This window comes from Lynx canadensis, chromosome D1 (assembly GCF_007474595.2).
Source record: "Lynx canadensis isolate LIC74 chromosome D1, mLynCan4.pri.v2, whole genome shotgun sequence".
In the NCBI taxonomy this organism is placed as follows: domain Eukaryota; kingdom Metazoa; phylum Chordata; class Mammalia; order Carnivora; family Felidae; genus Lynx; species Lynx canadensis.
In genome coordinates, this window is record NC_044312.2 from 16,313,970 (window position 1) to 16,382,158 (window position 68,189).

The window sequence follows — 68,189 nt, forward strand, 5'->3', positions numbered from 1 at the left end:
CATCACAAGAATATTGAGAGCTTGTCAGTTTCTTTGGTGTTTCACTTTTTGTTTTGACATAACTTCAGCCTTACTGAAAAGTTACACAAGTAGTACAACAATTCTCTTTACCTTAAAAAGAAACCTTTTAGGGCGCCTGGGTGGCTCAGTCCATTAAGCATCCGACCTCGGCTCAGGTCACGATCCCACGGTTCGTAGGTTTGAGCCCCGCGTTGGGCTCTGTGCCGACAGCTCAGAGCTCGGACCCTGCTTCAGATTCTGTGTCTCCCTCTCTCTCTCTCTGCCCCTCCCCTGCTCATGCTCTGTCTCTCTCTCTCTCTCAAAAATAAATAAACGTTTAAAATCTTAAAATTAAAAATAAGATTTTTAAAAATGTTTATTTATTTATTTTTAGGGGGGATGGGGCAGAGAGAGAGAGAGAGAGGGAGAGAGAGAGAATACTAAGCAGGCTCCCAGTACGGAGCCCAACTAGGGCCTTGATCTCACAACTGTGAGATCACAGCTTGAGCCAAAATCAAGAGTCGGGTGCTTAACTGACTGAGCCAACCAGGCACTGCCCCACCTTTTTTTAAAGTAGGCTTCACGCCCAGGGCAAAGCCCACCCTGGGGCTTAAACTCACGACCCTGAGATCAAGACCTGAGCTGAGATCAGGTGAGATCAATACCTGAGTTGAGATCAAGAGGCAGATGCTAAACTGACTGGAGCCACCCAGGCACCACATATGATTCTCTTTACCTTGAATCAAGACCCCTCAAATGCCAATTTATATTGACAGAAACCTAGGGAATATGTATGAGAATAGATCCTAAAGGTGTTGGATCAGGATGAAAGGAATATAGTTTTGGATTGGGCTGAACGTATTAATATGGGTGCACTAAGCAGAGATTCTAAATTTAATATATTTGTTCAGGTTGGCTGGGAATGACTCTAATCATTTGCTTTTTAAAATTTTTAATATTTATTTATTTTCGAGAGAGAGAGAGAGACAGAGCATGAGCAGGGGAGGGGCAGGCAGAGAGAGAGGACACAGAATCGGAAGCACAGAATCAGAACATCCAATATGGAAGAGAAAGGCATCCAGAATGTGAGAATGGATTTATGTGAAGCCAGCTTCACGTACTCCTCGGTAAGATCCCGAGGACACTCCCTTCAGCAGAGAAATTGCATTAGTGAGAACACCAGCGTCACTGAAGGGCTCTGTGGTGGCTCTTCTCTAAAAGCAAAGCATAATCGTGGGAAATGCAGTCATCAAAATGGGCTCTCTGAATTGATCCAACGGGGACGATGGGATACCAGGGTGCTGGGAGTCAAGTGCAGGCATTTAGTAACTAAGACAAAGTCAGCGTGGCGGCTGTAAAGGACAGCAGGGCCAAAGCAGGCATCGGAGTGATTTGGCCTGCAGAGCATCGGCACTGGCTGGGGGCTCCCATGTCCCTTGGGCAGAAATGCCTGGGCAGCCTACTGAAAGTCTTTCCTTGGTTTGAATAAGCGCAGAACCTGTACTCGCGGTGAACAGAAGTCTGACTTCTGAAAATAGAGTGAGAGTCCTTCCACAATTCTTAGATTCGGCCCAGTTCATAAACCCCAACCCCCTGCTCTACTGCTGAAAAGTCACTGTTAATGTTCCTCCTGCCCCTTCCCGTACTGCCATTTACCAGGTGACGTTAGGAAGGGAAAACCACCAGATGTGGGGGAGATTACTGAACCGTGGCTCTGAACTGATGCTAATCCCTGGAGACTCAAAATGCCACTGTGATCTGTCAGAGTAGCGGCTTATGGAAGTTAAATGATCTTCGAAAGTTACGGCTTGGCTCCCTCTCTCAGCAAGCCCAGTGGTTCCCAGAACCATCCGATTGTTATTTCCTCAGCTCCAGAAGGTATAGGTGGGTATGAATTGCAGCTCAGATATACTCAGGAGGTATCTGACTGTATACCCTGAACAACTGGTAGACTCCCCACATTGGTCCTCTGACCAAGGGAGTAAAGACGATGATGATAGAAAAGGCCAAGTACAAGTCACTAGAACCGTGTCCACATACTAAAATAGTAAACTAAAGCCAGTATCACATTTCTGGAAGGATTGAGAAGCTTAGTGGCACCAACGAGTTCTTGAAAGATTCAAGGGTGGGACGCCTGGGTGGCTCAGTTGGTTAAGGGTCCGACTTGGGCTCAGGTCATGACCTTGCAGTTGGTGGGTTCGAGCCCCGTGTCGGGCTCTGTGCTGACAGCTCAGAGCCTGGAGGCTGCTTCGGATTCTGTGTCGCCCCTCTTTCTCTGCCCCTCCCCCACTCATTCTCTGCCCCTCCCCTGCTTGTGCTCTGTCTCTCTCTCTCTCTCTCAAAATAAATAGCTTTTTAAAATTTTTTTAAAAGAAATTAAAATTAATAAAAACTGTTCAATGCTTTAGTTACTAATTGCTTTTAAGATACCAGTAATAAACTTTTGCATGTGAACATAACCTTTTTATGAAGAGTAACTATTTTCCAAAAGGATAAGACGAGTGGGGGAAAGCATGGCTCTGTTTTCTATTTTCGTAAATCCCTTTAACGTCTGGCTCATAGAAGACAGCTAGATTCTCATAACTGATTCGGCATAGTCTATTGCAATATCCCGTATCACAGAGCCTCTGGATGACTCCATAGTTCATTCTTGATAAAACAAGAGTGAAAGAGATAGTTTGGCATTATTTCGAAAATAGTTTTCATCTCACAGACCCTCTGAAAGGGTCTGAGGGGACTCTACGATTCCCAGACCACACCCTGAGAACCCCTGTTATATATAGCATTGTGCCACAAGGTTTTTGCTCTATTTTGCATTGTTTTTCACCACTAATGAATTTTTGTAGCTATTTTTCATTAACTACAAAGTAATTAATGCTCATCAGCTTTGCAGATGTTATAAAGGATGGAAGGGGAGGGGATTATTGTAAAAGGTGACAAGAATACAAGCTGACATGATTTCAGCAGACCAGGATCAAACAGAATTAAAGGTGGAATGACCTGTCTTAACATTTTGCTTTGTTTTTAATTGGTTGCACGAGTACTGGCAGCATAGGCTGGGAAGAACCGGCCTGACAGCAGCTCGTATGAAAAAGACCTGGCAGCTCGTGTCAACCACAAGCTAAATATGAACCAACAGTTTAAACATAACGTTAAGAAGCATCCGTAGGAGCACCTGGCTGGCTTAGTCGGTGGAGCATGCGACTCTTGACTTTAGGGTCATGAGTTCGAGCCCCTCGTTGCGTGGAGCAATTACTTAAAATAAATAAATTAATTAAAAAAAAAAAAAAGAAGCATCAATAGAAGTGTAACCACTGAGCTGGGGCAGACAGGTAGTGTTATTGACTTGGAGGAGAGGTGGGGGAGTCCCCACCTGGATTCTCAGAAAGCACAAAGGGGAGGGGATAGGACGCGTGCAGCATTTGTGCTCTGCTAACAATGCGGGGTTTTTTTCTTAACGTTTACTTATTTTGACGGAACGAGAGCACACGTGAGTGGGGGAGGGGCAGAGAGAGAGGGAGAGAGAGAGAATCCCAAGCAGGCTCGGCACAGTCTGGAGTCTGTGGGAGGTTCAGATCCCAGCTCTGCCACTTGCTAAATGCGCTGCCTCTGTTAAACTCTCTGAACCTCGGTTTCCCCATTTATAGAATCAAAATGATAATATCGTGTATATTAGGAAGATTGAATGAGAAAATCCATGTAAAGTGCTTATCTTAGTATGTGGCACATGGTAATTGTTCATTAAACATTATTGCATAAAGTATATTTTATATCAGATATTTTTAAAGGGAAACAGAATCTGGAGACATGCCTTTCTGCCTACACACAGGCTGCTGACTTGCTTTGACCGGAGGAGTGGTGTTCGTGCCCACGGGCCACAGGCGGCCCCGTTTCAGAAAAGGAGCTCTGTTCCACATTTGCAGCACCAGAAGTCCTCTCCAGCGGCTTTCCTAGAAGGAAGATGGATTAACGTTTGCTTTGAAATGACAGTTGTTTCACAAACTTTTGCTTTAATTATGAATTTATATTTCTGAACCTATTTACTGAGCTAAGACAACTCACGTAATTCTTTTTTCCTTAATTTTTTTAATGTTTATTTTTGAAGGAGAGAGAGAGACAGACACAGAGCGCGAGCAGGGGAGGGGCAGAGAGAGGGGGAGACACAGAATCCGAAGCAGGCTCCAGGCTCCAAGCTGTCAGCACAGAGCCCGACGCGGGGCTCGAACTCACAAACCGTGAGATCGTGACCTGAGCCGAAGTCGGATGCTTAACCGACTGAGCCACCCAGATGCCCCAACAACTCACGTAATTCTTACTGAATTATGCTTGAAAGCCCCTTTATAGGATGAAATGATAAAATCTAATTGTTTTATTCCAAGACTATCCTTCAAATAGTCTTTTCTTTCACCACTGACTTATGAGTCCTTCTTTTTTTTTTTAATTTTTTTTTTAACATTTATTTATTTTTGAGACAGAGAGAGACAGAGCATGAACGGGGAGGGGCAGAGAGAGAGGGAGACACAGAATCGGAAGCAGGCTCCAGGCTCTGAGCCATCAGCCCAGAGTCTGACGCGGGGCTCGAGCTCACGGACCTCGAGATCGTGACCTGAGCCGAAGTGGGATGCTCAACCGACTGAGCCACCCAGGCGCCCCATGAGTCCTTCTTTAGCACGTATTAAATTCTAGTTCGGGCAGTGAACAAGTACTTGTAAGCCTTGACTATGGGCCATACTATGGTAGGCATGGGGAAAAATGACACATGGTGAGTAAAAACATAGTCCCTCTCCTGACGCCTGGAGCTTTATACAAACGCTGACGTACATTTCCAGGTTATCTATTTGGTTCCACTGGTATCTCTATGACTTTTCGTCCCAGGGCCTCGGTCGTTATCATCGTACTTGCCATTTGTTGAACAGCTCATAAGGGCCAGGCACTGTGCTGGGCGCTTTACACACAGTATTTCATCAAACATTCGTAACAGTTCTATAAATGGTATTCTTTCCCCCACTCTACTGAACTCAGAAACTGAGGATCTTTCCCAAGGCGACTATACTAGTCCACTCCAGCCGCCATAAATAACCAAAGACCACAGACTGTGTGGCGTAAACAAGCAAAATTCTTTTCTCACAGTTCTGGAGCCTGGAAAATCCAAGATCAGGGTTCTGAGGTCCCAGAAGGGTTTGGTTTCTGGTGAGAGGTCTATCCTCGGCTTGCAGATGACTGATCGCTCTCCCTGACTGTGTTCTCACATGGCCTTTCCTCTGCGGTCTCGTGGCAAGTGGGGAGAACCCATCTCCAAGTACAGTCGCACCGAAGGTGAAGGCTTCGGCGTGTAAATTTGGGGGGGGGGGGCCCAATTCAGTCTGTAAGAGCGACATGTCCAGGAAGTAGTGGCCCCGCATTCAAACTTCCTCCAGGCCTGAATTCTTATTCAACGCCGTTTCTGTCTAATAGGGGGAAATCCCATCTAATTACACTTACTTTCTTGAAAACCAGAGAAAACCCAAAACAAAACGAAACAAACCGAAGCATCCTTATCCATGAATTCTTTCAGATGAATTTCACACATCACCTCGACACGTTCCGCGTTGGAAAGAACCGATGTCTATATACCAACACATCGCTGCATCCGGGAACAGACTGAGTGCTGTCTCAGCAACAGGTGAGGGGAGTCACCTGCTTCTCCTCATCCGCGTCTCACGTACGTTTCTTCTTATTAAGGGTTTTCTGAGACGATTTCTTTGAGCTTAGTGCTTCTCAAGTTTTAATGTACATGCGGTCCCCTGGGGATCTTCTTAAACAGCAGACGCAGCAGCCTGGGGTGAGCCTGGGTTCCTGCATTTCCAACAAGCTCCCAGACGCGGCTGCGGGCGTGCTAGGGACCGTACTTGGAAAAGTAAGGTTGTGTTCGCGCTGTTCTGAACGAGACGGTTTAGTCTAATATTTCAGAACTGGCTACTGTGATTATCCAGAAAAGCTACTGATTTTTATTTGACCAGTTTTGCATACCGTTTCCTTCCTGAACCCAGCAGGTTTCCTTGTGACTGTGGAGGCCGGCTGGAGCATCAGGGCCAGGGTCTGGGGAGAGGGGACCGCATGCAGGTGCTAAAACAGTCCCCTGGCATCCCCTGCCTGGAAATCTGGGCAACCAGGCAGTAACGCCCTTCCCACCCTCACCCTTGCGATGTCACCTTTCTTTTTTGTTTTTAAGTTTACTTATTTATTTTGAGAGAAAGGGAGAGAGCATGAGCACGAGCAGGACAGAGAGAGAGAGAGAGAGAGAGAGAGAGAGAGAGAATCCCAAGCAGGCTCCGTGTCACAAACGGTGAGATCATGACCTGAGCTGAGATCGAAAGTCAGATGCTTAACCAACTGAGCCACCCAGGCGCCCCGTGATGTTACCTTTCCGCATGACTTAGACCCAGTGTATTGTGCATCTTAGCCTAGAGTATCTGCTCAATGAACACTTGCTGGATAAATTAATCTAGAGCAAACTCCCCCCGACAAATCATTCTGGCAGATAGGGAAACTGAGGCCCAGAGAGAGGAAGCAAATTTTTTGGAGCTGAGTTATGGGTCTGGCTGGAAAGAGAACTCAGGTTTCCTGCCTTCTATGCAGTGGTGCTCCTTGCGCTATGCCTTGAGAGAGTCATCGAAGGGGTGTGGTCTCACTTGAGGAAGGCTCCAGAACCTCACAGCATTAGACCCAGGAGGAGACCTTAAGATCACATTATCCAGGGTTTCTTAACCAAGGTGTGTGTCAGAACCACTGTTTACACGCCTGGGCCTCACCCCAGAAGAGTCTGATTCAATAGGTCTGCTGTGGGCACGACAGGATCCAAACAATCCCCAGGTGGGTGAATCAGATACACAGCCAGCTTCGAGAACCGCCGTCTGGACCCGATCTCCTTGTTTTACTAAACCACAGCAGCTGGCTGATGGCCACGCAGCACCATTCCATAGGATTTCCTTGAGACCTGAGCTTCCAGAAGTTAGGAACCATGTCTAATCATGGGCTTCCTGACCAGGAGAGGGGAGGGGGAAGGGTGACAGAGGGTGAGGGTGACTTGGCATCCAGACCTGGCATCCCATTTCTCCAAGCATAGCGCCAGGCCAGGAAAGTCTTGTGTGCGAGCAGGAAAGGCAGTTGTTTAAAGGCTGTAATCTGAGAGATTGAAGGCTTTCTCCCCAGCTTTAAAAAAAAATCACACGGCAGAGTGATTTAAAAAGCAGAGATCTCTCAAAGAGCCCGCGAGAGAATTCATATCCCCGCTCCGCCACCAGTGTTAGCAAATTACTTCGCCTCAACCTCAGTTTCCCCACCTGTAAAACATGGGCATCAACAGGACCCACCCGTAGAACCCAGAGGCGAAGCATGTGACAGTTGAAGCCAGACTGGCTGGTTCAAATCCCAGTTCTGCCGCTTGTCGGCTGTGTGGCTTTTGGCGAGTTATTTAAACTTCTTTGTGCCTCAACTTCATCACTTGTAAGATGACGATGATAAAAGTAATTTCCTCAGAAGGTTGTTGTGAGGGTTGCATGGGTGAGTACCTTTCCCTAACCTCTGAGCCCCGGTGCGTCTTGGGCCACACGGTCCGTCTCGTCTCTGTCTGCGTTCTTCCCGGGCTGTAAATGTCACCTGACTGGTTCCAAATTTATGTCTCAAGCTCCTTCCTTTCCTCTGAACTCTACGTCCGAATATCCGACCGCCTGATAGCCAACTCCCCACTCCGCTCACCTCAGAGGCAAAACTGGGTGCATGGAAATTGGTGTAGGCTAGTTTGGGGCTCCTTCTTCCCTACCCGGTGGCACCTCCCCAGCCACTCTCTCTCCCTACCGCCCGGCCCTAAGAGTCCTCTCTTTGCGGGCCGACCGGGGCTCAGCCCCCCAGACCGATCTCCAGGACAGTGAGTTCCACGGCCATAAGGCCTGGGCCAGTGTCCAATTTCCACCCACTGGGCTGGTTTGTCAGGCTCAGAGTATTGTGGCTTTCTCCACCCTACCCCAGGCCTGCAAGGGCAAAGGGCCCCACTTTGTTTCTGGGTCAGCCAGCAAGTAAACGGTGATGGCCTCTCTCTGAACTCTTGCTCAGTGGCATGCCTTCAGCACCCAGCTGGGGGCCCTGGAGCATCATGGGACTGGATCACCTGTCCAGAGGACTAGAATTTCCTCTGCCAGAGGTAGAACATTAGTAACGGTGACAGCTGATGCTCATTTCGTTTCCAGAACACCTTGCTTACTTGGAAGTAGGATTCTAAACTCCAGAGACTATTGACTCTCCTGTCATTCACGTGTTCATCCACCCAGTCATCAAACCTCTGTGGACTGCTGTCCCTGCCCCCTGTGCCTGACACTGTGCGAGGTCATAATCTAGTAGAAAGGCATCTACACGTACACAGTTGTCTCTACTACAAAGGGTAAGGCGAATGCCCACCCGATCCCACCCCCACCTAAGAAAACAAAAAAAGGCTAAAAAATTACTCTTACTTGAATAGCTAGCAAACAAACGGTTGAGCACTCACTAGGCATTGGGTGTTTTCATGTACTGATCGCATATCGATGCGCACAATGTTCTGAGGTAGGTGTTTCCTAATGCGTACATGAGGAAGAGGACAGACTTGCCCAAGGTCACGCAGCTACTGAGAGCCAAAGCTGAGATTCAAAGCCTGTGTTCTTTCTCCTGACCTTGCGGGCAGTCCCAGGGTAAGTACAGCATACCCAAGCCCCAGCAAGCCACCAGGGAGAGTCAGACTCCCCTGGGCCCTACCCAGACTTCCCACCACTTCTCCTCTGACCCACACCTTCATTCCCTCATCAGTCAGTCAAAGACAATTACTGAGCCCCTCCTAGCTGCAAAGCTCTTGGGGAAGGAATGAATTATAAATGACTGTCTCAGGAAGCTCTCCGCCCAATAGAACATAGTACATAAAGAACTACAATGCAAGGTAAAAGTAAGAAATACAGGTAAAGTGTTAGATTCGGTTCAAGGGAGGAAATGATTGTTTGGAGTCAGGGGAATCTTGAGGAGGAAGGGGCACCGAGGCGGCCTCGGGCCTCGAGGATGTTTAGGTTTGGGTCTGCGCAATATGGGGGGGGCGGGGGGGCGGGAAATGCCTAAGGAAAGGTGTGGGGGGAGTGGGGCACTCCAGAGGAATTAATTCTCAAGGTTGGAGGAAAGCTCACCTGAAAAGGAACCAGCAGGAAGTTAACTTTGGAAACTCACGGTGAACATTCTATAAATATTTATTGCCTGAAAAACAAACAACAGCACATCTGGGCCGTGTTACAGGGGCCTGAAATGCCAAGCTACAGCACCTGGCCCTTGTTTCCTCGCTAACAGGGAGATGCCCACGTGATTTTCCAATGCGCGCCACCCCCCCCCCCTTTGGCAGGCGCTGCATCCCTGCCTCTCCAGAGCCAGCCCCACACTGTCAGCAGCCCTGTCTCCCACTGCTGTGTCATCATTTACTCTCTTTCAAGTGCCTGGCCCACGCCCAGCAGCCCCCACACTGCAGCCCAGAAAGCTTCCTTCCTGGGGCAGCGGGGCCCGGCGAGTCATTTGGAAACCTCTCTCAGATGAGCTCCGTGATCAAGGTGCTGATACGGCAGGTGGGCCGGCCTCACCGTGTCCCCAATCGCAGAGGTGAATGCGGTGGCGAGTTTCGTTGGCCCATCACCTCCGCCTTGGGCCTGGTACACTTTCACTGCCGCAGATGGGTGTGGATGCCTTTGACAAATGTCATTTCACGATCCTGCTTCAGCCGTTTCCTGCCTTTGCCTGTCAAGGCTGCTCCGTCCTGTGGACCCCACCCTGGGCCATCCGATACCAGGCGTCCGACCTACCCCCTCCTCCCTCCCTCTTCCCTCTATGGGGCTGTGAGGACGTGGACTTGGGCAAGATGAACTTTTTGCCGTTTTGTCTGACATCTCGTCTACAACACGCAGGCTAAGCGGCCCGCTGGGGGCCTGTTCATCTCGTGTCCTCGGAGGACAGAGCACCGGGTCTGGAGTCAGAAGAACTGGCTCAACTTCCTTTCTAAGTGGATATACTTAAGCAGCTCATGACACAGGCCGAGGCCTGGTTTCCTTATAAATAAAAGAACTGAGAAATCCTGGTTGCCTTTCTCCACGGGCTTGAGATGAGGTTCTCCTGACACAAAGAATGAGAAAGGACTTCATAAACTGTAAATGAATCCGGGAGTGTGATGATGCTGGTTATTAGGTTGTGAAGACTGAGTTCACATTCTTTTTAAAAAAATTTTAAGGGGCGCCTGGGTGGCGCAGTCGATTAAGCGTCCAACTTCAGCCAGGTCATGATCTCGCGGTCCGTGAGTTCGAGCCCCGCGTCAGGCTCTGGGCTGATGGCTCAGAGCCTGGAGCCTGCTTCCGATTCTGTGTCTCCCTCTCTTTCTGCCCCTCCCCCGTTCATGCTCTGTCTCTCTCTATCCCAAAAATAAATAAACGTTGAAAAAATAAAAATAAAAAAATTTTAATGTTTATTTATTTTTGAGAGAGAGAGACAGAGCATGAGCCTGGGAGGGGCAGAGAGAGAGAGAGAGAGAGAGAGAGAGAGAGACACAAAATCCGAAGCAGGCTCCAGGCTCCGAGCTGTCAGCACAGAGCCCGACGCGGGGCTCGAACTCACAAACCGTGAGATCGTGACCTGAGCTGAAGTCAGAGGCTTAACCGACTGAGCCACCCAAGTGCCCGTCCCCGTTCTTTCTCTAAATGGCACTTTCAGATTTTTATAATTGGGAGATATTATTATTAAACACATAAGCTTGTTTAATGTCTGCCTCCCCTCCAGGGTGCAAACTACAATAGGGCACGAGTCACGTTTGGTTTTGTTTCTTGTTGCTTTCCCAGCATCCAGTTCGGTGCTTGGAATGCAATGGAGGCTGAAGGAATGATTTGCGGATAAGTTACGTGAGGACCTCTCCACCCACCCATCCTCACTGGAAACATCTACTAGGCTAGACTATCTTGTTTGCTGCTAAACCTGGGCACACAGTAAGCAGTAAATAGGTGTTTTTTTGGAAGTTCGAAATGAACAAATAAATTCCCGCTTCGTTGTGAAGTTCTGTTGCTAAAGACTCTGTTTCCCAGATGCTCTGCTACAATCTAAATGCCCAGACAGGCTCTCTATGCCTCTCAGCACCCGCTGTCCTTGCCTCTTGTCCTTTTCCCATGTCCCCCTCTGCTCCAGTCCAGACAAAGTGCCCACCGTCCTCTCCCCAGCACATGCTCAGACCTCCTGCAGGCCTCTGCTGGGCCCGAGGCCTTCCCTTATCCCTTCCGTCAGAGTTCTGCCTAAAGGTCCTTCCTTTCCAAGCCCCTTGAAAAAAGTGGTGTGTGTGCATATGTGGAATTTGAGAAACTTAACAGAAGACGGGGCGGGGGGGGGGAGAGTTACAGAGAGGGAATGAGGCAAACCATAAGAGACTCTTAAATACAGAGAACAAACTGAGGGTTGATGGGGGGGTGGGGGAGAGGGGAAAATGGGTGATGGTCATTGAGGAGGGCACCTGTTGGGACGAGCACTAGGTGTTGTATGGAAGCGAGGGGAATCTACTTCTGAAGCCAAGAGAACACTGTATGTTAGCTAACTTGACAATAAATTATTTTTTTAATGTTTGTTTTTGAGAGAGAGAGAGAGAGAGAAAGAGAGAGAGACAGAGCATGAGCAGGGGAGGGGCAGAGAGAGAGGGAGAGACACAGAATCCGAAGCAGGCTCCAGGCTCCGAGCTGTCAGTACAGAGCCTGACGCGGGGCTCGAACCCACGGACCGTGAGATCATGACCCGAGCCAAAGTCGGACGCTCAACCGACTGAGCCACCCAGGCGCCCCTCCAATAAATCATATTTTTAAAAAGATAACAAAAATAATCATAATTACAAAATAAAATAAAAAGTGTGTGTGTGTGTGATAGCACTTTGTACCTATGGAGGATTTCTATTTGGAAAAAACTTTTGCATCCATGATATTACTTTTGCATCCAGTAGCAAGATAAGCAGTACAGGCATGTCACGAGTGTAGAGATTAGGAAACTAAGGCTCAGGGAAGTTTTATCGGTAATTTGTATACCTAGGAGTGTGACTGATTTGTGGATCCGTGAAAGCAATTTGGTTTAAAGAAAGAAACAAACAGGGGCACCTGGGTGGCTCAGTCGGTTAAGCGTCCGACTTCAGCTCAGTTCACGATCTCGCGGTCCGGGAGTTCGATCCCCGCGTTGGGCTCTGGGCTGATGGCTCAGAGCCTGGAGCCTGCTTCCAATTCTGTGTCTCCCTCTCTCTCTGCACCCCCCGCCGTTCATGCTCTGTCTCTGTCTCAAAAATAAATTAAAAAAAAAAACGTTAAAAAATTAAAAAAAAAAGAAACAAACAGAAAAAGCAACGAGGATGCTACATACACCTACTAGGAATAAGTATTACTTGTGAAACGTGTGTGTGTAGGTACTTCTGCCAGCCAGGTTGTGAGGTAAAACATATTTCTTACCGGGGGCCATGGTCAAAGTGACTGGGTCACACGGCACGCTGCAGGTTACCTAGCGGAGCGTAAGCACCACCAGTTGGAGCAGAGGCTGAGACCAAGCAGAGAGGCGCCAGAGGTGGGGGCCAGGCGGGCAGCGTGATCTAAATCTCAGTAGTGCCGTTTTGGGCCCCGGGGAGGTCGGGGGCTCCAGGGGAAGCCAGCTGTGGGTTGTGGTACCAGCTATGTGAGGGCGTGAGGTGTTAGCCGTTGTTCTAGAGAGGCCTCAGCTGTGGCAGCATCTGTGTGAAGAGGCTGAGAGCGGTGGTGGGGTGGGTTGGGAACCCCAGGCTGGGACACCGGCTGTGTCGGGGCAAGCCATCCCGTGTGCCCATCCTGTGTAGACTAGGAAGCGGTTCTCAAAGCGTGTTCCCGGGTTGGTGACCCAGCCTCACCCGGACACTTGTTAGAACTGAGACTTCTCAGGTCCCACCCCTGACCTCTAGAAGTAGAACTCTGGCGGGGGGGTGGGGGGGGCGGACAGCAATCTGCGTTTAACAAACCCTCCAGGTGATTCTGAGGCATAACATTCGAGAACTCTTTTCCCCGGGGGTGCCGTTTGGCGTTCTCTGCTGCGTCTGAGAACAGCGATGCAGGGTCTGGTCCAAAAGCAGCCTTGTCGGAAACCAGAAGTGCTGGGCCTCCAATCTGGGTCTTGTGATATAAAACCCAGTGTTGTTTCCACAGTTTCCGTGGCACATTCCCGTGCTGCACTTAGGTGGGTGGGAACGGTGGGTTTACCCTTCTTACTCGGTCACCTTCCACACTGCTAGCCTCGGCCCGCACCGGGTTCGTGGATACGGTACATTCATATTTACGGCTCTGCAAATGTTCTCAAGTTGCACGTGTATGTGAGAGTGCAAACTTGCATAGGTGTATCTGTTCTGCCTTCTCCGTCCGACAAAGTCCTCCCAGGGCAGAGGCTGAATCCCGCCACCCTTGATCTTCACATTTCCCCTCTGGTAGGGGTTCAGCTCATAGTACACAAACACCTGACCAAGCACCTGACTCCCTCTCTAACCCTGGCCACACAGCCCACCCGTAGGCCGAGGTTCCCAAGCACACTCATGGCCCCTGTAACCTTGAGATAACCTTGATGTGCCTACCAGCACCTGCAACCCATTTCCTCCCCCCAGGACACCTACCTGTTACCTAATGAGAGAGGAGCTATGCGTGGGTGCCGCCACTGAGAATCTTTACCACCCCACTTCCTGTGTTGATTTGTATTGTGCTTTTGGGTCCCTGGTGCCTGAGTGAGCTGTTAACACTCACAACTACTTCCTACTAGTGCTTGAAGTTCAATTTCCACGTGTGTGATAATGTGACAAAAATACCTTAACACCTTATGAGTCTTCAGAGGATGGAAGGAAATAATGTGTGTGAATTTAGCACAGCTCGTGGCACATAGAAAGTACCTGACGAACAGCCCATAAAGGGTGTAGGCAGAGTTTTCTCCTCGGAGAGCCAGATGAGTGCCTACCTATCCTTTGCAAAACAATCTCTGAGAGAAGGTTGTGTGGCCTGGGGAGAGATCCTCAGGTCTGGGGTCCGCAGGGTTGCTTCCGACCCTCACTCCGCCAATTACTCTCCCTGTAATCATTCATGAGCGAGGACCCGAGCCTCTGTTTCTTCGCCCCCCACCCCTGTCCCAAAATATGGTCAGGGATGATGCCAATACCTCCCACACAAGGTGTTTTGAGGATTAAATAGGATTAAATGCGAAATGAAGTTAAATATGAAGCGAAATGAAATGTCAAAATTGCAGAGCTTTGTACAACGGTAAATGCTAGGCAAATGTCATTGTTGTTCTCTTTTGGTGCCTAGAGAGATGCCCAGTGCTCCCCCAAGGTCCACTCACTGGTCGGGGGTGGGGGATGAGAGGGGGGAGACCTGGGGAGCTCTGTTCTGAACAGCTGGGAAAAACTCGTAGAAAGAAGACAACAAGACCTCTGTCCAGATCAGAGAAGACAGCGTCTCAGGAAAAAACCCCAACCCATTCCCTGCACCCCACCCTCTGCAGAACAGCTTAATTTTTCTGTGGAATGTGGGAAATGAACTCTAAGACAAGTGATTGTATCTGGTGTCTGAAATAAACAGAAATGTAACCTAATCCACGAACTGTGAAGTCAAATAGCGGAGAAAGACTCACCTGAGCTAACCACAGCGGTCATTTTGATGAGAAGCCTGGAAAATAATTCAGCCTTGGGTAGGCTGCCCAGGGTGTGGGGCTTGGGAGACTACATAATAGAAATACAAGCACGTTGCACGTTGGAATAAAATTTGGGCTGCATGATCTGGAAGCTTTCCCTCCTACCCCCACCCAGCCATCTGATTATTACACACTGGTGGAAACCATGCCGTCCCATCTTTAAAGTCAAGAGATCACTGGGGCGCCCGGGTGGCTCAGTGTGTTGAGCGTCCGACTTCGGCTCAGGTCACGATCTCGCGGTCCGTGAGTTTGAGACTCACGTCGGACTCTGGGCTGATGGCTCGGAGCCTGGAGCCTGCTTCCGATTCTGTGTCTCCCTCTCTCTCTGCCCCCCGCCCCCCCCGTTCATGCTCTGTCTCTCTCTGTCTCAAAAATAAATAAATGTTAAAAAAAAAATTAAAAAAAATAAATAAAGTCAAGGGATCACAGCCTAGGCATTGCCTTCTCTATTTTGGGGGGTGGGGGGTGGGGTGCTAGTCTGACTTGATGGGTTGGAAGGTCATAAGATCATCTTTTCGACCAGAGGCAGTTACTCTCTGAACCTTCTAAGGCAATGTTAGAATTCATGCTCAAGAGGTATGTATCCATTTAGGGCAAACCGAGTTGACCATCAAAGGCCAATGGCCGGGACAAGTGGGCTCTGGGGACCTGCAGTATGTCCCAGCATCTGGAGGTACAGGAAGGAACATCTGAATGGGTCCATGGTGCAAGAAGCATCAGGAAGTCAAAGGACTAGAAGGGAGTTTGGGGGACAGTCACGGTTCCCTCTGTCCATGAAACCCAGGTCAGCCATTGAGAAGCTAGTAGATACCTCTCTGCCCCACACCATCATGGCTGGAACTACTACCATAGCTTGCTGCTGCACTTAAGAAGTAGTCCTGAGCCTCCTCACAAACTCCTCTTCTGGGCCTGCAGTGCATCATGGGAAATGGGCAACCATAAGAATAGGAGAGCAGAAGGCCCCAAGAGCAATTCCTATCTTTCCCCAGGCACACTCTGACCTCGTGCCTCCTCCTGCTGTCCTTCATCATCATCATCACTACCGTGACCACACCCCCACGTATTTTTTCATGCAGTCCTCATTATCTCCCATGCCCCCTAGCCGTGCACCCTCCCCTCTAGTCACATCAGGTCTTTAGTCTATCCAACCTTTCAATGTCCGGCTCATGTCCCACTTCTTCCACGAAGCCTTCCCTGGCCTTAGAGAACAATGGGCCTCTAATGCAGGAAGCAGAGCTCCGTGTTTGACGTTGCCCTGCCCATATTTTCCATCGGGACTCGGAGAGACCGAAGAATGGCAGGCTTACCTATGTCGTTAACACATCATCAGATGACAGAATCAGGATTTGAAAAGTTGCCCTTCACAGGCTGAGATGATGCAGGAGAACCACCAAAATGAAGTTTGTTAGGCACGTTGTCAAGGGGAGCGGGAGGCTAGAGGAAAGCCCATTTTAATCATGGTTATATACGTACGGAGTCTCGAACAAAGAAACTCTTACCTTTGTATGTTTTGTCCTAGACAGGTAATATGTGGACCGATAACCAGAAATCACCCAGAGGCTGATGAGAGACTCAGAAATCACGTTCTCTGAAGAATGACTGGAGACACGCAGAATGTGTATTTTGAAGAGGAGAAGACTAATGCGGATGTGGGATCCGTCTTCAGAAGGCGCTTATTAGACAATCAGGACGAAGGCAGTGCCAGGACCTCTGGGATGGGTTACAGGGAGATACACTTTGACTCAGCATGAGGAACATGCTTGCGATGATTAAATCATCCTGCCTTGAAACACCAATCTCTTGAGAGGAACAAGTTTCTCACCCTTAGTGATGTTTGTCCAATACCGGGTGACCGTGTGATAAAGATGTAGTGACAAGAATCTTGCATTTGCTGGGGGCAGGGGAGGGGGAATGAGAAGGGACTGGCTTATCTTCCAAATTTCCTTCTGGTTCCCATATGATTCTGTATGCTGTATTCCCTCCTGATCAATGTCCTTAGAAGTAGCAAAAACTAAGTTAAATGTTATCAATGGTTTGGAGGGGCAGAGATGTTGGGGCGTGGGGCTGGAAGAACGGGGAGCGCTTAGCAAGCACGGGACACAGGAAACATTGGGGCAGCTTCCTTCTGAGCATTTCAGGACTGGAAATACAGAAGAGGAAATCCCACCCCTTGTCCTCGGGTTCTTCCTCCTTGAAAGCAGTTGCCGAAGGCGGTGAGCGAATGAAGAGGGAAAGACAGGCCCCAACAGCGCAAACAGAAGCCTGGGTTCCTCAAGTTGTTGAAATCCAAGAAAGCTGTGTCTGTTGGGGGTGCAGCGGGGGTTATAAACGAGGCGAATAGGAGAGAAAGAGGGGGGATGAATATGGAGGAAAAGGTGAAGGAAGGCACTAGAAAGGGTGGAGTCCCAGCAAATGGTAATCTGGCTGGAAAGGAAGCTGATGACAAGAGCAAAGAAGTGGCATGTCATGTGTGGGTACCCCTGTGTGCACAGTCACTGTTTTCACGACATTGTGGCCCAAGAGAGGAAATGCCCCGCTCCTGGAAGAAAGGGCCCAGAGATGAGGTGTGGAGAGGAAATTGATCTGTGCCTACAAAGGGGCTTCTTAAAGGAAGGGGTCCTCAGATAGGACAGAGTTGAGGGAAACGAGAGGGTCACATGAGCCTGTGAGAGTGGCAGCCTGGTGTATACAGAAAACTCTGAATGTGCCGTGAGGACACCTGGGTTCGGGTCCCCGCTCTGCCACTGGTTAGTTGTGGGTCCTGGGGATGTTCCTCTCCCATTCTGTGTAAAACTCTGGGATCCTCCTGTGTAAAACTCTGCTCCAGCTGGGTAGTGGCTGCTGTTAATAATTAGGTGCCAACCAAGTTAATGTGTAGCCGGAACATCATTCTTTTGAGTCAGAAGACGACTCGGTGCCTGTTTATGTTTTTGTGCTGGTAATTCGGGTGACTTTATTTTTGTCTTCCAGTAATGTTTTAATGATGTTCCCTTTGAAAGTTTCTAACGTTTCTCTCCAGGACTTGAGCTGGAAAGGGAAGAGGTTTTGCCCTTGACCAGGCAAAAGGATAGCAGCAAGTCGGATGACCAAGCGTCCCCATTGGCCTGGGAGTGAGGGGTTTCCCAGGACAAGGGACTTTCGGTTGGTGGCAAACCGGATGATTGGTCACCCTAGTGGCGAGAGAGGTGAAGGCTTGGAGGTGACTTGGAGAGGAGGTCCTGGAAGGGCTCTCCTCCTGTTCCCTTTCTATGTGGAGTTTCCCTCATTGCCCCACTGACTGGTGTGGTGGTTTTCATTATAAGGTACAACTCCCTTACTGGGAGGTACAAGGAGGAGAGGCGAGGGGCAGCCTTCGTATCTGTCACAAGCCCCATTGAGACAACTATTGCCAGGAAAGAAGCCGAAATGCTTGACTAGCACTGATGCTATGGGGATTTTCCCTTTTTCTTCAAAAAAAAAAAAAGACCCAGTGGAAAAAAAAAAAAAAAGCGATGAGTTGTGAGGCAGACAGCGGGTCCTACGCGGCCCCAGGAGACGGTGCGCAACTCATTTGCTTAAATTTGCAGCTGACGGCTGCCACCTCTCTATAGGCACCAGGCAGAGAGCCTCTCAACATCAGACAGTGACCAGTCTGGTGACATACGGCTACAAGCATGAACTACCCCTTAACCCTGGACATGGACCTGATCAACTACAACCTGGAGGACATGGTGAGTAGAGACAGATGGTCACCCAGACCCCACTTGGAATTCTCAATTTCCTGTGCCCAGGGCTCAGGGAAGAGGGGACAGCTGTGGAGTCCCCTCCCGCTGTGTATCAGCAGAATCTAGACAGGCCCAATGGCACCTGCCTTTTAAGACTCTATTTCCCCATTCCAAGGAGGAAGCAGATAAGTAGAGTTGTTGCTTTAAATAGACATCCTTTAGAGGGGATCAGAATTTTGGGTTCCAGTCCTGCATCCTCCCGGGCTTGCTATGTGACCTGGAACAAGTCACTTTGCCTCTCCATTCTTCAGAAGAAGGTCCTCCTCTTATCTTTTAGGGCTGGAATAAGGGTCTAGATGGGAAAGTACTTTGGAAGTGTTCTTACTGTCAGGAACCTGGTGCTGTTCAGGGATATTTATTCATCACTTGCTATATGATTGTATCATCAGGGCACTACATTCTGTGTTGAATGGAGAAGCCGAGGATTTGGTCCTGGCCCTCAGATAGCTCACGGTCTACCCATGAAGACAAAACCCCCACTCACTGGAAACTCTTAGACAGTAATTGGGTGCTAAACCAAGGAACTGTGAGACCAGGTGGCCAGCAAGGGAGGGGACCACATGGGGTCAGAGTCGGGGGGGGGCACAGGGATGCCAGATTGGTGGGAGAAACTGTGTTAATCCTAGAAATGTTTTAAAGCATGTTGTGGTCCCCGTCAGAACACTGGAATCTCTAGAGTTGAGGTGTTCTCGGATGGGCTAAGAAAATGATTCCCAGAATCACACTCTACTTCGCACCCAAGTCCCTCCTGTGAAGCAGAGGTTCAGCTGGCTTGGCTGTCACTGGGCTCGCAAAGGAGGTGTGTAGGGAAGAGCTAAAGCAGAGACTCTGGAGCTCCTGTGTGTCGGCAGGAGAGGGCTCTTTATGAGGATCTTTGGGGAACTTCTTTCCTCCTTTCCTCCCATGGCCAATGGCACTTCTAGGGAAAGGACTTCTCTTTGCGCTACACTCTGGGCTGGATCAGAAAAGATCCAAATCCTTTCTCCCAACGCCCACTTGCTTTCCTGACCCTAAACTCACCCTGAAATGTTCTCCAACACCCTTCGGTTCCACCGGCTGGAATCCATGCTGGAACTCTACCAGCCGGGTTCCCAGACGTGCTTGGAAAAGCCCGCCCGCTTGCGCAGATCCCAGAGCTAGGAAGCCGCCGAGAATGTGAGGGGAAGAGCTAATTACCCCAAGTCAGGTCCCTCAGACCCAATCAGATAAAAGCAGAGCCAGAACCATCAGTCTAATCCGACCTGCCGCCTAGCCTGTGGGACCCAATACAAAATGAAAACGCAGGGCCCCTTGTTCAAAAATTATTAAGAATTTCAAGATAGCGATCGCAGAGCACTAAACCGAGCGTGGAGCTCTTCTAAGTACAGGGCCCGGCGTGACTGCACAGGCCACATGTCCATAAAGTTGGCCCCGAGAGAAATGACAGACTCTGGGCAGTACCCTCAACCAGGCTAAAACCCCACCGCCCTGACAAGGTGCCAACACCTCCCACCCTGGCCCCCAGTCTTGGCCCCTGGCCTCACCCGAGTAGGTTAGTGGATGTTTCCCTCTGCCTACAGCTTTGAGCTGACCACGAACCCTGACCCAGTTGGACGCATAGTAACCAACCCAAGATCTGGCCACTCCTGGCTTCTGAGAAACCGCAAGAGTTTCCCCTAACTGCATGCGCCACTCCACTGCGTGACCTACTAGAGACAGGTGGTGGCAGAGGGCAGGGGACAACAGGGCGTGTCCCATATATTAAAGACCACCAGCAGCCCAGGGAGAGAGACCCGACTACTTGTTACGAACTGAGGGCCCTTGGCCACAGCCAGGTGTTGGTCATCCTGTCTTCCCTTCCGCCTCTTGAATTCTGAGATCAACTCCAGCCACTTGAGATGTCCATTTTTAAAAGAGGAGCAGCCAATCCCCACGAGTGGCGGACCTACACAAAAACTCTAGATGGCTGACTAAGCACAAGGAGCCAGGTCCCTGGGGCGGGTGTACCAGGGACCGATCCTGCTAGGAAGGCAGACCTAGGCAGACCCAGAAAAGTCTCTGTCCACAGGAACCTTGATGTGAGAGTGCAGGAACCTTGATCTTGACAGCCCCGGGGCCTGGGCTGGGGGACCTACAGGGGCTGGGGGTAAACCTCACCTCCAGCCCCACCACACCAGCCAGGAGGGGAAGCTGCTAAAAAGCAGGACGAATCTGGTCCAACCCCAGGACCTGGACTCCCCTATCCTCTCGTCAGTGATGGTCCCCCCAAAACATTTCACTGTGGGCAGAGCATCACAGGCTACAAAGCCTGTCCACGTGTATCACCTGCTTTCATCAAGGTGTAAGGAAGAGGAACCAAAACCAGCCCAGGCTGTCTCGGGCCATGCGTTGGGAGAGGGGAGGATCCCCCACCCCAAATAGGTCAAAAGTCCCAGAAGAATCCCAGTGGAGAGGGCCCCAACTGGAGGTGATCTGAGGAATCGGAGGTGAGGGAGAGACCCAGGTCCAGCCTGGGGAGGGTTCAGTGTTGGGGCGAATCTGGGCTCAGACATACAGACCGCAGTCTCCACCGGGAACTCTTGCCTTCCTTAAGGACACAGACCCCACCTCTCTGGCAGAACGGGATAAAAGTGGCCACGGATTAGGCCCTGAGAATCAGGAGACAAGAACGAATAGTCTTTCAGGAGTGACCGGACAAAATGTTTCAAGTGGGTGCTGACTGTACAAAACCTAGGGTACACATCTACCTGTCCCCCAGACTGGGTGACTGTCCCCAAAGTGCAAATTGACTTTGGGGTGCCACGTGGGGACCCTCCCCCAAAACCTAAAGGTTCAGCGCAAAGATAGAAGTAGCTTTGGAGCACCTACATGGCTCAGTTGCTTAAGCGTCTGACTCTTGGTTTCAGCTTAGGCCATGATCTCGTGGTTCGTGGGTTCGAGCCCCGTGTCGGGCTCTGCACTGACAGCTGGGAGCCTGCTTGGTACTCTCTCCCTCTTTCTCTCTGTCTCTCCCTGCCCCTCTCCCTCTCTGCCCCCACTCGTGCTCTCTCTCTCTCTCTCTCTCTCTCAATCAATCAATAAACATTAAAAAAAAAAACAAAAACGTAGAAGTAGCTTAAAGTCTCCCCCCAGAACCACATCCGGGGCAGTACCATGTTCCTAATGGTCAAAACCCTGGGTACAGAGGAAAGAGGAGCCTGGCGGCTTCACTTCTGAAGGGGGGGAGGGGGGAGGGGGGAGGGGGGCAAACCAGGCCCCACATCTCTTCTTCCTTCAAGTGGCAAGCCAGAGTCTCAGATGGTCTTTTGGGAGTGTGGACCCTCAAAAGGAAGAATGGGATCAGGGACACAGACCCCCATTCGCACCCTTAGCCCGATGTCAATCCTCAAGCCACTGAAGGCTGGAAGGACAGATGCCCGGCTGACCCCATTCACAGCTCTTGCCTCTTGGTTGGGAATATCCAGACAAGGGCACAAAAGGAGACAGAACCTGTGGGTGCTGCCTAAGGCCAGAGCAATGACCTGCGTCTGTGTGCAGACGCGTCCTGCGGCCAGTATGACTCAGGCCCCTGGGCTCCCGGGGTTCTGCCCGGATGAGCCACAGCACCCAGCAGGCCGGTGCTCTCTGGGGGGCTGAACGCCAAGGTCAGTCTGGCCACAGGACAGACAGCTAGAGAAGCGAAGCTCCCCCACAGGTGCCGAGCTACCTGAAGATCGTGCTCATCCTTGGGCAGAGCATGACAGCCCGAGAATCCGAGCATCTGGGAGCTGTGAGTGAGGGGCACTCGAGGGCAGAGCCCAGTCTCCCGTCCAGGGCTGGAATCCCTTCCCGAATACTTGAGCTCATTCTTCCTCCTCCCAGGGGACCCCAACCCACCGTGGGAGAGTTCTGCCTGTGAGAAGCTCCTTTCTCCTTTAACTGAAACACCCAACCCCCAGCCTCTGCCCATCCCTCCCCATCTGCCCTCGAGAGCCTCAAACAGTGAGCCCGTCCCGCCCTCTTGCCTATGGTGGTTCTTCCAGTCCTTGAAGAAGGCATCTGTCCTGGGCTCGGGTCTTCTTCTCCCAAGACTCTGCACCCCGGTACCAGAAAACTTCCTCCCAGGGTGGGGATTTCCAGACCCCTCAGCAAACCGGTCACCCTTGTCCAGACCAAACAAACTGCGATGGTGTCAGCTGCCCACCTACAGGTTTCTGTTCACCTAAGTAAGGTGATGGGAGCCTTTCTGGCAGCCGCGTCACCCTGTTGACTCATCTTAAGCTAGCAACCAGCAGACTCTCGGGCCTTTTTCTTCATCAACTGTCGGTAAGCCAGGTCTTCCCTAACTTGTCCCCCGACGGTTGAAATCTTAAACCCGAGTCTAGGTCTCTATATTTTCCCCTGTCAATTCCATCTGGTCAGCTTGGGCCTCTAGTTCCAGGCTGTGGAGGACGCTGCATTGCCTGGAAGGGTCCCCCAGCCGTGTCAGCTGAGACAGGGTGGAGAGTGTCAAAGGGGTGAGGGTCCGGGACAGACTCCGGAGGAATGCCCCGGTTAGCCCCTGCCCCACCAGCTCACGCAGTCTAATCAGCAAATGTTTGCTAATCCTCACACTGGCCAGTGCAGCGCCCCGATGCACCTGCTCCCCTCCTCCCCCCCTGCCCATCCTCTCTTCTCCTCAACACCAGAACACAGAATGTTCTAACTCCTCTCGCCCCGTCCCCGGTGCTCAGAGCAATTTCTACCTGGATTCCTGGCTCACTGCTCAGCTTTATCCTGCTCCTCAGGTCTCCTTGCCTTCTCTGGGGCATGAGCCCCCGGCCTCTGTGCAGGCTCTCTGCTGGGTACCTGCCTAGGCCACATGCCCTCGTGGCCTGGCCTGGGCACGTGGCTGTGTCTCTACACGGTGCGTGCTGCTGTCAGAGTATGTGTGTGCCTGAGGGCCCCGGGTTCCTGCAGCTTTTGATGTCAAAGAATGAGTAAGCGCTAGGCCAGATTGCCTGCACTGAGCTCCCTCAGGGTGTGAGCCGTGGAGGGTTCCCTTCTGCACCCCACTCCCCAACGTATTTAGGATTAGGTTCCTCATCTTCCCACCGGGCCAGAGTCAACCTTGCCTCCCTACCTCTCTCCATGGTTCGGGGAGGGGTGGGGTGACTGGTCCCCTAGGTATGGGAAGTGGCTTTCACATGTGCCACTTCTGAGCCCCCAAAATGTCTGTTTGACACCTCCTGCTGAGATGTACTAACAACTCCCAGCACCCCTCAAACCGGCTTCCTCCCATGTTGTTGCCCTCCCTGCCGGAGCACTTTTCCAAACAAATACCTCTTGGCAAGAAGGAAAAGATAGCTCCCCTCAACCCTCTTTGAAACCCAGCTTCTCAGGAGATGGGAGTTCTAGGGTCCTGGGGGCACCTCCCGCCGCGCGGATGTTAAATGAGCAATAAACCAATCAGCCTGGATGCTTTAGAGGGTAAGGATTTGAGTGGTTCTCATAAAGGGCCTCCGGGGTCAGGTGGGCGGGCTGTACCTACACCGGCCAGACGTTGCCCAAGGGGCAGTGGGCCGCCAGGCTCCCCCCCAAAGTTAGGCGGAGTCCAGCCCCACTGACTGCCCCAGGCCCCGTATCTCTTCGCCCCTGGTCTGAATTGCTTTGCTCACCACTCACCTCACTGTTTCCCCCGTGTACCTCCTGGTCAATTCCAATAGGAGTCAACGAGCATACTGGAAATAGCTCCCGGTATGGGGACAGAACCCAAGATGGGCTCTAGGCTCTCAAGGGTATTGGGAGGAGGCAGGAATGGAGGAAGGGTGAAAAGAAGTGTTTGAGTCTCTGCAGAGGCACAGAGAGGGACTTGCCTCAAACTTTGGAATACAAGGGCCCCCAGCCCTCTCTGAGAAACTGCTCTCAGCGGTAGTAACGACACAGAGAGGGGCGCCTGGGTGGCTCAGTCAGCTAAGCGTCCGACTCTTGATTTCGCTCAGGTCACGATCTCACAGTTAGCGGGATCGTGGGATCGTGGGATGGAGCCCTAGGTCAGGCTCTGTGCTGACAGTGCAGAGCCTGCTTGGGATTCTCTCTCTCTCTCTCTCTCTCTCTCTCTCTGTTCCTCCCCCTGCTCTCTCTCTCAAAGTAAATAAAGATGAAAAAACTTGGTTAAAAAGACGCAGAGAATGTAAGAAGAGAATCTAGTTCCAAGCTAGGAAGGAGGGAGGTAGGAAGGTGGGGCTGAGTGGGACCTTGGAGGAACCGTAGGCATTAATGAGACAGGCAGTTGTGGGGAGAAAGAATTGTTCTGTAAAAGGCAGAGTTGGAACAAAGTCTTGGAGACTGGAATGATGAACCTGGAGGACAGGGCGCCTAAGACGATAAAGTAGAAGGCGAGGCTTGAGAAGTTGGAGGAATATACATTTTGTAGACACATCAAGCCCCCGTAGGGGAGTTCAGACGTCACCCTGCAAGCCCATGGTTTTCAAATGAAAGTAGAGCTGTTTTTTTTTTGTTTTTTTTTTTTTTGTTTTTTAATTAAACGAGAGCTTCTGTGTGAAACACCACACGAGACAAGAGTGGAGAAGTTTGGTTCGAAGGCAAGGAGAGGAGCTGAGCCCCCCCCCCCCCCCCCCCCCCCCCCCAGCCCCAGGAAGCCCTGCAAGGACAGTCCCTGGATGGGATCACGCTGTGTGGAGTGCCCTGCAATCGGATCTGAAATGTGGCCGTGTGTGTCAAACCTCTTTCCCTAAGAGAACATGCAGTTAATCTCATTTCTTTTTGAGAACTACATCGTATTCTGTTGTGTGAATGCACGGAGACTGGCTTACGCCAATCTCCTGTTGAGTAATTGCATCACAAACATGACTTCTTATAATTGGCTTTGCTATTAAATGTGAAACTGGGCGAGGGGGGTAAAGGTGAAAAGCAAACCACTGCTTACAGGTAACCGGGGACCAACGAAGGACTTTAAGCAGGACACTGATGGGATCTGCGGGTTGGAAAATTCCTCCTGTGTTTGGCGGATGGACAAGGGTGGAGAAGTTGCTGGCATGGGGCCATGGAGGCGATAGGGTGAAGAAGGGCTGGACTGAGGCTGTGGCAGAGGGATGCTGGGGTGGGGGGAGGCAGAGGGCTCTGCCATCGCACCGATGTATCTCCCACCCCCTTCCCCCAGACCCACTTGCCCCGGGGACCAGAAGGAAAGACACAGGTTGGGGACCTGGGTCTGCCCACTGAGAGCGAATAATGTGACCCACAACTGGGGCCCCTGGGTGGCAGCGTAACCATCTCCTGCTTTGTGCAAGACCCTCACTCTCCTGGAAGAAGGGCAGTGTGAGACCATCTAGAGCTTCTGTGCAGAGTATCCTGTCCCATCCTCTGCCTCCCCGGGGCTCATCATTTAAAGAAGTGTCTTTTTCAACCCACATAAGTTGGTTATAATTGGTTTGAAACCATGGGGAGGGGGCCGGTGGGAGGGGTGGAGAACAGGGCTGGGAAGTGAGGAGGAGCAGGTGCAGGGGGACAGCTGCGAGTGAAAGGTATGAAAACAGACACCGTGTCTTCCTTTGCGGTTAGCTGGGTAAACAACCTGAGCGCTGGTGGGGTGGGGTAAGGGGGGAGAAGTAGTGGGGGGAGGAGAAGGAGGAGGAGGTGAGGGGAGGAGGAAGGGGAGGAGGAGGAGCTTCCAGAGACAAAGTGGGCGCATCACCCTCTCTTGGAACAGCAACACCCCTTCCTCTCTTCTGAAGCGAGAAGGAAGCAGAGGAGGGAGCTCCCGAGTGATGGGCAGAAGCAGGGAGGGAAGCCCAGGCAGGGCTGCGTAGTGGTGGAAAAATCGGCTCTGGAGGGAGATCAACGTGGGTTCAAACACACCTGACCTTTGTAAGATAGGAAAATCACAGGGGCGCCTGGGTGGCTCAGTCGGTTAGGCGTCTGACTTCGGCTCAGGTCATGATCTCACAGCGAGTTCGAGCCCCGTGTCAGGCTCTGTGCTGACAGCTCAGGAGCCTGGAGCCTGCTTCCGATTCTGTCTCCCTCTCTCTCTGCCCCTCCCCTGCTCGCTCTCCTTCTGTCTCTCTCTCTCTCTCTCTCAAAAATAAACAAACAGTAAAAAAAAAAAAAAAAAAAAGACAGGAATAGCACATACCTGAGCTTGTTATGCGGAGTGAACAAAGCAGGAGGCTAGCGCTACAATTTCAGCTACAGTGAAGACATTCAGGAACAGGGAGACGCATCAAGAGGAAGCCCGTAGGCCACACCAGCAGCTGCCCCCTCAGCAGGATCTTAGGTTTTAGCGCCCGCTGCTCTGTTGGGAATTGGAGCAGACGGCCCCTTGCCCCAACCAGACCCATTTCCAAAACTGAAGTTCCAATTCCATGCCGTGAGCCGGCGGCCTTCCCTACCCGAGGACACGTAAACTCAAAGCACCTAACAGGTGCACAGCCCTTTAGAGTCCGTGAAGCCTCTCCCTACCAAACGCACCACGTATCTCCTTCCATCTTCGTCACCACCCCGCGAGGAATCAGTCCCGTTTACAGTCGAAACCTGCAGCTGGAAAGGGCAAAGCGATTTGTTCGTGGACACACAAGGGGAGGTCGGGATTTGGTCGGTGGGATGTATCGGGAGCCCAGGGACAAAGGCAGCGTGGGGGTGGGGAGGACAGGAGAAATCTACAGGGGACTCGGGGTCCCCCTGTGAGGGGGAAGATGGGTCCTCAGTTCCCCGCCCTGCTGTCTCCTTGCCCTTGCAGTACAAGGAACTAGGCAACTACAGCGACAGCACGGAGAGCCCCGCGGTGGAAAATCACCTCTGCTCCACAGCGGAGGGGCCCCTCCTGTCCTCCTTCAAGGCCGTGTTCATGCCCGTGGCCTACGGCCTCATCTTCCTCCTGGGGATGATGGGCAACATCCTGGTGCTGGTGATCCTGGAACGCCACCGGCAAACCCGCAGCTCCACCGAGACCTTCCTGTTCCACCTGGCCGTGGCCGACCTCCTCCTGGTCTTCATCCTGCCTTTTGCCGTGATCGAGGGCTCCGTGGGCTGGCTCCTGGGCACTTTCCTCTGCAAAACTGTGATCGCCCTGCACAAGATCAACTTCTACTGCAGCAGCCTGCTCCTGGCCTGCATCGCCGTGGACCGCTACCTGGCCATCGTCCACGCCGTCCACGCCTACCGCCACCGCCGCCTCCTCTCCATCCACATCACCTGTGCCACCATCTGGCTGGCGGGCATCTTCTTCGCCTTGCCGGAAATCCTCTTCGCCAAAGTGAGCCGCCTCCATCGCAACGACTCTCTGCCGCGCTGTACCTTCTCTCAGGAGAACCGAGCCGAAACCAACGCCTGGTTCACCTCCCGCTTCCTCTACCACCTCGGGGGCTTCCTACTGCCCATGCTGGTGATGGCCTGGTGCTACGTAGGAGTGGTGCACCGGCTGTGCCAGGCCCAGCGGCGCCCGCAGAGGCAGAAGGCGGTCAGGGTGGCCATCCTGGTGACGAGTGTCTTCTTTCTCTGTTGGTCGCCCTACCACGTCGTCATCTTCCTGGACACCCTGGCGAGGCTGAAGACCGTGAGCAACAGCTGTGAGCTGAACGGCTACCTCTCCGTGGCCATCACCATGAGCGAGTTCCTGGGCGTGGCCCACTGCTGTCTCAATCCCATGCTCTACACGTTCGCGGGCGTCAAGTTCCGTAGTGACCTGTCGCGCCTCCTGACCAAGCTGGGCTGTGCCGGCCCCGCCTCCCTCTGCCAGTTCTTCCCTACCTGGCGCAAGAGCAGTCTCTCTGAGTCAGAGAATGCCACCTCCCTCACCACCTTCTAGGTCCCGGCCCCCTTCGTTTCTGCTTTCCTTGGGGGATGCGGTGTTACTGGAGCCCCTTCCACGGGACCTGGGATCCTAAGAGCTCGCCGTGGCCTGGCTGTGTCCTCACATGGGGCAGCTGGATGAACCAACCCCTCTCTCCAGGACATCCCTGCCATCGCTTCTTCCAGCCCCAGGGCTGGGCTGCAGGCCGGGGAGGGGAGGCAGCCCAAAGGCAAAAGCAGAGGATACCTGTGCCCGGCTGTATCCCCCGGGGCTGAGATGACCCCCCCCCCCCCCACACACACCTTGTTTCATCTTAACCGTTGGAAGCTCAAGAAACAACTTTTACTTCTGCCCTTGCCCATTGAGGAAGTGAGTCCCCTCCCAGAATGCACTCCGTCAGCTCAGGGACCACCCACGTGCACCACTACCCACCTCTCCTCTCGCCCCACCTGCCGAAAGAAGCTAGAGGCTGAGCACCAGGGGATGGATGGAGGTCAAGGCCGAGGAAAGGCCAGCTGGCAAAAGAACGCGGCCTTAATGTCTCAGTCACTAACAAACACAGACGTTCTGCCGGGCCACCAGCCCTGCAGCATCTTGACCAGGCAGGAAACTCAGACTGACCCAATCCCGGAAGCTGCTCCTGGCCCTGACCAAAATGGCCCCGGGCCAGCCCCGCGTCACTGGGCCCTGGGAGGTCTGCAGACTGAGGGCAGACTCCAGGCGCCCTCAGAGACCAGCCAGCCAGTGTCCTACAGAAGAAAGAAGGCCCAGCCAGCAGAGAGAAGCCACTGACAGGAAAGATTCTCCTTCCTTAGCCCCAAGGAGGCACAAGTAAAAACCAAGGCCTGCTGTCTTCTCTGCCCAGTGTAAAGAGGGCCAGGGGCAGTAGGGTCCGGGGTCCTGGCGGGTCTGGACACTGATAAGGAAGGAGGCAGTCCGTTCCTTCCCGCCCCCCTCTCTGCAAGCTACACAGCAAAGGGGTCGCAATCGCACGGAGGGAGCACTTCGCCGAGAGTCAGAACGGAGATGGAGACCCGCCCCCCAGAGAAGGACGACAGACTGAAAGGGGCTTCTGGGGGTCATCACATCCAGCGCCCTGCCTGCAGGCCAAACCCAGAGCTTGCCTGTCTCTCTGGGCCTCAGCAAGAGCCACGAGGCATCCCCTTCGTCTAGGCAGGGTGAGAAGCAGGCCTGGGCAGGGAAGTCCCCGAGCCTCAGGAAGCCAAGCCCTGCCCCTGAGAGGATACTACTCAGATGGAACCAGAAGATGCTGCTCCGTGCCTGCCTGCCCAGAGAGGGCTCTCCCTCCCTCCTCCGCAGCCTCTGGGCTCGCCAGGGCGGGATGTCCGGGACCCCAGCACTTGCTGAGGGCACCTCTGGGTTGCCCAGTCCCGCTCAAGGCAGCTGGCCGAGCTCCCTGGGAGGCCCCCATGGTGGAAGTCAGAGCTTGTGACCCCAGGAGGGAGGGCTGTATCTTCACCGTAGGACCCTGGGAAAGCCCCCGGAGCCCCGCTTTTTCTCTCCCAGCATCCAACAGTAAGCTGGGCCGTCGAGTAGCCAGACACAGAAGCAAAAAGGCAAGAGGATGGATTTTAATTTTCTCTTTTTAATAAAAAGGCACCTATAAAACAGGTCAATACAGTACAGGCAGCACAGAGACCCCCGGAACAAGCCTAAAAATTGTTTCAAAATAAAAACCGAGAAGATGTCTTCACATATTGTATTTATATATTTATATTTATATATATATATTTATATAATGGTACAAAATGGCTGGGGGTATGGCCATGGATGGAGGGAAGTAGGCTGGCCTGTGGAGTTCACCTTGGAAAGCTAGTCTGGTGGCGGAGATGGGAGAAGAGAATGGGGAGGGCATTAGGCCCTTTGCGGTCTGACCCCTCTCTCCTCTGGGCAGGAAACACTTAGAGTCAGTTTGGGGAGTCTTGGGTCGGGGGGGGGGGGTTGGTTCATGGGTACAAGGCCCAGGTTGAGGCAGGGTGGGCAAAGCGCCTGGCAGGATGGAAGCTAGGTGGCCCCCAGACACAGATGTCGGGGCCCTGGCCCTGGGCCCCTGGGAAGGTGCTGGGGGAGGCAGGGGCCTGCAGCCAGCCGGCCCCAGAGGAAGCGCTTGACCTGGCTGACGGTGGACTGAGGACAGCACCAGACTGGGAAAAGTGGGGCGAATTCCCTTTGTATCACAGCTGCCAATGCTAGACCAGACCCTGCAGATCAGGAAGGCTGGGGATGGGGCCACGGCAGAAGACCCCTTGTCTAGAAATGGCCCTCGGCCCCGGAGGCGGGGCACAGAAGGCCAGGGAACTGCCCTGCCACCTCACAAGGCAGGAAAGGAAGTGAGAAAAGGAGAAGTGTTTTACTCCTGGGGCCAAGGGGGCAAAACACTGAGTCTGTATGGCTTCAGCTCTGACCAGAGGCAGGTGGGGAGTTTTGGGAAAGAGCAGGGGACTGAGGGGGAGGCAGTGGCTGCGCCTGGGCGGGCACAGAGCCCTGAGCCCGGGGCAGGGGGACCTTGCCGGTGAGAAGGCAGGCAGAGAGGAGGCGACAGGAGGCCCCCTGCTTTTCCAACACTTTCTCTAATCCATGCTCAAAGGATGGAGGCTGGAGAGAGACAGATCTACTCAGCCAAACCCTTTTCCTTCCGCCTTTGGTGATAAGAAGTAGGTGGCAGTTCCTGGAAGAGACGGGGCCTGGGGGTCACCTGGCCCAGGGCTACCGCAGCAGGCACAGGACCACGTGGACCACCGTGCCACCACCCCATGGCTCCACTCAAGGGGGCCACACAGCCTCCACCTCTCCCTCCTTTCCTTCATCCCACACTGGGGAGGGAGGACTTCAAGTTCTGGCCAAGGTGTAGCAGCAGGGGACACCAGCCATCCATAGCTGGGAAGCCAGGGCCCCGTGTCGCCTGTGCGGGGCGAACACACACGCCCGTGCACACATTCTCCTGAATCATTCAGCAACAGACAGACTGCCGCTCTGGGAGGCCTCAGCCCGGATGGAGCTCTCCAGGAGGAAGCCTCGGTGGTCTGACCTCAGTTTAGGTGCGGGCTATCTTTCATTTCACCGTTTGGGGAAGGGACCGGAATGGTATCCTTACAGACCCAGAGACAATGCAAACACTGGGTACCTGTGTCAGACTGCATGGTCCTGAGTCCAGGAGAATGGAAGGGGCAAGAATTTGAAGAGGGAGGGAAGGGTTTTCTTTTATCCTTTTTTCTTTTTTGTGACTTCTATCAAAACACAGAAATACAGCACACACACAAACCGGCACAAAAGCGCAGCGCTCTATTTACAGCTGCGGCTGGCACCTGCCCACCTGGCCAGCCGCCTGCAGGGAGGGGTGGGAGAGGGGGTCAGCCACATCAGCAGGGAGAGGAAATGAGGCAGGAAGAGACAGAAGGAAAAACAGGTGGGAGCAGAGAAACCAAGAGGAGAGAGAAGCTCGCGGCAGAAAGGAAAGGGACAGAGTGGGGAGACCTCCTCCCCCCCCTCTCCCCCCACGGACTCGACACAGGACTCCGAAAGCACAGCTGCAGAGGGTGGGTGCAGAGAAAGAGGGAAGGGAGAGGCTCCATAGGACTGGGGAGGAACGGGCGAGGGGCAGTCCCGGTGGTGGCCGAAATGGAACCCCAATCCAAAACCCCCCACCCCGCTCTGTCACTTCCCCTTAAGCTGCCAGCACATCTGGTTTCCACAAAATGCCACGCCCCACACAAGCCCCTCCCACCCCCTCCACCCCACCCCTTGACCCAGGCCATCCCAACACTGGAGGGGAAGGAACTTTCTTAAGGTTATCATATTTGCAGTATCGCCCCAGCTCCGGCCCCGCACGGGGACTGCTAGAAGGGCAGGTTGGCCATGCTGCCCGGCGCCGGGAGGTAGCCCATCTGGCTGTCCAGAGACACGCTGCGCTGCCGCAGGGGATGGGACACCATGAGGTTCTGCTGGGGCGGGGGGCCCATGAGGGAGCCCTGTGGGGACAGCATGTGGGGGGGCTGGCTGTAGACCTCGCCCCCCACGCCCCGTTGCTTCATCAGCATGAAATTCTGCTGGGTCATGAGGCCTTGCGGAGGCGACATGACCCCCTGGTGCAGGCCGTGGGGCACCATGCCCTGCTGTGGGGGCACACCTGTCCTGCCCAGCAAGGACATCTGTCCGGGGTGGCACATGGACATGTTGAGCCCCCGCTGGACGCCCTGCTGGCCCGGGAGGTTGGGGGGCCGTGAGGGGGTCTGCTCCGCCATCATGTTCTGCAGGTTCATGAGATGCAGATTGGGGGGCTGGGCCTTGGGGGGCTGGTTCTCGCTCTTGGGGAAGTACTGGAGGGTGCTGCTTGGCTTCTCAGAGGGGATGATCCTCGACAAGTCGAACTCAGGGATCCCCGTCGGGGTGGGCCGGATCACCTCGCTCAGCTCGGGGTCGTTCAGCACTGATGCCACCCCGGGGAGCACGCCCGGCGGGTAGGCGTCGCCCATGCGCCCAGCCATGCCTTTGCCCATCAGGTGCTGCTGAGGGGGCATGGGGCCGGGCGGCTGGCTAGGCAGGTCCTCTGGGGGCAGGGGCATGCCTGAAGGGTAATGCTGCTGCAGGCCAGGCCCCCCACCCCCACCCCCACTGGGGGCCATGGCACCGTGGGGCTGCTGCAGCCGAGGAGGGAAGGGCATCATCTGGGAGGAGCTGGGCACAGGGCCGCAGGGGGCATTCAGGGAGTCTGGGCCCCCTGGAGGCAGCATCATCGAGTTTTGAGGGGGCCCTCCTGTCCCCTGCGCATTGGGGTGCAATGGAATGTTGGACCCCAGAGGGGTAGGGGAGGGCAACATGGTAGGTGGGGGTTCGTGGGACAGGGGCTGCTGGCCTGGCAGGTTCATGCCCATGGGGCTCTGGGCAGCAGCCGAGTTCAGGTGCATCTGGTTGGGCTGGTTATTGCTGATCCCTGCGGGGAGAGAGAAAAGAGGGTCAGAAGCTGTGTGCACCCCGCTGTGAGAGGGTGCAGAACTCAGTCCTTCCCCACTCCCCAGCCAGGCTCATGCCAGGAGGGGTAAGGGGCCTCCACCGTGGGCCTGTCCTGGCTGCAAGGGCATGGACTTGAGGCATTCAAGTCAGAAGCCAAGAGACCCAAGTTCTGGCCCAGTTTGCCATGGGGTCATCATTGGATGTTGGAAAGACCACTGGAGTACTCTGGGCTTCGTTTCGCTAAATTGACGACAAGCGGGAACTTGACCCGGGACGTCACACCCCCATTCCCAGGGCCCACTGGAAGCACACGAAAGCCAGCATAACCACAGGGGTGACTGCTGGCCATGGCATCTCTTCCCGTGCCCGGTGCCCACACCAGCTCTTCTCCTTGCGGCCCCCTTCCTGCCTCGCACCTGGCCCAGAGCCCTGCGGCGGTGGCGGAGGGGGGAGCAGGGGCCGGTCGGGCAGCAGCTCGTCGTCAGAGGTGGCGATAGTCTTGATGGCATTGTGGTAGAGCGGGGTAGAGCTGGGCATGGCGTACTTGGACATCTGGGACATCATCAGTGACAGGGGGTTCTGGGAAGGCGTGGGGTCTGGGGAGGAAGTGAATGGCAGGCTGGGGTTCATGAGGCCGCTGGGAGGGTTGGCGGGAGGCGCTGAGGAGCTGCTCCGGGGGCCGCTAGGCGGGAGGGCACCTACAGAAGCGGGGAGACAGAAAGAGCGGGAGTGACTGGGGAGGGGAAGACGAATTTGGCTGCTCACGTTGTGGGTGAGGGAAGGGCCAGCTCCCGAATCTCCCGACTCCTCCAAGCACACCTCCGTTCCAGTGTTCTGCTCAGCACCCTCAACGTGAACCGCCGCTATCACTACAGCCCACCCGTCTTCAAGCAACTCCTGCAGCCTCAGGGGCCCAGACAGCGGGGAGACCCCAAGTATGAACCCCTCAAAACGCCTGGGAGATCACCACGGCGCTCCCTGCGGAAGCTCACGCCCAGCTGGTGACATGTGCCCCTTAAGCAGAGCCATCCACCTCTGCGCCCGGATACAGACGCCTTCACTCACTTGCCTGCCCCAGCCCGAACACGTCCCCCGGCCCCCGGAGGTTCCCAGTGCCAGAGTCCAGTGCCCTCCTGCCTGGCCTGGCGGACTTACCCTGTTCCATGTTGCCCAGGGTGGTGGAAGAGTTCATGTTGAGAGGCGGCTGCTTGTTCTGGGGGACCCCAGGGCTGGGCATGGCTGTCTTGGGTGAGGCGACCCAGCCCGGAGAAGGCACCGCCATGGAAGGAGACTTGAGCCTGCTGGGCGAGCCAGTGGGTGAACGGACACTGAGAGAGGAGCTGAGGACCTGGGGTGACTTGAGAGGTCCCGGTGGGTTGGCCGAAGGCAAGGGCACCATCTGTGAGGGAGTCTGGGGTGATTTGAGGTTGGCAGAGGGCGATGTGACCAGGGGTGAGTGCACCTGGCTAAGGGTGGGCGACTTCAGGTGCCCCATGCCTGGTGAGCCCATCTGATTAATACTGATGGTGAGGTCTGAAGGCCGTCTGCCCAGCCCCCGACTGGGGGCCGAATGCACGGACCCGGGAGGATTGGACGCGGGAGGCAGAGGCATGTGGCTGAGCCGGGTGGTGCCCACATTGCCCATGGGCATCGAGCTCTGGTCAGGACTGAACATGTCTTGAGTATTGCCCATGTCCTGGGGCATGGCTTGGTAGGGTCCCTGGCCCCCAGAGAATCCCTGCTGGCCCTGGTTGGGAAACTGTGAGGGCATAAGCATCTTCTGCGGGCCACCCATCATGCCACCGCTGTTCTGGGCCCGCACCCGGGCCATCTCCTCAGGGCTGAGGCCCTGCGGCCCCATCATGTCCCCCGGGCCCCGCATCTTCTGCGACATCAGCATCTGCTGCTGTGGGGTCATCTGGACGTTCAGGTTCATGTTCATGTTCATGTTCACATTCATGTTCATGTTGAGGTTGCCTGGCCCCATGGGAGGGTCCACCTCTCTCAGCCCAGACTGCCCCATGGGGGGACTCAGGAGGCCCCGGCCTCCACCAAACTCCATGCCCATGGGGGTGCCCGCCAGGCCCTCGCCACCAGCCATCTGCCCGGGGAATATGGCCGGATCCATCTGCCGATGCGCCTGCATCATCCGCTCCATCTCCATGCCCTGCCCCATGGCGCTGCCTGCCATGCCCAGGGGGCGTTGCATGCCCATCGACCGCTTCTCCAGCAGCTGGTGCCGCAGTAGCTCCTCCCGGACCCGAGGGGTCATGAATCGCTCTGCTTCGCCCTGCCCCCCTGGGTAGGGCACAGCGTTCTGGGCAAAATTGCCGGGGCCCCCCATGGGGGGCAAGTCTTCGGTCCAGCCCATACCCGGCCTCACAGGCCTCTGCATGGCATTCATGGGCACCTCCATGGGCATACCCTGCATGCCCCCAAACCCAGGCACCCGTTGCATCTGATTGCCAGGGAAACGGGGGCCGGGAAAGGGAGGTCCGCCCCGGAGCTGCATGGGATCTTGAACGTCCATGGGTCCCCGCAGCTGGGCACCCATCCCTGGTGGCCACTGATCCCCAGGCTTGCTGTGGTAGGGAGGCGGCGGCCCCCTCACCATCATGCCCCCCATGCCCATCATGTCCTGCAAAGGGCGGCCCCCGTGCAGCCCAATCTGCTCCTCCTTCCGCCGCTTCTCCTCGTAGTATTCTTCCTGCAGCTTGCGCCAGGCCACCTGCTCCGGCGTCAGGCTGTCCTGACCCAGCCTCTGCATCATCATGTTCATCTGTTGCCCCATGTCACCGCCCGGGGGGTGCCCAGGCACTTCATGCTCCAGCGGGGGGCCCCCTAGGCTCTGCGTCTGTGAAATCATGGACTGCAAGGGCTCCTCGTACTTCTTCAGCCCGCTGGGAGGGGCCGCAGGGGGCTGCTGGGGGGCGGGAGGGGCTTGTGCTGGTGGGCCCCCCTCCACGGCTCCTCCTGGGGGCCCCTTGAGGAAGGGCTCGGTCTCCCCGCTGCGGAGCAACAGCCGCTCAATGTCTCGAAGCGTCTGGAGGGAGCGCTCCCGATGCTCCAGCTGCTCCTTGGACAGGCCTTCCGAGCCCACCAGGCTCCGCTGCCCGTTCCCGGTGGGGGCGGCCTCCCCCAGCAGGGCAGGGCCCGGGGCGCTGCCGGGGTCTCCTCCAGGAGGCAGCGGGTTATTGGCGGTGGCGGCTGTAGGGGTGTTGGGGTGGGTGCCCCCGGCGCCACCGCCCGTGCTGGCGGCTCCCACGGAGTTGGGTGTCAGGTCCTGACCGGTGTCCTCGGGAGGACCCTCTGAAGGCAGGGCGGGCGGTGCGCTGCCAGGGGCGGGGGGCGGCGGGGGCGGCGGCAGTGGCTGGGGCTGCGGCGTGCCTGCTGATGGCGTGCTTAGGGGTAGCGGTTCTGGGGTAGGTGGCACTTTCGGGGCCTGCAGGACGACAGAGGCAGAGTGTGAGACAGCTAAGGGGACGCGCCGGCCAATCCTCCTGTTCACAGAGGCGCCGCACCCACCTGGTCCAGCTTGGCCCGGGGCACGTTCTGCTGGTGGTAGGTGAGGATGGAGTCGGCCCGGCCCTGAAGCACCGCCTCAGCAGCCCTGCACGGGAGGGAGGGTCGGGCACAGAGAGCTCAGAGAGGGGGCGGGAGGGAGCCCCTGCCCTCACCCAGCCCAACCTAAGCCTGGCTCCCTGCAGCCACACACTCAGGCTGAGGGGCACTGGGGAAAGGGAGCCGGCTCGGCCTGCCCCGAGGCACTTACGTGTTGGCCAGGTGGGTGGTGAAGACGTACACGTACTGCGAGGGAGGCTTTCCGGGGACGCCCCCACCCCCGCCCCCAGGGGCATCAGGCCGGAGGCCTGGCGGAGGCCCGTGGGGGGCGCCTGGGGCGCTGCTCTCGCTGAGGGGCAGTTGGGCGGCTTGGCCGGGACCCAGCTGTGGGGCCGCCATGGCTGGGTCTGCTACATTACAGTCTGCGTGAGAGAGGAGAGAAACAGGGTAAGCAGCCCAGATTTAGAAAGGAGAGCCAGCTGGCACTCCCCACCACCCCATCCCAGAGATGCCCAGGGACAGACGGGCTCACTGTTCTGCAGCTCGTGCCGGCAGGGGCCGTTTGTTGTCACACTCTGGCGGTGTGTGTCTGGCTTCTACGCTTACTTGCCCGATACCAGTCCTTGACCACGACGGATAAATTGTGGGGAGCATACAGAGCCGAGGGGGAGGGAAAGTGTGACCCCCGCAAAGAGAGGCTCCTGTGTGCCTGGCATTCTGCAGGATACTTACAGATGTGATTCCATCTAACCACAAGGTCCCTGGGAGGGAGGTGTCACACACCCTACTTTACGGAGGAGGAAACGACTTTGGAAGGATGACATTACTCACCCAAGGTGACACAGCCCATCAGTGCAGAGCTAAAGTTTGAACCCAGGCAGGGACTGCAAAGCCCTTCTCTGAGCCACGCACTATAGCGTGTGTGTGTGTGTGTGTGTGTGTGTGTGTGTGTGTGTGTGTGCGCGCGCGCGCGCGCTCCAACGGTGGGGGTGACGGTAGGAGGAGGCCAAGAGGCTGTACGGATCGATGATTCAAACGATGAATGGTTTTGCAAGCGAATCCACCATTAACGGATGTTATGACCTTATGAACATGATAGTCCATCCCCTTAAGCCTCAGTTGTTTCGTCTACACAATGGAAATACTAACTCCCACTCTGCACAGGACGCAGGCCAAAGAAATCTGTTTTTACGGTAACTTCAGAACTGTGTCACAAACTAAAAAAAAAATCACTCCAAAACCAGAGTTATGAAAGGCTGGCATAGTGGATGCACTCCCAGGGTAGACGGACCGCCCTGAGTATGGACCGAAGTTTGTTCCATGGTCACAAAGTTGATTCTGAGTCCTAGCCTAAAAAAAAAGATCTACACGTGGTCATTAATGGGACTAGGTAAGTCAGCAGACCCATTCCCACGCCAAGAAAAACAAAAGTTAGGGGCGCCCGGGTGGCTCAGTCAGTTAAGCGTCCGACTCTTGATTTCAGCTCAGGTCATGATCTCATGGTTCAAGGGATCAAGCCCTGCGTCAGGCTCCGTGCTGACAGTGGAGCCTGCTTGGGATTTTCTCTTTCCCTCTCTCTCTCTCTCTGCTCCTACCCCACTCCTTCACGTTCTCTCTCAAAATAAATAAACAGACATGAAAAAAAGAAAGCAAAACAAATTTTACATAGAATGACAGAGCCAAAAGCTTGGGGGCCCAGGGAGGGCTTGAGAGCTGACCTCAATGTGCAGGGTTGCCCTGGGGAAGAGGAAAGTGCATATTTGGTATACAGAATTAGGACTCCCAGGTACAAGTTAGGGGAGGGAGGCAGGCTTTATTCCAATGAGGAATTTTCTAGTACAGTAAGAACAATAGCAAAAGCTAACTGTTCTAAGTGTTACACATAACTATTCATTTTCTCTTCATACCAACCCTATGAGGTAAATACGTTTACAGATGGGACAACCGAGGCTCTTTCCCAAATGTACACAAATAATAAATGGGAGACCCGGAGTATGAACCAAAGCGGTCTGACTGCACTCTGTGCTACTCACCTCTACATCAGACTGCCCCCAACCTAAGAATTTGGGAATCTAATGACAGAACTGAAACAGCAACAGTGGTTGCCTTAATTTGGGGTATTGGAAGCTATCAATTTCTCCTTTGTATTTCCCTGTTTCTTTCAATGTTTCTACATCCTGGCAGTCTAATGTTATAAAAGTGAACGAGGGTGGTGGGGGCGCTGAGGGTCCTGGGAGGCAGTGACCGGCCCCATCTATCCCTGATGGGTTCAGTGGGGCTCATGGACCACCTGGGCGGGGGTGGGTGGGAGACTTGGGACCAGATGACCTTTAAACTCCCAGACAGCTGCAGAGGCTTCTGTATTTAATCCCATCCACCGACACGGTCCACTCATTCCACAAACATCTGCTGAGTCTGTTTCCTCCTCTGCAATAGGCATCCTAAGAACACCTACTTCATAGGGCTCTTGTAGGGATTAACTAAGACAAAGTAGCAAAGTAGCCAGCACATTCTTTTTCTTCCTTCTTTGTAGGGTCCCAGCCCTTGAGAAGTTCACAGTTTAACATTTCTCTGGCTGGCTTCTTCTGCATTAAGTTGTTTCACCCCTCAAACAGGTGTAATCTTTGAGGGGGCCGACCAAATAAACGTGTATGGGCTGGTTCCCATTACGTGAGCAAAGGCCCAAATACACACTGATCAATACAATAATGAGAGGAAGGGGCATCCACCCACACCCACTCCTCGTCCTGGTGACGCACTCTAGGCATTTGCCAGGAGTCAATTAGAGGTTGGGGAAGGGTGCCAGAGACACAGCCACTGTCAGCTCACACCCAGGCTTAGCGAGACTTCGCCAGCAGAGCCAATGTCTGGCTCCCAGGGATGAAGGACCCTCGCCACCCTCCCTCCACTGACCAGTAGGTGGCAGCAGAGGCCAGGAATTCACGGGAGGAGGTCTAGGTGGTGTGGCCAAGAGGGGCCACCCCACCCTACCTCTGTCCCAAGGAAGAGGGGGCCACTGAGCACCTGGAAGGCAGGGGCTAAGCTGTCACATCGCGGGAGGGACAGAGTGACGGGTAGGATGGGAAACAAGTAGCCTGGGCTCCTGACCCCTGCTCCTTGCCCAGACTCAGCCGTCTAAAGCCCTAGGTGAGGAGAGGGAGGCTCCCTCAGGGCAGCCATCCCCCAGGGGCACAATGGGCCACAGCATCCTGGGATCAATGGGCACTCACTGTGGGTGGCCCCAATGGGCTTGTCGTCCTCCTCGCTGTCGGGTCCTGAACACCATTCGTCCCCACTGTACGGCTGCTTCCGCTCCAGCACACAACGCCGCTTACTCCGGGGTGCCACCTCTGCCCGGGCAGGACAGAGCAGGCAGGGGTCAGAAGGAATGCCCAGAGGCCCTGTCCTCCTACACCCAGGGTCTCCACAGGCCCGTTCTCCCAGATGCCCCACCCCAAGAGGGCAATGCCCAGGACATGGTGGGCACTTTGCCAGCCCTTGGCCCCCACCACACCGCCATTTGTTTCTGATTTCTCTCTCCAGCCCCGCTGCCTGTCTCCCTTCCCCCACCCAGCACCAAGCACAGCATAATCCCCAACCACAACTGGTTCTAATTAGGGCTGGGGGGGGGGGGATGGTGAGGGAGGGGGAAGGCGCTGCTACTCTTCCAGGCCCCAGAGCCTGCTCAAGAGCTCCCACCAGCTGGGATACTAGGAGGTTCCTAGGAGGTGTGTGGGTCTGCTCCTCACCCCAGAGCACCTCCCTCTCCCCCTCTGGAGGCTCTGGTGGGAAAACAGAAAAGCAATGAGGCTGACCGGAAGCCCCATCACGCTGGGTGGCCCCTCCATGGGTGGCACCTAAGGATGAGAAATCTCCACCCTGGCCAACCCCACTCCTGAGAGAATGGCCAAGTTGGTGGGTATAACGGGGGTAAGAGAAAGGCGACCCTGCATAAATGCTGGAGAGAAGCAAGTGACAGGAATCAGGCAAAGAGGGCAGCAAGCTTGGGCCTTGGACTATGGAACATGCTGGGGTCTTGGGGACCAGGAAAAGGGATACCTTTGGCCTCTGAATCCAGGGATGGGGTCCCAGCCTCTCGCTGCTCTCCAGAGTCCACAGACACGCTCCTCTCCCTCTTCACCTTGCCCTTGAGCGAGCTGAAAGGGGGCACCCCTGCCTGGGGGTTCTTCAGACTTGAGTTGCTAGGTGAGATCTGGTTGGCCTTGGCCCCATGGTTCCCCGCCCCCACGCCCTTCGAGCCCAGGTTGCAGGTGGGTCCTTGGTTCACATTCTGGTGCTGGGATTGGGCCCCGCCATTCCCTGTCTTGCCATGATTGGTCAACTTATTTTCTGGGTGCATTGGCTTGGCTGGGGCTGGGGGGCAGTGGCCGCGTGGGGAGAGCGGCGGGCTCCCTGGAGCTTCTCTCCTCCTGGGGTGGGGTAACCTGGGAGAAGGCGGGAGAGACATGAAAAGTTAATCTTGCTAGGGGCCTAGCGCACCTGATTTTAATGCCCCATCCTGCCTCACCTGGTGGTACTGGAGGTGGGGGCTGAGTAGCACCTTAAGACCACCAGCTATTCCCTATCTCCCTCCATGGTTTCTCAGACAAGGGCTGAGGTCTTTCTCCACGTTGGGGAGTGGAGATAGGGCAACCCCCTCCACATCTCAGACCCCACGATTCAAGTGGACACCAGGGCCTTGGTTGGCAGAATCCGCCCCCACCCCCAACATCCATCACACTGCAAGCCTCCATGGCAACTCCCCTCCTCTAGCACCTGACCAACACTTAAACAACCTCTTTTAGGGTTTGCTGTTTTCAGACTCCTTCCAAGTTCCTACACCTCAACTTTCATGTGCCCCTACACCAGCAGGTAAGGGAAATGGGACCTGAGGGTCATTGTTCATGCCCCAGCCCCCTTCCTCAGGGGAAGTGGGGAAAAGCACACTGGAGAGTAGTGCCCACTGATCCAGACAGCTCCCCAGAGCGGGGGGGGGGGGGGGGGGAGCCTGAAGGGGGTCCACCGGCAGGCCTGGCAGGCAGGCAGGCAGGAGCAGGAGGAAAGGGGGAGGGGAGTGGCGTGTTAAGCAGAATGGAGTGAAGCTGGAAGCCAAGGATTCCTGCAGCCTAGGCTGCGGGCCCTTTAAGCTCCAGCCCGCTCCCCCCACCGCCTCCCCCTCCCCGGAGACCTATTAATAGCCGCTGGAAAGATCACATCACGGGAGAGGATATTTATCCCCCCTCATTCCACACCAGCTCAGATTTATTTCAGCTCTGCTGTCCTGCTGCTGCCGCCTGGCCCTGTCTGCCGGCTTCTCCTGGGGAAGGGGAGGGAGGCAGGCACCGCCCCTCCCTCCAGCTCCCACCCCCGGCTAGACTGAGGCCAGAGGGCGCCATTGGACCCGACAGTGAGGTGGGCGGGGGTCTGCTCAAACCGTTTTTTTTAGGAGGCAAGGGCTGGAAGGGACTGGAGCAGCAGTCCTAGCTGATTGCCACTCCCCTCCGTCCCCTGGGCCCAGGCACTAAGGCCGTGGGCTCCTGCCTCAGGGCAGGCCTTCCCATTCTGACCCCCCTTTAGCCCACCGGTGGCCTGGAAGCCAAGTGCCCACAGGGCTCACTTTCCAAGCCAGCACCGCTCAGCCCCGTGGCCACTGGGCCCTTCCCTTCCCCGCACTCCGCACACACACTTCCCGCCCTCCACGACACCCACACACCTTGTCTTGTTAGCCAGGATCCTCATGGCTCCCACACACAGTGGGGCTACGGCCCCTGTGCGTGCCCAGGGCCCAGCCAGGTACTCGGTACTGGAGCACGGACTGCAGCAACAAGCCCCAAAGAGAAAACTTGTGACTTGGGGAGGGGGTGTGAGAAGGGGAGGGGTGACGGGAGGACCCAACAGCCCTGGGACTAGGGAACTAGAGAGGGTAAGGTGGGAATGGAAAGGGAGGACTACTAGGTGGGGTCTCTATCCTGGAGGCCGGTCCTATCCCCATCCCTCCCGCACCTTACCCTCAGGGAGCTTGCAGTCTCTAGCAAGCACACACCCCACACCCCCCGCCCCACCCCGGGCCGCTGAGGCAGAAATCACTAAAAGGATAGGTTGCAAAGGTGCCCGCGTGGGGCTGCCAGGAGGTCTGCTCTAGCCCCCTGGGGGACGCCCGCTCCCAGGCACGCCCCTCACCCGGGGTGGGGACCTCCTCACGCCCCGCCCCCAGGGCGCCCGGGGCGTGGAGGGGGCCGGGGTGGGGGCAATGCCCCGCCCCGCCCCCAGCTCGAGGCCTAGCCCGTGCCCATTCCAGCAGGCCCGGGCGGGCAGCTAGAGGCCTGGCGGGGCCCCGGGGCTGCAGCTGGGCTCTTCTGGAGACCAGTAACGCTGGCTCAGATTCCTCCCCGACCGCAAGAATGCAGGAGCCTCCCCTCCCCCCCCCCCCCCCGCCCCTGCACCCCACCCCGCCCCCTTCGGCAGAGCCCGAGCGGAGAGGCAGAGCGAGCGAGGGAGCCAGCGAGCGAGCGAGGAAGCGGGAGACGGACAGGACTGCAGCGTGCCTCGCCAGGCCCCGCACGCGCCGCACGGACAGACACACGGCCAAGTGCGGCGATGGGCGGGGCGCGTGCGGCGGCGGGCCGAGGTTCAACCTAGCGCTGGGCGCCGCCTGGCAGGGGCTCAGAGACTCACAAGCACCCAAACTGACTCACACACACTCACAGCACACACGTGGACGGGAAGACAAAGACACGCACGGAGCCCAGGAAACTAAAGGCGCGCCCACGCCGACCCCGAGGAGGTGTGCTGGAGGGCGAGGGAGGCGCTGGCCCAAGCAAGAGCACGGAATCAGCCTGGGGCACCCGCGGACGCCCAGGCTGCCCGACAGCAGAGAGGGAGCGTGCCGACTCATTGAACAGATGAAAAGACTGAGGCCCGGCCACAAGGGAACCATGGAAAGTTGAGCCTGATAATGACAAAGAACCACGCGCGTGCGCGCACGCACACACACAGACACACACACACACACACACACACGGGGCCACAGATACACCAACAAACAGACTTACACAAGCACCGACGCCCCACCCAACCGCCCCCTACCCTGCCCTCCCGCGCCCCACCGACCGAGTGGGGGAGGGGAGGAGTCTTGGGCCTAGCTTTGCCCTCGTGATAGGCCCAGCCAGACACCGGTACACATTCTCGCTGCTCCCTGGAAGGCTGCTGGAGGCTGGGCTGGAGCTGGAGGCGAGGCGAGGCGAGGCGAGGCTCCCTCCCATCCCCCGCCCCCGTGATCCTGTGGAAGTCTAACCCTAATTTAACCCCAGGCATATTGGCCTTCCCTGCTCTAGCTCTGTCTCCGGGAAGAGAGGCTGCTCAGGGGAAGGTTCCAAAGTCCAGGGCCTGGCTGGGAAGCCGCCCGCTGCCAGCCCGCATCTCCTGCAACAGGTCAGAGCAGGAACAGTTAAAGAGTGGGGCTGGAGAAGGCACCTGGGCTTAGGGACAGGCCCGTGGCTGACAAGTCTGGAGCGCTCCCTTTCACCACCGCGCTGATCCTCAAAACTACCTACCACCCAACGGGGACAGTATCCCCATTTCACACCGTGGAAAGGGAGATTCGGGAAAAGAGTCTGGGTCATGTGACCAGTATGTGGGAGCGCCCAGACCCCATTCCTGGGGTGTTTCTCCGCACTGCAGCGTCTCGCCCCCCCCCCCTTTGGTGTCATGACGACGCATCAGAGCCTGCACCATATCGGTGGGCTTCTCACAGGCCACCTACTGGGCCCGCCCCCTGTGGGGCAGAGGGGCAGGGCGAGGGCCACCCACTACCTCCTGTGTTTACTTCAAATGTTGGGACCTGTAATAATTTGGGAAGGGGCTGTTAGAAAACTAGTCCTCTCCTGTGTCCCCAGTCAGGCCGGGGCCCCTCCTCAGAAGAATCTCGGAGTGACCCTCCCGACTCCCTCTCGGACTCCACCCCCTCGCTCCCACCCCGCCGCAGGGCGAGCTGAGTCAAGCACAGATGAGTCAGGACTTTCCCATCTCTCACACCTCCCCCCGTCTACCCCTCAGGAGTCTGCCCCAGCTCCCAACGACCCCTCATCCTCACACATTCACAGGCCCAGAAGAGACCTGGAAGGCCTGGGGATGGGGGTAGAAGGGCTAATTCCTGGAGGGTGCAGTTTTTCACCACCGAGTAAAGGGGACTTCCCAGCACTAGAGCAGAAGCCCCTAGGATGAGTGAAAGGAAAGGCACCACCGGGCTCTGGGAACAGCGCTGTGGCTCCCTCTTAGAGGGTAGGGTGGGGAGTGGTGACCTGTGCTCACAAACAGGCTTCAGTCACCCGAGTGAATGGCCAGGAGCACACCCTGAGAACAGAGCCCAGGAGGCAGTTGAGACAAAGAACCTCAGATCGGCTGCTTTGCTGGTTGTCTTCCTTGGGGGAGGTGGGGGCTGGGGGGGGGGGAGCCAGCGGACCTGACCCCAGCTGAGGGAGAAGACCAGGAGGCTTCCACGGATGCTCAACACAGAACCGCCACAGGTAACAACAGGCATTCACACACCGGTTGGCAACCTGCTTATTTCCAGCTGCCCCCACACTGGAAGCCCCTGCTTGGTTCGCCAGCCAGCCCACCGGTCTCATTGCCTAGCTCAAAACCATCCAAGAGACGCAGTGAGAAAATGGTTTGGAGGCTCCATGCTCCCCCCATACAGTGGGCAGACACCTCTAGAGAGGAAATGGGCTGCCTGGGCCCTCTGTGATGGCCGAAAGGTCAGGGCCCTGCTAGAGCAATAGGGGTAGGATTATTGTCCCCTGGCTCAGGGAGACGCAGCTCCCAAGACAACAAGGTCCGCATGCCCCTTCCTCCTGGGTGTCAGGATACCTTGGTCCCTAGAAGCTCTCCCCTACCACCCAGGTCACTTCCTCTTCCTGAGGTGGTGACTCAGCCAACAGGGGAGGTCAAGGATTCATACCCCAGCAGGAAATCTGCTCAAGGACCAAGGTATTGCTCTGGGACCCTCTATGGGGACTCGTAGACTCAGAGGCCTTCCCCTTGCCCTAGTTCCTAGCAGCTCTCCCCCTTTCCCCCCACCTCCTGCCAAAGGAGACCATGCAAATCAACAATTTTTGTCTGGTTGACAAACCACCTCACCCCACCTACAGCCCCAGGGTGACGCCAGGCAACCTCAATTCTCCAGGGACATGGCAACTTCTGGCCCCAGACTACTGTAGTCTGGGGGCTCTGAACAGGGTGCTTCTGGGGGGGGGGGATGCTGCCCATTCTGGTGCCCACTGTCCCTTCTGGAGGCCGCAGAACAAGTGGCATTGCCTAGACAAGCTTGAAGTCACCTCACTTGGCTCCTTCAGCCAGTGCCAATGTGGCCAGGCCTTGGGACACAGTCATGCCCTGGCAGTGGGGTGCCCCCAAAGGCTGCTGCCCAATCCCTGGCTGCTCCCTCCCTCGGGGGGGGAGGGGGAAGGGAGGGTGGGGGGCACAAGGAAACAAGACAGGGCAGGAAGCCCAGGCAGGCGGCGGGCACTCTGGGCCAGGCACAAACAGCCAACACAGGAAACCACAGCCCACCCCCGCCCACCCCACCCGCCCAAAGCTCTGGGAGAGAGGAGTTGCCAAGAGGCTGGTACCCCGACTGGGGCAAGGGCCTGGGGTTAGCCGGGGGCAAGGCGGGAGCAAGCAGTTCTTCAGCCTTCTCTCTGCCCCAGACCCTACCTGGGGAGGGGGAGAGGAAGCCAGGCTGGCAAGGGACGGTGCTGCCTCTTTAAATCCACCGAAATCCTGAGCTAGGCCCAACCCAGCTCTGGTTTCACAGGAAGGAAAGGAGCTCAGGAGCCAGTAGGGCAGGCGGTGGTGTCTGGAATTAGCCCCACCGGCCCAAATATATCTGGTCTCCGCCTGCCACCCCACTGGCACTTCCTGCCCCCTGGCACCTGCACCACGGTGGGGGTGGGAGAGGGTCTAGGTGCTACTCCCTACCCAGTGGGAGACCCTGGTCTCTGGAGTTGTCCTGTTGCTGGGTACACGTGGGTGGGAGGTGACCTCCCAAAGCCTTCCCAGAAGGGAGGAATGGGCAGGGTAGCTCCCTGAGGGCCCTCACCTGGCCTGTCCTCCAAGGGGTTAATCTGGCCCCTGTGGGGGGGGGGGGGGGTAGGGGTGGCCTAGGAACCTCCTCCAAACTGCCTGGCGGCTGGGAACAATGGGGCCATTGTGGGAGGACCGGAGTGCGGGCAGACTTGCTGGCACAGCCAGCCAGGCGGGACCTCACCCAAAGCCGGCCTGCCTGCCGCACTGCTCTCTCCCCCAGGTACTGCCAGCGGCCCAGACGTCCTCCCAACCCCCTCCCCTCGCCCGCCTGGCCCAGACCCCTGGCACCAGCAGCACCTGGAGGGCCCTCAAGCTCTGCCCACGTTGACATCCAGACTGCTCTGACCCTACAGGAAGCAGGGGCATGTGGGCCAGGGCCGGGTGGGGGTGGGGACTGACGAGACAGGATGTGTGCCTGTGATCCTCCTGCAGGGAAGACAGGAAGGCCAAACGGGGTTTCTGGTGTCAGTCCTGGCACCCTCAGGCCAGAAGGGCTTAGGGGATTGTGAGACCAGTGACCGGCAGGGTCCCCTGCCCCCAGGCCTCCTTTCCCACACTCATTCCATAAACCTGCTCCCTGAGGAGATCCTGCCCCAGCAGCCTCACCTTCTGGGGTCGGGACACTGGCAGGCAGTGCGAGTGATGCAGGGCAGTGAGAACTGGGTTTGCAGTCAGACAGACAAGGTGCCAGTGACATCCCGCCCTTTCTGAGCTATGGGACTTGTCCCTCTGAGCCCGTTTCCTCATCTGCAAAATGAGGATACATTTACAGGGTGAGATACTAGTAGTGAAACAGCTAACAGAACACGTATGACATACTCAGCCCTCAGGAAACCACCTTTGGCCCTGATATCCCCTTCTTTGCCCCCTGCATAGCACCCAGATATGTGGGCATTTGGTAAAGGTGGGCATTTGCCCTTGGAGTATCCAAGGGAATGGGGCCTGTGGACATCATATCAATGGTACCAAGTACAAACGCTTGGCTCTTCCTCTGCCCTTCTGGAAGAGGCCAGCTCCCTCAGCTAGCACTCCCCTGGGTATCAGTAGATGTACTGACATACACTTGAACCCAGAGTGTGAACCCCCAAAGTGATAACGTTCTCCGCTCTCTTAGCTTCAGGTGTGTGTTTCAAAGCCTCAGGAGGCAAGTGGGAGGGGTTTTCCTTCAGTAGTGGCCTGCATCCTCCAGCCAAGCATCCCTCTCCCCGTCTGACCCCTTGGTAGTATCCTGCAGGGTTTGGGCTGGAGGAAGCTGGGGCCTCCTTTCTTGCCATGCGCATCTTTAAAGGGTGAAGGGTCCAAGAGAGCAAGAAAAGCAACTGGCACAGGCAGTTCTGGAAAGCATGGGTCCAGGGAGAAGACCTGTCCTCTTCTCAACTAGAGAGGGCTGTCCCTCTCAGGGTGGCTCCCCGAGCCCCCAAAGGGTTAACAAGGCCCTAAAAATAACCTGCTCCCAGCAGGACCCGCTGATTGGAACCCTCCAGCCATCTGTTCCCATTTTCTCCTGTTCACATTGGAACATCTGAAACCAGCCCCAGAGCCCCAGCCCGATCCCAAAAATAGCCCCAGCCTGCCCAAGGAACAGGCCCCAGGGGCTGGGCATAGGCAGCATGGCCAGCCCGGCAGTGAGGCATGGCCCAGGCCAACTCTGAGCCCTCACTTTCAGGCCCATAGAAGGGAGGTGTCCTCTCTGGTCCCAGAAGGAGGTGATGAGCAGAGCCAGGGTCTCCAGCCCACTCATCTTGGTACCAGGCCAGAGTACCAGGTCCTCATCTTGGTACCGACCAGCCAAGCCCAGGTCTCAGACCCAGGAGCCCTGGGATCCTAGCTCTGCCACATCTTAATCCTCTTTGTCCTGAGATCTGAATACTCGCTCCCCAGAAGATCCAAACCACCCGTCTGCAGAGCTCCCCTTGTTGTGGGTACCCCATGCCTGCTGCCTACTCCTGGGCTCCTCATCCAGAAGTTCCCAAGCCTCAGCCCCTCCACTATCTCACTCCTACCCCAGGGCCTACAGGACCCTGCTCACCCAGGGTCACTCAGCATCCCCCCTGCCCCACGGCACACAGGGCTGAAGCAGAACTCTTTCCAGCACTGCCCACACTCAAGCAGCCCAGGAAAAGAGTCCTCTGGCCACGGTGGATGCCAATATGACCCCACCCCACCCCCGGGGGTTCAGGATGCCTCCTCCCTGCCGGCTTGTGTACAGCAGGTGCCAGGCAGGCCCATCTGGGCTTCTATACATATCCCGGGCCTGGGCACTGCTCTGCCACACTTGGGGAAAATGTCCAGGCAGGGTACAGGGAATCTAGGGGACCCTGGACCCTGGGGCAGGCCTCACAGCTGCCATCCAAGTCACAGCTCCACACTGCCATGGCTCTCCCCAAGGAAGGTCCCTGACCTCTTAGGCCAGGAAGGAGAGGAGGCAACCAGTTAAGCCATTTAAGGACAGAATGTAGCGTTTCAGCCTGGTGAAGAACAGAGCAGCAGGGATGGGATGGTGGGAGGGGTGCTAAAGTTGATCTGAGCCAAGCAGCCCGGGGGAGGGAAAGCTCAGCCTGAGAAGTGCTGGCAGACCGGGAGGGACATGTCCTAAGTCCCCCAGGCTCCTCTCTGGGCCTCTGGCTATTTGGCAAACTTGCAACCCAGATGTTGGTGGGCTCCAACAGTGGGGAAACTGAGGCAGCAAGAAAGTGAGTCTGGAAGGGTATTAGAATCCAGGAATCTGAAGTGCTGGAAAGGTTGCCCCCCCCCCCACTCCTCCCACCGGCCATCAGTTCTTCGCTGCTAGAGCACCACTGGGAGGGTCGGGAGGGGGAGGGTCGGGGGTTCCTGCAGAAAGCCGTGACTAATAATGAAGAGAAGCAACTCTAGCGTTTATTGAGCACTTGCTCTGTAACATCAGACTGCCCCTAATGCTTCACATGCATGATCTGATTTAATCCTCCCCATAACGCCACAAAAAAGTACTTTCCTGATCCCCACCTTTAAGGCACAGGGAAGCTAAGTAACTTGCCGAAGGTACACAGTCCAGAATTGGAAGAATCAGGATTTGAACCCAGACCCGCCAGCAATTGGGTTCGTAACCATTTTGCAATACAGATTCACCCTGGATCGGCTTTGACGAGAGAACGGGTGCCCCTCACTCATTCCGCACACACTCCCTCCACGCCTGATGTGCGCCAGGTCCTGGCTAGAGGCCCCCAGTTCCTGCCCAGGGAAGAGATCAAAGAGAGGGCACCAGTCCCCACCCCCTCAGCACAGGTGCCCTGAGAGCAAAGTTCTCTAGGGCCCCCAGTCCTACCCACCCCCAATCTGCTAAGTCCTCACCCATCCTGGTCCCTAATAGTGGGAAGGGAGCCAAGCAAGTTACCATGACAACAGCACAGGGCCCCAGCTGAGAGAGGCCCCTAGGCTGGCGGTGAGTCTGCCGCCCCTCTCACTCACCAGGTGGGGGTCAAAGGTCAAGTGGGACTCACTAGTGAGGGTGGAGTCTAAACCCTGCCCCCACACCTGCTCAGCCACACCTGTCACTGCTCCCCTCTTTTTTCAGGGCTCCAGTTGGAAACAGGACCACTTCCTGCCAGTCCCTGAGGGGTAGTGGCCTCCAGCAGGGAAGGAGGGTGGGGGGATTAGAAGCCCCTCCCTCCTGAGGACAGTCTGAGAGAAGGGCCTCCTGCTGGTCCTCAGCCTTCTCCAGCTTTCCCTAGTCCGTCCAGGAGCCTACAGGCGTGTTTGTTGTGAATTCAGAGAGTTGTTGCTAAGTAAGGAAGGAGGGGAGGGAGGGGAGGGAGGGAAGGAGGGGGGTGGTAGTAGGGAGAGAGCCTCTGTGTGTGTGTGTGTGTGTGTGTGTGTGTGTGTGTGTGTGTGTGTCTAGAGGCCAGGGCAGAAACCACATTACGGTGGCTGGTGGCCACCCTGGCTTTGACTCAGCCAGCCAGCTGAGGCCAAAGCCGGGACAGAGCGGGGCAAGTACTTGGGATGACCAGGAAACTGTACCTTGCCCTCCAGGGGTGATTGGCCAGGAGCTCCCCACCTCCCACTGGGATGGGATCCAGCTAAGAAAAGGATTGGGACTTTCACTGGAGTGGCGCTTTAACCCTTCCTGCCCCGCCCCGCCCCAAGGCTCCGCAGCTCCCCTCCAATGGGTGTAAGAGAGTGAAAGGAGAAGTGGGGGCAGAAAGCCAGGAGGAGGGCGCCCAAGACAAAAAGCCAAGCGGGAGACTCTGGCAGACAAGAGAGCAGCGAGGAGGCTGCGGAGGGCACACACAAGCACACGGAGCTCTCACCTCAGGAGCAAAGTGTGACGGGCTCAGGCTCAAGGGTGTGGTCTGGGAAGGGGGCTCCCTGTGGAGAGACGGTCAGAGCTAGAAGCCCAAGCCAGCAATCTCTGCCCCTGCTCCTCCCATAACCCCAGCCCCTCCCCCAATATGCACACCACATAAACGTGTACACACAGACACACAGCCTGCAGCTCCAGGAAGTCTCTGAGCAACTCGGACACCCCCACCCCCCCCCCAACTCCAGAACTTCTGTGGATTGGCTGGGAGCCAGGCCTGACCCAGCTGCTGCACCACACCGCTCCTCCTCCCTATCCTGGAAGCAGGAAAGGAGAAGGCACTGGAAGATGCCTTTGAGAGAGAGAGAGAGGAGGGGCCGATGACTCCCATGACCTGGCCTGAGGTTCTGGGGGAAAGGATGGATGGGGAGACCTGAGGACCCTGGCTTTCAGTGCCCGCCGCCCCCAGGGCTATCCTATGTCAGAGAAAAGAAGGGTGCCTCTCCTGAGCCCCTGTGTGGTCTCTTTGGCTACACCCCTTATCCCCTGAAGACGCAAAATCCCCACCGGCCTCGGTGGGAGGACCTGGGGTGAGAGAATCAGGCTTAGCCGTTCAGTAGGAGGGGGGCTGGGTGAAGCTCCCACAGGCAGGCGGGAGGGAGGCTGGTGGCTGGGCTCAGTTTGTACTGGGGGTCAAAGGGGAGTTCTTTTCCGAAGAATTCTGGGAGAGACGCCAACTAGAGCAAGCTGCTAACCACCCCTCCCTCTCTCTCTCTGCACTGGGGGCAGGGGGGTGTCCCTGCCAACCAGACTTAACCCTGTCCGGACTGTGTTGTTCCCAGGCCCAGGATGGGGGAGTTGGGTAGGAGACTTCCAGTTGAGCTCAACTTCCAGTTCAAGGGGGGCAAGTGCAGAGTTTCTGCCAGAATGAAGCTGGTTCCACATAGCCCCATCTGGTAGCACCCTGCCCTACCGCCACCTGGGTGACTTCTCTAGGCTCATCTCCTGAAGGTGTCTGCGGTGACGTGTGTGTGCGTGTCTCAGAGACAGATTGAGAAACAAACTGAAAATTCCTTGCCAAAGCCCTCCCCTTGCTGGGTCACTGAGCACTGTACCAACCTGTGCCTCTACCCCTCCCTTCCTCCCACTGTGTCCTGGGACCAGAGGCCATGGGGGTGGGGGGAAAGGACAGCTTATCCTTCTGCCTACCTCCTGCTGCTGTCTCCACAGGCCCTTGACTCCTACAAACAGCCCCTGCCGTGGCCCTCTTCTTCCTCACTGATTTGACCCAAGTGCTACTGGAGGGAAGCATCCAACTGTAGCCAGAGATCCCAGGATGGGAAACTGAGTCATAGCGAGACATCAGGGTTTCCAGTGCCTGCATCCCAGGCTGACATAACAACATAACTCTGCTATCACCACCCTTGCTTTAGCCAAAAAAAAAAAAAACCCCAAAAAACAAAAAACAGCCCCTCTGGCACCACCCCCCCCTCCCCGCCCCACTGCAGAGCACAGTCTAACTGCAGAAGGGACGGATAAGATTCAACATCAGGAAGGACTTCCCAGGATCCAAGCTACAATGGCAGCTGGCCCCACCCCAAATGCCTCATATTTCTGGGGTGAAACATCACACCCCTAGGATTCCAGCCCCTCTGTCTTCTGTGAAGGTGGGAAACACAAACGTCTTGTGTCGTTTTACTGTCTGCCCCTAGCCAGAGAAGTCAACTTTCCTGAATCTTAAATTAGCCACCACCAAGCTCCCAGGTCTGATATGGCTGGAGGTTCCCTGCGGGAAGGAAGTGACTGGGGTAGAGGAGTAATCCCCTTTCCCAGTCCTTTCGGGCACCGGGCCTCCCTGTGACAGCCGCCACTGTATCATCAGGTCAAGAAGACGGTGCACTGATAGTTTGGGGATCGCTCTAGATGCTGGGCATCTGCGAGGGGCAGAGGAAGAGAGGCCAGCCCTGGGGATAGTTTATCCCAAAGTCTCCCCACTCCACCACTTTCTCTCCAAGGACCAGAAGCCTTGGCCCCGCTCCAGGAAACCTCCCTATCAAGGGACAGAGGACTCCATGTCCCAGGTCGCTGCAGGGAGACCTGTGACGACACACCCCAGACATGTTCAAAGGGAGGGGGAGAGAAGTGAGAACAGAAGCAGAGCACACACGTGCACAAACGCACACACATCCACACACGTACGCTCATCAGAGACACAACCCCAGGCATACCCACTCCTTACAGATACTCCCCGTAGGTGCAACTGAGACACGGACACAATTCCCAAAGATACACATCCGAGATACCTCCTAAAAAGTAACCCCAAACTCCCTAAGAATGGCTCAAAACCCACAGAGGCTGCCATCCTCATAGAGAATGAGGAGATCTCAAGAATCACAAAACACATGGGCCAGTCACACAGAACTGCTGACAGAAGATACACCCACAGTGGGATACACACATACACTGGCGTGCACGCGCACGCACAGAGTAGTATGCACGTGGCTGAGTGTTAGCACTCAAACTCACACACACATACCCTGGCAATGCACAGCGTGAGGTCAGATTAGAGGACTAAGTTCTGGGCTAGTGGGGAGGAGGGGAGGCAGAGGGGGGTGGAGAAGTGCTCAGGGATTTCAAAACAATCTTGGTTTCGAAATGCTGGAAATGCTGGATTCAGGGCCATTCCCAGTTGAGGCTGGGGGGGGCGGGGGTGGGGAGTAAGGGGGAGGGGAAGACAGGCCGGTGCAGGGCCACCAGCCCTTTGGAGGAGGGGGTTGGACAGAGGGAATCCCAGCCTCCTCTGGGAGAAGGGGGCCTAGAAGAGACACCAAGGTTAGGAGGGGCAGGTGGTCCAGGACCAAGCAGGAAGGGCCTGGGGTGGAAAGGAGGCAAAAAAGGAGAGGGCTCCCCTTTGGCCACTGACTGAAAAAGTAAGAAGACAGGGAGGCCACCCCTCCCCTGAGGAGTGAGAGGAAGAGGGAAGCTGCCTGTGCCCACTTCCCCCAATTATGGGCAGTGGTAAACACCTTCTCCCCTACAGAGTAGCCCCCTGGCTGCCCTTCTCCACCAGCTAGCAGAGCCCCAAGGTGGGCCCAAAGCTAAGGGGTCCGAGAAGGTGGGGGGATAGCTAGGCCCTGCAGGGCTCAGAGATCTTTCCTGGGACCCGAGCCTCCCCATACTCAGAGCAGGGTGGGGGACAGCTGCCTGGGAACCAGGAGCTTCCCTCTTCTTCATGGGGGGGGAGGAGGCTTTGGGGAGACTGAGGGAGTACAACACACCCCCGCACCCAGGAAGTCACCCCTTTCCTCCCAGGGCAGCAGAATGCCCTCCATGCCCCTCCCCCAACCTCTGGGGAAAGTCGGCAGTTCTCTCCCAGGGAGGGGAGGTCAGGCCAGGCTGGGGGTGGGGCTCTGGAGGCCTGGCCCTGGCACCCGGCAGAGGAAATTCCAGGCTGTAACTCCAGGCTGCCTTTAGGGCCGCCCATCCAAGTGACATGCAGCACCTCAAGAGTGCTAGTACGGGGGCGTCCTCCACTGAGACCCTCAGCTCCCAGCCTCTGGCTACCTAGCCCTCCAATGGGCTCTAGCCCCAGCTCTAGTAGATAAAGGACAGGACCTGGGGAAACTTAGGACTCTCTGGGCGAGCCTCCACCAGCCCCATCCTGGCCCCTTGGCCACTCAGAGCCTCCTTTTCCCAGATCCCCAGGGGGGCAGCCCCTACAGTGTGGCTAAGGGTGGGCAGCTGCCAGGGCTGGCAGGCAGGGGCACAGATGCCAAACTACAGCAGCCGGGCGCTCAACAGGTTGAGCCAGTCCCTGGAACAGCCAGCCCCACCCCAGGGAGAGCGGGCCTGGCAGAGGCTCCCTGCCCGCGGCACCCAGCCTGTACCCGCTTGGCTCCCACGGCTGCCCACTTTCCCACGGTGCCATCCCCCTCTGCCCCCTCCCCCCCGGGTCAGCACCCGGGCAGCGCCCAGGGCTCCTGGCGCAAGGAAGGGATGCCATTTCCCCGTCACCCCTGGATGCCAGGCTCTTGGGGTGCCTCACTACCAGCAACCAAGGAGCCCCAGAAGAGCAAGCATGGCACCAGGACAACAAGAACTCCAAAGTGCCCCCCACCTCCTTGCAGGCTTTTCCCGGTCCTGGGGAGACAGGACACTCAGACACCCTGGCTCCCTGCAGCTGCCCCGTCCCCTGGGCGCTGGGGCAGAAGTTCAGCCTGTGGCGCCAAAGGCAGTGTGGGGGTGCCCCCAGCTCCTGTCTCAGACTCCCTGGAGGAGGGGCTGCAGAGCTGGGTGACCGCTGGCCCCTTCCGCTCCTGCCAGAGCTTCTGCTACCTGCAGCGCTGGTCCCTTCCTTCCACCCCACTCCCGTCCCAGCCACTCCCCCACAGGCAGGCATCCCCCCTTTGCAGGCATCTCCTTTAATCTAAAGCAGGTGCCAGGCATTCCAGCCCTGGCTGAGTCGACATTGCCACCCACTAGGCCTCTGCCCAGAAGGCTACTGCCCTGCTCATTCATGGAAGTCGAGTCCCCAGCCCAGGGCTCCCGCTTAACGCAGGTACCCAGACACTGGGGTGGGGGCGGGGGGGCGGGAACTCCCCAGACAGGCACGGGCGCCCAGCACAGGTTCAATAAGCAAGTTCACTGGACCCCACGTTACCACTGCTGTGCTAGCCCCAGATTTCTGTGGACCACCAATCCCTCTCCAGGACTCTGTAATCTCTTCCCGCCTTGACCGTCAACCCCAGTAGTTAAAGACTCCTTTTGAACCTCCACATGGACCTCCACAACCCATCTCCAGCCATAGGGCCCCTGCTATCCCAAGCATAAGAGTTACTCTGGATCTAAGATTATGCCATTCTATCCCTGACCAGCACCTTCGGAAACATTAAGCTCCCCTTCCCCTAATCAAGAACAACACAGGTAAGCAGAGAACCTCTGGAGGGAGGCGGCGAGAACCAGACCTGGTTCTCCAAGGCCAAGGAGCCTGATCTCTTAGGGGAGTGAGCACCTTCCTCCCTTACCAGACTTCCTCGGCCCCTCACCTTCCTTGCCCATTCTCACTGGGTCCTGAGGCTTCTATCAGCAGACCATTCACAGATGACACCAGAAAGACAGGGCCTAATCACGCTCTTCCCCTGGGGCCACGAAAGCATGGTCTTGACCCAGAGAAGGCGAGATGATGCTGGGGGTTGTGGGGGGCAGCAGAAAAGCCAGGCCCAACAGAAGTGGCTGCTTGCTGGAGAGGCTGAGGAGCAGGGAGAACCGGGGCAGTGGAAGCCCACCCACCCTGGAGGTCTCACTCAGAGAGCTGCCCAGAAGCATCAGTAGGATTCCAGCTGATACAGTGTGCAGACAGCTTTCCTAGGTAAAACAGGAAACCAAGGCCAAAGATCAAGTGGGCCTCAAGCCCCCTATCCCATGGCTCAGTCACATGCCCAGCTCACCTTTCCCAAGCAACACTTTTTCTCTCTGCAGCAGAGCAACCCCCCCCCCCACACCCAGACACAGACACACACCCCAAGCAGCAGACAGACTGAAGGAGGAGGGAGGAGGGGTGTCAGAAAAACCCGGAAGGAAGGAGGCTGGACAGACAGACAGAAGCAGATCCTGGCTTCACTGCTCCAGAGAGACACCCTCCAGACTCCCAGACTGTGAGGGACACTCTCTTTCTCTGCTCCCAAGAGGGAGAAGGGGAGAGTAGACTTAGTGTCTCCTGAAACCAAATTCCAGTAGCTCTGGGATAGGACATACCCCCAGACAAGTGAGAAGCCCTAAGCCTCACTTCTCTTCCCCATATTCCTCCCCCACGGTCTCCGGGGGGACCAAGGCAGAGGGAGCCTCCCCTTAGCAGAGCAGGGACACCTCCAAGGAACTGTGCGACTGCCCCACCCCCCAGCCAAGCCCACACCACTGAGAATCCTTGGCCGGGAGACTCCTCCAGTCACAGCCCCTGCTGCACCTAGGCACTGCTTGGGGGCAGAGGGTAACCCCAGCAATCCCCAATCCCAATGTACCTCTTTCTGGAGGCTCCCATTAGCCAGGGGAGGAGTGCTGGGGTGCTGAGACCCAAGGGGTTGGTGAGCCTGGGAGGGGGACTACATCTCCCAGAAGCCCCCAGGGCAGGGTTGCTGCTCCAGCTGGCCCAAGGCCGGCCTTGTTCTCTGCGCTAGGGTGGCAGGGTCCCCTGATTGCCCCTAAGCCCTCCCCCCTGAGCTCTGGGGCTGCCAACCTGATTGGGGGCCCAAGAGTAGCCACCACAAACCCTGAGGGCGTCCCCCACCCCTTAAACAGCCTAGGGGTGCGTGCCAGGGGGCAACAATCAGACTGTGTTCCCCCTTCCCAGTTGGAACTGGATCTCCCTCCTCGCGCCTCTGCCTGCCTGGCATGACTTTCGCCCTCGGCCCCAGCCCACCCCTCACCTCGCGCCGGTCGGGGGTCCTCACGCCAGGCCGGAGCTGGACACCATGACCAGGTCAGGGTCGGTGACTGGATTGGGGTCCTCCGGGTTGCCAGTTGGAGGTGCGGAGGGGGGCGGGCAGGCGGTGATCTTTTGATGCTGGATGCCTTGATCTCAATACCAGCCCGGGCCGGGAGAGGGTATCCGGGGGTCTCTGGGCGCCTGGGTTCCTGCCTCCCAACCGCCGAGCATGGTCTTGGGCGCCGGACACCGGCGGGAGAGCGTGCACACCCGCCCGGCCCGGGGCTCGGGGCTGGGGTCTCGGCCCCGAACCTCAGGGCTCCGGCTCCTGCTCCTCCTCCCTTCCTTCCTTCCTTCCTTCCTTCCTTCCTTCCTTGCTTCCTTCCTCCCTTCCTTCGCCTCCTCCTTTCACTTTCCCCGAGGCCCGCGGGGACGGCGGGCGCGGGGCGGGGAGGGGGCTGTCTGGGCGCTTATTGTTGGTCGGACGCCGAGGGTCCGGGTCGCAGCCCCCGGGCGGCGCGGCGCCGGGGGACCCAGGCGTGCGGGCGTCCGTCCGGCTGGCTCCGGGCGGCGGCGGTGGTGCAGCGGCCCCGGGTCCGGGGCATGTCCGGCCACTGGCTCCGCCGCGCGCCGCCGCCTCCCCGGGCTCCCCTGCGCTGCCGGAGCCTCGCTCGCCCCTCCACTCGGCTCCTCTCCCCAGCCTGAATAAGCATCGGGGCTCTCTGGCTGCCTCCTTCTGCCTTCATACCAGAGCCCGGAGAGGCCCCTGTCAAAATAAGAGCTCCCCCATCTCGCTCGCCTCCTCGCCCAACCCGGCTCCCCCAGCCTCCCAGTGGTCTGACTCGGTAAGGCGCCCGGCCGGCTGGCTAGCGGGAGGCAGGTTGGCCCGGGGGCGGGGAGGGGGCTTCTACCCTTCTCTCCTCCCCATTCCTGAGGACTGGGCACGAGACGCCCCAACAACATCCCAGGCAACAGAGAGATTTGACAAACCCACCCTCCAATCTACACTGATTGGAAGGAGTGGGAGTTGCCTGGACTTCCCGCAACCCCCAACACACACACACACACACACAAATACTGGGTCCCCTTTTCACTGTACCCACCCACATTCATTATGCACTGAGCATCTCTTTATTCATCTTTCTTTCCTAGTAGATCTTGAGGTCCTTGAGGACATAGACTGAGTTTTTTCATCTCAGTCCTCAGCCCAAAGTGAATGCTAAGAAAATGTTTGTGGAAGCAAAATCTTTGTCTTCGCAAAAGAACTCTCTCCTAATCTCAAAGTGCTCCACGCGTGGGCGCGTGTGCGCACACACACACACACACACAAGACCCTATAGGAGGATAGATGCAATGAAAAAGAAATTGTAAAGCCCTTTTAAAAAGCATTTCACCAATGTGATTTCGGTGTTCACCACAAGCCCGTGAGAAAGATGTTATGGCCCCATTATATCGGTGAGGAAACTGAGACTTGCATTTGTTAAGGACCTCCTCAGGTTTATAAGGCTAGAACGTGGGAAGCCCAGAAGTGGAATTCAGGTCTCCTTATCCCAGGACACTTTCCCTGTATCCCACTGCTCCCACCTAAAATTAATACCAACAAGTAACAAGCATGGGCTGCTTCAGAAAGACCAGCAAACCTGTTTGCTCCTGATATTCAGTTCCACTGCCCTCTCTCCTCCCCTTCGGATAGATGGTCCCCAGATAGCTCTAGTCCTTACAGACCGCCCTCTCTCCTGACTACCTCTCCTTACATCTATGCCACTCAACTGAGTGCTTACTTAATGTTTTGTTTCTCCTGTATATATGTTTGGTTGCCCCAAAAGATTGAGGGCCCAGACCGTGCTTTCTATGCCTCTACATTCCCCACAGCACTCAAATGCTGGGCTCATAGCAGGGCTTTCGTAAACACTTATTTGGTGGGTTGATAGTGCCAGCAGCTGGGGCCTGGGCAAGGTCTGAGGAGGCACAGGTGGAGATGAGGGACAAACCCTCAAAAACAGATAACCCCTGTGTGAGCCTCACATCGGTTTACAAATCATTTTCATGCACATTATCTCTAGATCATGTTTTGATCCAATCAACAAAACTTCCCCAAGTGCCTACTAACTGCTGTGCCAAACACCAAGCTGGGTCAGGAGTTGAATCATCACAACCTCATGAGGTAGGTATTCCCACTTAAAGGAAAAGAAGACTGAAGCCCAGAGAAACTGGGCTCAGGTTTGAAAGATCCTAGAGCCTAGGCAGTAGGCTATTTCCTCTCCTCTCTCCAGGGTCCTGTGGATATACGTGAGCCACCAAGGCAAAAGGGCCATTTCTCAAACAGCGTGCTGGTTAGAAGGAAGGGCCCACCCCATTTGTGTGGATCAGTCTCCCCTTACATACATGACAAACCACATGGGCTTGTTATGATCCGTTTGGCACAATGCCCGGTTCACAGGAGGTCCAGAAAACTGTTCGCAGGAGTGAGAGCTGTGTTGTAAGAGGTCTGTTAAATGTGGTACACAGTAAGTTCAAGCGTATTCGGCATGTCCTGTGGAGCAGCCATGTAGAGCGCTCCCCTGGGTGGGGCTGTGACTCATTGCCCCAGCGTAGGTTCCAGGTCGGGATGCGGAGCTGAGCTCCGAGCAGCCACGAGTTCTGGGTGGAACCCTGGAGCGAGCGAGGAGAGAGGGGCCGGCGGCCCACTGCCGGAATCGAGCGGCTCCCTCTACTGGCGAACTCGGGGAATTACCAGGGGTTTCCGTGTATCTGTGTGTCACCGTGTCACGAGGAGTGTCACAGGTGTGTCAGCGAGTATCGGTGGAAGTGCCAGCACGGGTAGAGGTGAGTGAAGGTGCCTGCTCATGGAGCGGTGTGGGTGCGACAGTGCCATGCGGGCCTGTCTCTGCAACCACAGAATGTACACACACAACCGTATCATGGAATACAATTTACTTTGGGGCTGGAGGCGGAGGGGGAGTGAGGAGGGCGGCTCTAGGGCTGCATATTATCTGAGATTACCTCGTGAAGTGCTTAGGACGAAAGTCGGTTCCAACTGAGACTCCTCACCAACCCCATAGCGATGGGAGGAATTCAGGACTGAAGAACAGTTCTTGGGAAGGCACTCTATCCCCTAAAGGAACTGACGATCCAACAAAGGGTTAACTTTGAGCCCTACAGTGGCTTCAATCATTGGCTCAGAGCACTGTCAATCAGAGTTCTGGGGCGGGGTTCTCGGGCCGCCTGCGGACTGCCCAGGGCCCCTCGCTTGCCCCTAGACCCCCACATCATTTTACTTCTGGGCTGCGCCCACACCCCTATCTTGGTGGAGACACCTTCCTGGGCCTGGAGGAAGAGCAGATCCGGGCATCCTGGCTTCCCCACTCACTCCAGCTGCCTGGCTTCCTGATAGATGGTGATTATTATATAATAGACCTGCTGGACAGAACCGTGCCAGCGCTCGGAACACTTTGCCCCCTCCTCGAAGCGTGCCCCAAGGTCTGGCACCAGCCGCACCAGAGCCCGCTGCCCAGCTCTGCCGGCTCCCCCAGCACCACCTCCACCCCCGGGCGGGAGACCCCTGGGCCACCTTCCCCGGTGGACCTGGGGCCACGTCTTGGGATGGGGCGGGCGCCAGGCTGGGAGTCGGGCGGGCGCCCAGCAGGTCTCAGTGTCGGCCTGCAGAGTTTGGCTTTACCAGCGCCTCGCCGGGATTGTGGGACCCACCTGGCCCCTCGAACCTGAACTTGGAACTTGGGAGCCAAAAGAGGTGGGGATAGGGGGCGCAGGGGCCAGGGTGGAAAGGGAAAGAAGTTTGGGAAAGGTGCGGGGGCAGGAAAAAGGAGCCTGGGTGAGGGGGCCGGCAGGGGCAGTGGGGGAGGGACTCTTATCCTGACAGGGCTCCCGCCTTCCCCGACTGGAGGGTTTGGAAAAACTGAGCAGGCAGCCAAGGCTTGGCTGGAAATCCTGCAGCCCACCCTCCTGGGGACACAAAGCTGGAGGGCGGAGGCAGGGCGGGGGAAGAGAGCACGACCCCGGGGAGGGCAGGGCCTCTTTTGGGGCTGGGGGCCCAGGGGCCAGGTCCCTGGGGAGGGGGTTCCTGGCGCTGTCTCCCTGCAGTCTGTTTCCCCCTTCTCCTCCACTCCCCCTCTCCTCGCCCCCCCCTCCTCCCCCTCCCCGGCTCCAGTCTTGCAGATTGCGGGCAGACTTAACTCCTTGAGTGCCAGCCTGGTGGACTCCGAGGTGGTGACGCTGGGAGGGAGGAGGGAGGAGACTCCGGACCCCACTCCCACCACTGTTTAACACCTTGTGGCCCGGAACGCAGTCTCGGGATCTGGGCTGGTCAGAGCCCTGGAAGGTTGCCTGGTACTCGAGGAGAGATACACAAAACCCGGCACCCGAGAGCTGCGTAATCTGGCCCATTCTGCTGCCAAATCTTAACCGTCTACACTCCCGCCACCCCAGTCCTCTGTGTCTCTCCCTCCACTCTTCGGCTGCCCTCCCCCCACTACCCGACCCACCAGTCGTTACAAAGGTCCCCGGCCGACAGAAGGCTCGTGAGAACCCGGAAGTCTGGGTTCTGTGGCTGCCCCAGCATTCTCTGTATCCTCTGTGAGGCCCAGCGCGGGTGACCGCAACCCGTGCCTCTTTTGCCTCCAGGGGGCTCCTTCACCTTTCTGCGGAGGTAGCTGCCCAACTGAGGCAGGGAATGGTAGCCTCCGCCAGCCCCGGCTGGAACAGGGGCCTGAGTCACTGGAAACCCTGACTTCACCTCCACCCTAGCCCCTTTCTCGGGCAACACCCCCTGCGCCATCAGATTTGCCTTCCAGTTCGGCTCTGAATGGCTCTGCCCGAGCAAAGTAAACCAGGCCAGGCAGGAAGGGGTTAACGGAGCTAGCCGACTCCGTGTGAGAGCCAGGTGAGGCACCGCCCATCTTGGCCCTCAGGTGTGTGTGGGTGGGGACGTGGAGGGACACCGACCGAGGGGCCGCTTTTTTGCCCCCTGGTGGCTAGATCTGGCCTAGCAGTTGCAGGCGGAAGCTGCGCGCCGCGCCGGTGGGGATGGGTGGAAAGACTTTGCAGACAGTTAGAGGACTCCTCCTGCGCGAAGAACACTTCCGGAGGGAAAGAGAATCCTCTGGGAGAGCTCGTGGAAGCAGGGAACTCCCACAGGCCCTGCCATGTCCCCCTCACTCAGCGGGCTGCCTCAGCCACTTCCAGATCTTTGCCCTCGGGGACTCCACTCGCAGGTCTCAGGTGCCCAGGGACCTGGAAAAGGGAGGGGGGAGTGAAGACATAGGCTCTGTCTCAACCTAATAGAGGAGGTCAGTCGTGGGGCGCTGCTCCTCACCTTCTTTTTCTTCTTGTGCCCCCAGCCTTCCCAGAACTCCCATTCCCTCTGGACCCCAGCATCATATTCAAACCTGTAGTCAGGCTTCGGAGCTCCTACCAGCTACCCTGGCACACCTTAGCTTCCCTCCCCTCCAGCCAAGTGGCCCTCTGGGTTTCTCCTCATAAAAGAATCCCTCTTGAGGGATTCTAGGTGCCCACAACTGCTTCCCCTTATCCCCCTCAGGGCTTGAGACCCTTCCTCCCCTCCACCCCAAGCCCTTCCAGGTTATTGAAGGCCTTGTTCTTGCCGGCTTCCTTCCTTCTTTTTTGCTGTTCCTTTCAATTGGCTCACTTCCCTCCCTCTCCCCATTTCCCATTATCCTCTAAGACTGTCTGTCTGTCTGTCTTTCTTTCTTTCTTTCTTTCTCTTTCTTTTTCATGTTTATTTGTTTTGGAGAGAGAGAGACAGAAAGTGCATGCATGGAAGGGGCAGGAGGGGCAGAGAGAGAAAGAGAGAATCCCAAGCAGGCTCCGAGCTCACTGCCAGAGCCCAACTCGTGACCTGAGCCGAAATGAAGAGTCAGGCCGACTGAGCCACCTGGGCGCCCCGAGAATTCCTTTTTCTATGGGCACTTCATGCACACAGGGACCCTGACTGACTCAACATTTCCCTTTTCCTCCTGGAATCCTTCTCTGACCAACCCATGGACTTATTCATTCAAAAACCATTTTTCAGGACCTACTATGCGCTGGGCACTGGATGAGACGATGAGTATGTGTTGGGGAACAAGACAGATGTGTCACCCTCAGAGCCTGCAGTCTAGGTGGGGACGGATAAGTGAACAAGTGATCTCAGTTCATTGTCATGAAGCCTTGGGGAGCATCTCGGAGAGACACCTATCCTGGACTTGGGAGTCTGGAAAGTTTCCGGCTTGGGAGCAACATCTGAGCTGAGACTTACTCTAGCCTAAGGTGTGGTTCCGCCCAGGTGAACAGTACATCTCACTGGAGGCCTAAAGATAGAACAGGATTCCAACAAGGGACCTCACCAGATGTTATGGCGGGGGGGGGGGGGGGGGGGATCTCTAAGGCTGCACTCCCAAACAACCCATTTCTTTTTTAAGATTTTATTTTTGGGGGCGCCTGGGTGGCTCAGTCAGTTGAGCTTCCGACTTCGGCTCAGGTCACGATCTCACCGTCTGTGAGTTCGAGCCCCGCATCGGGCTCTATGCCCACAGCTCAGAGCCTGGAGCCTGCTTCGGATTCTGTGTCTCCCTCTCTCTCTAACCCTCCCCCACTCATGCTCTGTCTCTCTCTGTCTCAAAAATAAATAAAACATTAAAAAAAAATTTTTTTTTTAAGATTTTATTTTTTATTTTTCTGACTTTTTTTGAGATTTTATCTTTTAAGAGCCCACAACCCCAAGATCAAGAGTCGCACGCTCTACCGACCGAGCCAGCCAGCTCTCCCCCAAACAACCTATTTCTAATAAATTTTCCAAGTCCCAAAAGAAAGAGGACTAACCTGAGAATCTAGAGTATGTGACCTTGGCCTAGTCACACCCAGTCTCTGGGCCTTAGTTTTTTCAAATGGAAATCAAGAGGGTTGGGGTTTATCTTCAGGCTCTTTATCAGGAAGATAGCAATTAAATAGAAGGCTTGGTTAGTTAAGAGAGAAATACTCACTTAGCTCTGGTGGGCTTGGGGAGGGATAGCAGCATTCAGAAGCCCAGGAGAGGCTACCACAAGCAGGGGCCCAGAGAAAGCCACCTCCTACCCCTCACCGTACACGTTGACTGGCAGGTTTTTTTTTCTCCTTCAATGTTTATTTTAATTTTTTTTATAACAACGTTCATTCATTTTTGAGAGACAGACCACGACGGGGGAGGGGCAGAGAGAGAGGGAGACACAGAATCGGAAGCAGGCTCCAGGCTCTGAGCTGTCAGCACAGAGCCGGACGTGGGGCTCGAACTCACAAACTGTGAGATTGTGACCTGAGCTGAAATCGGACATTTAATTGACTGAGCCACCCAGACACACCCTATTTATTTTTGAGAGAGAGAGAGAGAGAGGAGAGAGAATCCCAAGCACGCTCCACGCTATCAGCACAGAGTCTGACATGGGGCTTGAACTCACAAACCTGTGAGATCATGACCTGAGCCGAAAACAAGAGCTGGCCACTTAAACGACTGAGTCACCCAGGAGCCCATCGCCTGGCAGTTCTGAGTGCTGGGAACATTTAATTTCTGCCATCAACTGAAGGCATGAGCCTTTCTAAGACGGTGCTGGGAGGAGCGAGCATGGGGGCAGGGAGCACACATAGGATACATTTAGTTGCCGCATTAATTTGCTCTCAAGTGTAGCACTCCAGAGCTTTTGTTTTTAGGAGATAGAATGTTCCCAAGTAAGGAAACTGAGGCCCAGAGTGGTGAAAGGACTTGCCCCACACCACGTGGCTGGTGAGCAACGGCTAGAAGCGATGCCCAGGCCTCCTGATTCCCAGTCCAGACCCTTTCCACCACACCACTGTAGCATTTGCTTCCAACTTTCCATTGGACTTCTTCCTGTGTCTGGCTCATTTCCCTGGGAGGCCACGAGATCTGGGAAGGCAGGCTTGGCCTTCTTATCTGGACATCCCCCAGAGCCTGGTGCAGAGCTCTGAACTCAGGGAGGGGTGCCCAGATGCCCCAGGCACCCCCATGCCCCCTTTTCTGTCTCATCATGAGTGTCTTTACAGGCACGGAACTCTCTGGCCCAAGGGAAAAATGGCACCCCTGGATTGCGGACAACCCCCTGAACGAGGCATATCCTCAGTCCCAGCAGGGCCTAAAGCCTGCTCTGTGACTTCCAGAAACCGCTCTGTGATGGACTTCCGGGGGCCTTATCTTCTCCATCTGTCAAGACCCATAACCCCTTCTAATTGCTAGGGTACTTGCAACTTGAAGTCCCAGATGAGGAAATGTTTTTACAAGACGTAACTCTGAGGTAAGGGAAGAAGCTTCACGATCCAGTCTGTTTCGCAGAATCCCGCAGCCTCGGGACCCCGTCTGCTGGGACTAGGGTACCGCCTCACGGGGTGCCCACACCCTCGCACTGTGCTGGACCCCGCGGAAGTTGCAGGAAACGAAACCTGAATCTATTCTGCGATCCCGCCAACTAATTTCCCACAACCAAAAATAATTTCAACAAGGAATCCCAATTTTCACTTGTATCTCTTCGGGCTGCTGCAGTTCATGACCTACAAGCCCGCTTGTTAAAATTCCCTTCCCCCTTTTCTGCTACACCTTGCAGCAGCTACCTGTCTCTCTGCCTCTCTCTCTGTCCTCTGGAGTCAACACAGCTTTTCTGCCTCTCTTTGCCCGCTCTCTTCTCCTTAGCGTATGGACTGGCTTAGCCTGTCAGGCTTCATTATTTTCCCTTTCTTTCACCCGTTACCCAGATTCTAACACACAAGGAAGCTGCTTGGTTCCTGCCTCCTGTTTCTCCCCAGCTATTCCTCCAGTTCTCTGTATCACAAAAGCCCTGGAACTGAGTGGGCCTAGACAAGATTTCCAACAACAGGTGAGGGATAAAATTATCTTGGGGTGGGGGCAGGGAGAGGGGAGGCAGAGGGAGGCTGAGAACAGTCAATGATGGATAAGTTTTGATCCTCTAACAGGCACCTGCCCTCAAGGAGCTTATGAGGTGGAGACAGTTAAAACGCAATAAACGTTGCTAAATAATTAAAAGATGTGGACCTGATGTGATCAGCGCGGCATCCTCGGGGAGACCTGTGGAGAAAGAGGAGATTGACCTCAGGTCCAGGGGAGGGCAAGGGCTTAGTAAGGGGCACAGAAAGAAGAAAAGCAATGGAATCACAGATCTGGGTGGGAAGGGGCCTCAACAAAGAACAACTACCTAGTTCAGGTTCTTTCTGATGCTCAGCTAACAGCCCTGGCAAGCAGGGGATCAATCACCGTCTTCTTGAACACCTCCAGCCGTGGGAAACTTACTGTCTCCCAAGGAAGCCAGTTCCATTTATGAACATTTGTGGGTTTTCTTTTTAAGTTTATTTCTTTATTTTGAGAGAGAGAGAGAGAGAGAGAGAGAGAGAGAGCGAGCGCTTGTGCACCAATAGGGGCAGGGAGAAAGAGAGAATCCCAAGCAGCCTTCATGCTGTCAGCACAGAGCCCCATGTGGGGCTTGATCTCATGAACCATGAGATCATGACCTGAGCCGAAATGATGAGTCAGACATTCACTTAACCGACTGAGCCACCGAGGTGACCCTGGCTTTTGGTTTTAATTAAAGTTATTTCATGTATTTAAAGTAAGTCTAGGCCCAACATGGGGCTTGAACTTACAACCCTGAGATCAAGAGTCATATGCTCTACTGACTGAGCCAGCCAGGCAGCCCTATGAACGAGCATTTGTTTTTCCTTCCTTTGAGCTGAACTCTCTCCCAGTGGTCTTTACTTATTAGTCCGCACGCGCTACCTCCTCGGGTCACAAAATGTAAGACTAGTTCTTCCTCCTCATGATAACCCTTCACTTATTTGAGCTTCAATGACTCCTGACTCTTCTCCTCCTACCCAACCTAAATATTCCCAGTTCAATAAACCCTCACTCCCATGATAACACCTGGCCAATTTAGAGTCAAGCAAGGCTGTCAATCCTCTCCTTTATTCCAAATACCGTATCTCTATTAATACGACCTAAAATTGAATTTACTTTTGGCAACCATATCATGCTGATGACTCAGACTGAACTTACTAAACCCCTCATTTCTGTGATTCTGTTTCACCCGAACTGCTTTTTCTTTTTTCTTTTCTTTTTCTTTTTTCTTTTTTTTTCTTTTTTTCACGTGAACTGCTTCTAAGCCTCACCATTGTACAATGCTGAGGTCTTACACGGACCTTTGATCATTTCATCTTGTTAAGTTGGCCTGACATTCTACGCATGGAGACGATTGGGGGATCCTTATCTTGTCCTTCAAAGTGTTTACTATCCTTCCAGGGCTATATGTGTGAAATGTGCTACTACGTTTTCATATCAGATAATGATAAAAAATATTTAACGGGACAGAGATGAAGACAAAACTCTAAATGACACAGTTGTCCTCCTGGTTGATACCAGTCTGTGTCACACTGAGACGATGATACATGGTTTTGTAGGTGGGATGGAGTCAGATGGTAATGAGCCTCCAACATGTAAAGAAAGAATAAGAAAATAGATTCAGAAGGTTTTTGAGCACAAGAGTCTTATGGCAACAGGTTGATGTAGCAAAAAATAAAACACCAACTTTGGAACTCTGCACATCTGAAGCTGAATCT

General features: G+C 55.7%; 2 protein-coding genes, 4 long non-coding RNA genes and 1 other non-coding gene across 12 annotated transcripts in view; 2 read left to right on the forward strand and 5 right to left on the reverse strand.

The window, feature by feature from the left end:
* Positions 1-3,748: 3,748 nt before the first annotated feature.
* On the reverse strand, positions 3,749-10,257 carry LOC115526129. The gene is made up of 2 exons (XR_004344186.1): positions 9,183-10,257; positions 3,749-3,950 (listed from the first exon to the last, which is right to left on the reverse strand). It is a non-coding gene; the product is annotated as an uncharacterized LOC115526129 (long non-coding RNA).
* Positions 10,258-11,756: 1,499 nt separating this feature from the next.
* Positions 11,757-11,841, reverse strand: TRNAQ-UUG. The gene has a single exon. It is a non-coding gene; the product is annotated as a tRNA-Gln (tRNA).
* A 441-nt stretch (positions 11,842-12,282) lies between these two features.
* Positions 12,283-27,344, reverse strand: LOC115526126. Of its 2 annotated transcripts, none has more exons than XR_003972543.1 (5): positions 27,253-27,344; positions 26,593-26,996; positions 16,044-16,446; positions 12,495-14,764; positions 12,283-12,321 (listed from the first exon to the last, which is right to left on the reverse strand). It is a non-coding gene; the product is annotated as an uncharacterized LOC115526126 (long non-coding RNA). The 2 variants fall into 2 exon arrangements; XR_003972545.2 differs by lacking the exon at positions 12,283-12,321 and having other exon boundaries at positions 12,328-14,764; positions 16,044-16,170; positions 16,236-16,446.
* CXCR5 (C-X-C motif chemokine receptor 5) lies at positions 18,033-29,962 on the forward strand. Its single transcript, XM_030333615.1, has 2 exons — positions 18,033-18,446; positions 27,196-29,962. The coding sequence occupies exons 1-2, from the start codon at positions 18,390-18,392 to the stop codon at positions 28,261-28,263; spliced, it is 1,125 nt and encodes a 374-aa protein (XP_030189475.1). The 5' UTR covers positions 18,033-18,389; the 3' UTR covers positions 28,264-29,962.
* BCL9L (BCL9 like) lies at positions 29,835-58,397 on the reverse strand. 5 transcript variants are annotated; one of them, XM_030333610.1, is made up of 10 exons: positions 57,568-58,397; positions 51,156-51,213; positions 42,494-42,595; positions 40,840-41,225; positions 40,011-40,130; positions 36,992-37,202; positions 36,745-36,829; positions 34,375-36,661; positions 33,636-33,917; positions 29,835-33,199 (listed from the first exon to the last, which is right to left on the reverse strand). In XM_030333610.1, exons 3-10 carry the CDS (start codon positions 42,517-42,519, stop codon positions 32,106-32,108), a joined length of 4,491 nt encoding a protein of 1,496 aa, XP_030189470.1. In that variant the 5' UTR covers positions 42,520-42,595; positions 51,156-51,213; positions 57,568-58,397; the 3' UTR covers positions 29,835-32,105. The 5 variants fall into 5 exon arrangements, with proteins under 5 accessions (XP_030189470.1, XP_030189471.1, XP_030189473.1 ...); XM_030333611.1 differs by lacking the exon at positions 51,156-51,213; XM_030333613.1 differs by lacking the exon at positions 42,494-42,595 and having other exon boundaries at positions 57,568-58,396.
* Positions 58,398-63,426: 5,029 nt separating this feature from the next.
* LOC115526128 lies at positions 63,427-66,904 on the forward strand. The gene is made up of 3 exons (XR_004344194.1): positions 63,427-63,851; positions 65,616-65,863; positions 66,318-66,904. It is a non-coding gene; the product is annotated as an uncharacterized LOC115526128 (long non-coding RNA).
* A 1,047-nt stretch (positions 66,905-67,951) lies between these two features.
* The window catches only part of LOC115525605, a 2,385-nt gene continuing 2,147 nt past the window's right edge, over positions 67,952-68,189 (reverse strand). The window contains exons 2-3 of the long non-coding RNA XR_003972403.1: positions 68,159-68,189; positions 67,952-68,057 (exon numbers count right to left, since the gene is read on the reverse strand). The exon at positions 68,159-68,189 is cut by the window's right edge and continues 99 nt beyond it. This is a non-coding gene — a long non-coding RNA (uncharacterized LOC115525605). The remainder of the gene's footprint in view (positions 68,058-68,158) is intronic.

Excerpts from the sequence above, each read along its gene's own strand:
- CXCR5 (XM_030333615.1), top strand. The coding sequence starts at position 18,390 with ATGAACTACCCCTTAACCCTGGACATGGACCTGATCAACTACAACCTG. Across the intron at positions 18,447-27,195 it reads ACTACAACCTGGAGGACATG|TACAAGGAACTAGGCAACTA; the intron begins GTGAGTAGAGAC and ends TTGCCCTTGCAG.
- BCL9L (XM_030333611.1), bottom strand. The coding sequence starts at position 42,519 with ATGAGGATCCTGGCTAACAAGACAAG. Across the intron at positions 37,203-40,010 it reads GCCCATTGGGGCCACCCACA|ACTGTAATGTAGCAGACCCA; the intron begins GTGAGTGCCCAT and ends TCTCTCACGCAG. Across the intron at positions 36,830-36,991 it reads ACCACCCACCTGGCCAACAC|GGCTGCTGAGGCGGTGCTTC; the intron begins GTAAGTGCCTCG and ends CCTCCCGTGCAG.